This window comes from Bactrocera tryoni, chromosome 1 (assembly GCF_016617805.1).
Source record: "Bactrocera tryoni isolate S06 chromosome 1, CSIRO_BtryS06_freeze2, whole genome shotgun sequence".
NCBI lineage: Eukaryota > Metazoa > Arthropoda > Insecta > Diptera > Tephritidae > Bactrocera > Bactrocera tryoni.
In genome coordinates this window covers 61,146,848-61,215,490 of record NC_052499.1, presented here as the reverse complement: position 1 = coordinate 61,215,490, position 68,643 = coordinate 61,146,848, and the positions used below count along the sequence as shown (strand labels likewise).

The following is a 68,643-nucleotide window of genomic DNA, read 5'->3' as shown; positions in this document are numbered from 1 at the left end:
ATCTTTTATAGACATACTTATATTTCATTTTATTTTAAGCTTTTTATTCCAAGTGCTATGTCAGACATGTCAATTGTCTATCATAAGATGGCTTGAGTTATAATAATATTAGGGGGTAAATTCTCAAAATAACTGGTTTATGATCTAACTAAGCAACATACCATAAAATAATACAGTTCAACCGCAGAGAACTTAAAATTTTTGATATAATTTTTGAAAGAAATAAGCTATAAGAACTTCTTAGAATATTTTTGCTAAACTAAATTAGATTATAGAATTATATTATACACTCTTGTTATTAAGGAGCATATAACACTTTTATAATTATACCCTGAACAGGGTATATTAAGTTTGTCACGAAGTTTGTAACACCCAGAAGGAATCGTCGGAGACCCTATAAAGTATATATATATAAATGTTCAGTATGTCGAGCTGAGTCGATTTAGCCATGTCCGTCTGTCCGTCTGTTTGTCTGTATATATGCGAACTAGTCCCTCAGTTTTTAAGATATCGTTTTGAAATTTTGCAAACGGCATTTTCTCTTCAAGAAGCTGCTCATTTGTCGGAACGGCCGATATCGGACCACTATAACATATAGCTGCCATACAAACTGAACGATCGGAATCAAATGCTTGTATGGAAAACTTTCACATTTGACAAGATATATTAACGAAATTTGGTATATGTTATTTTCTAAAGCAACAATGTAATCTCCGAAGAAATTGATCAGATCCGTTAACTATAGCATATAGCTTCCATACAAACTGAACACATAGTTACTAACAGAAATGCACCTGTGAAGGGTATTTAGCTTCGGTGCAACCGAAGTTAACGTTTTTTTTTTTGTTTTTGAATTATTCTTTCAAAACTTAAGTTTGTTAACTGATATTCTTCGTTGCTTATTTATTCCAATAATTGTTTCTATGGTAACAAAGGCGAAGTGCTACATCGAAAATCATATACAAGCGAAATCATTATCATTCTTATGTCACCAAGTGACTCAGCAAAATGTGGTTTTAAAGTGAATGCGATCAAACAGACGGCTTTGCAAGAAGAAGCCAGTAAGAAGACCTCTAAGATATCTTGTTTTGATTTTGGTTAAGTTAGCATAATATTGGCCAGACAAAACTGCAATTAATTATCATAAATTTAAATATTTTTAAGGCAATAATATATAAAATGTTATTAAGTTGAATAATGCTATGACATATGTTCGTTATCCATTATATACATATACATATGTATAGCAATGATAGTTTTCATAATTTATGATTTCGTCTTTATTTCAGAGAAATTTATCTTTTATTAATAATAACCCCTCAAATATCCGATTAGAATAAATTTTTTCTTCTAAAAATATGAAATATTGAAATATTTTGAATTCAGATTTTTGAAAGCTATATCGTGAGGCAAACTATTATTGAAGAGAACGCTTGTCTAACAGTTTTTTCTCAATTTCTGCTCCTTTTTGGTGCCCTATTCGCTAGGTTTTTGGACAGCTTCAATGTTCCATGTATTGAAAACCTACGTATCGTCCTTAGTAATAATTTACGAGTATTTAACAAATGTAGCGTGCTCTGCACGCTTCATGCCCAGAATGGATGGGCAACTCGCATGAGAAAATTTTCCATGACTGCACGTCTTTCACTAAATGCTTTGTGATACTCAAATACTTGTGTTCGTGATAACGGAAACTCCCCAAGACACTTTATCGGCATTCACAACGATTATCGTAGCTGTGATCCATTGGTAACACAAGACTTCGGGTCAACTCGTTGTTCAGTTGTTTTCTATGATAAATATGGAGATCAATCACCACACGAACTAAAAGGAAGTTGTATCAATCTAGGAAAAAAGTATATATTGGTTTGGTTAGCGCACGCAGTTTAAATGGAATCCGAGTCAAATTTGATCCGATGTTTATATAGCCCAAATTTATAATTAATCATATATTGTTTATTTCTTACAGTCGAACTATATCAAGTATGAAGTATCGAGAAGCTACACACTTTCAAATAAAGCAGTTCATTAAGTGAGATAAACGAGAATAACGGTATCCAAAAAAATTAAGAAATTCTTCGTTTTAGAACATACACAACATATCATTCAATTCTTTCAGTGGAGTCTGCAGAGTTTTTGTTTTAAGTATTAGAAAAATCCCCTTTTGTCGAGTGTGCACATGTTTAAGATTAAAACTCTTCTCGCAATGGTATGCGTTTTTGAACACCAATCGCTTTTGTTTCGTTTTTTGACGCGATCAATATTTTATATATTATATTTATTTAGATTTTATTTCATCTTGTAGCTGGTTGTTGTTGCTGTTGTCGATTGGACCACGCTTAAATGCAGGTTTTGTTATTAGTCTCGCTTCCTCGACTAGTCGTTTTTTTTTGTTGCTGCCTTATTTCACATAACGCATATTTATGTATTTTCATATGTAGTGTGTATGTAGGTATGTATGTATGTTGCTGCTTATATTTCGTCCGTTCGTTTCGATAACTATTATCACTGTTGCTTTTCGGGGTTTGTTTTGCAGACTTTTGCTGTTATTCCACAAAGGTCAAGTTTATTTCCGTATTGAGCGGTTGTACCAATACAGTTGAGTATGCGCATTTGTGCGCTTGTATGTGCGTGTGTGTGCATTTAGCAAGCTGGTATTTTGAGATTCTTGGAGAATAACGTTAAAGTGATTGTGTCTTACTAATGGATGTATATCGCTTGTTAATGTTGCTCGGAGATGAATGTGACGCGGAAGAGAGTGAACTGAGGACGTGAGCAAGCCACAACGTTCGGCTTTGACTAGAAGTAGACTTGAACATTTATTTTAGCAAAATTTATGCATTCATTAGATCCGAAAGTGTGCTAAGGACTTTCGCATACCAATTAGTAGAAGATATTTTTGCAAGCCAATGCTAAATTTTTAAAAATCTGAGACATTCACCCTGATATTCGTTCAAGTATTTTTTCTTAAGTTAGTTTAACAGGTTTTTGTATATCATAGAACTACATATTATATATAATATAACAACTTTATTGAATTCGAATCTGCTTCAGATAATACAATAATGCTCGTAATAGGCCATGTTTTTATACAATGTGGGCATATAAGTACTTAGCTTACTTAAATCGAAAGTTTTTGCGATTTAAGATCAACATAGTCTTCTTTTAGATCGATATGCTTGAGGCAGTCCTGTCCAAACTTCTGTAACCCGTCTGAAAAATATTTTTTAAAGCGGTCTGAAATTCTCTTTGAACATAAAACTAATTCGAAATACAAGAATAACCTCCTGGTCGTCTCAGATTTCTGTCACGTGAATGGATTTTTCAAATTTGGATACAAAAAGTATTTGCATGGATCCAAATATGGTTATTATGGTTTATGAGAAAGCAGTCGATCTATCTGAACGTGACTGCATTGAAGCCGGGCGTCGCTATGGTGACTTTTTTCATTTAATTGCAATTCGATCGATCAATAATTCAATACAGCAGAACTTAATGATCGTTTCGCCCTTCTTAAGTTCGTAGATGCAGCTCATCTTAAGCTTTCCAGTTTCAAGACCCAAAACCTCTCCTGAGATTTGAACAATCTCGATCTTTTTCAAATACTGCTTTGTAGAAGTTTCACAGTTACGATTGTGGTCCATAATGGAATAAACTCGGCACTTTTAATATATGTAGATAGCTTAAGCATGCCTAGTATTTCATATTAGATTGTCTCACCTATCTTGCGAACCTTAAATCGGCAGACTGGCAATACGTTATTATGAAACAATTGGAGAAACTATGACCACATATTGTTTTTTCCCAAGTAAATGAAAGTTGAATCTGCTGAGTAAGTGTTGTAGCATCTCACAGCCCACGGCATTCTCTTAAGAAAACAAAATACTTATGAATAGTCAAATATTTAAAATCTTTCGAAGTATAATCAGAAAAGGCTAGGGTACTGTTGTACAACTTTAGCTTTATGGGAGCATTCTATATTCAAAGTACGGTATATGGCCGATTCTTATTTTTCATTCCTTCACATTAGTTCAGATTAGAGCACAGCTAACTTTACAATGAAATTACCAGAATTTAAGATGCTGAACCAGTTCCCATCTATTCTGGTGAAGTAAAGCACATTTTCTACCTTCTTTGGCTCTGAAGCGCCGAGTAACACTTATACTACGTGCCATTACTTACTAATTGTTCGAGTCATATCGCCGTATCTTCATTTTAACAAGCATAAATAATTTTGTCAGAATTTCAGAATAGTTTTTTTATGTTACTTAAATTAAATGGGCGTGTGCATAGAGGAAACGCTTAACTGTCACTTTCAGTAGCGACGAACATAAAACTAAACAAAGCTACACACTTATAATTATAGCAATAATAACCATAATTTATACCGGGAGCAAAGCAAAAGAGAAATACCGGCAACTTTTGGCAGCAATAATTTTTTGTTGTTTGCTTTTTGGTTGTTTGTCTTCTTTTTGTGCCACGGATTGAGTTTGGTTGCGCTTTCCGCATTTCTATACAAAAAATTATTTTAATTGTCAAATTATTCTTTGCGAGCTACACACCTTAATATATACATACCTACATACACCATATGTGTAGTTATATGTAGAGCTACAAGCTATTCACATTAAGCTTGTAAAGAATATATAAATTGCAATCATAGCTTGCTCATCAAGCAAAGAGATTTGCAGTAAATGCACACACACACCCACACGGGTAGGAAGTTGTATATTTGTATGTAGGCGAGTGTTCAGATAAATTTCATAAACCACTTTTTATACACTTGCAACATATTGCTACAGGGTATAATAGTTTTGTTTACCTAACGGTTAGACGTATCACTTAAAACTTAGCGCGATAGATACAAATTATCAGGATGACGAGACGAGTTGAAATCCGGGTAAATGTCTCTTTGTCCGTCCGTCCGTCCGTGCAAACTGAAACTTGAGTAAAAATTTAACTTTCCTGATGAAACTTGGTATGGGCGTTTCTTGGCAAAAAAGTAAGGACGAGTTCAAGGACAAGTAGATGGGCACAATCGGACTACTGACACGCCCACAAAACGCCATTTACCGAAAACAGTATAAAATAAAGTACCTTATCTAAGCACTAAAATAGGATGTAGAACTGTAATTTGGCAAAGAGGATCGCAGGAGAAAGTGGAACCTGAGGTCGAAAAATTTGGAAAAGTGGGCGGGGCCTAGCTCTCTAACAAGTTTAATGTACAATAACTAAGAACGCCAGAGGCATTAAATTTTACAGCCCACTTTTAGGTAAAATCACATATCCTAGGACCTGCTCGACCGATTTCAACCAAATTTGGTATGTAACATTCTTCTGACATTTATATATTACAGTGTGAGGGGGGAAATCGGACTAGAACCACGCCTAATTTTAAATGCCATTCGATTGTTTTCTCTCTAGTCTAGAAATCAAGAATTAATTAATATAACGGGATAAAACTTTGCGCGAATAATACCGTTCAAATATGCCGTGTTATGACCAAAAATTGTCCAAATCGAACTAAAACTGTTCAAACTCTTAGGTACTGAATATGAAGACCCCAGTATCTATAGTTGTCTTTTTACCAAAAACATCGGTCAATGTTTGAGATATACAATTGAAATACTGATAGAATCCTTTCCTGATAGTAGTATGTCTGTATGCTGCAAATTAGTTGAATTGGGTCAATACTTCCCTTAGGCCCCATATACGTAATATAGATAATTTCCGGGTGACTTTATACCACACAGATCGGCTAATATGAGAGTTATGTTAAATTGGGAGAATGTATTTTAATGGTGTATATTTATGCTTAGAATGAATAAAATCGGGTAAAAACTCGCCTAGGCCCCATATAACCAACAAGCCTTATGTACCTGAAGGCACTTCCCTGACTTTAATCCTAGCAAGCTGCAAGAGTGTGAAAATTTCGTTTATACCCGAACTTAGCTCTTCCTTACTTGTTTCTTATGTACTCAAAAGTTATTATTTCGAAATTATTTTCTGGTGAAGACATATGGTAAATAATATAGTTTCATTGGAGATAATTTTTATATTGCAAGAATTTATAATTTTTATGAGCATAATTATTTTTTGAATAAAGAATGCTTAAAAATAAAACGTAATCAAATATAATAATGTTATGGAATAAACCACGTTGATATTCATTCTTTTTTGGTACTCTAACAAAAAGGTTATCTGGTATCCACTCGCAAGTCGTGGTTTTTATTGAAGACACATTTTATATAATAAATAAATAAAAAATTTGCGTTGACACAATTTAATGTGCTTTAATAATCAGCGATTCGGTGACCTTGAGAAGGAATTGTCTGCTTAAAATTATCTCAAAAGCAAAAATGGAAAGAAACAAAATTTTGATTTATGTCCAAATGGCGACTTTCAAAAAAAGTAGTATTTTATGAAAAAGTATACTTCTCAGCATGACTTAAAAATCGAAATAATTAAAAAAAATCTAAAATTTTCAGTCGTCTGAAAGAAAGCTGTTTCAACGAAAATTTCGTTTCGAATTCGTTTATATGTATTTTGGATTAATTTCAAATTTTTGGAGAATATTTTGAAATATATGTATGTATGCATATGCGATATACATGTGAATATATAAAAAAAATAAATTTTTGAAATTCATTAGTGAATATAACCCCTTAAGTGATTTTGATATTACCTTATTCATCCGCGTTTCTCAAACTTTTAGTGAAGAAACCTGTCAGCAGCGTCAAACATTCTAAGCAACTTTTATGCGATAAGGTTTTATGCGATGAAATGTCATTTGCGTTTATGAGACAAAGAAGGAATATAGATATAAATTGATAAAATTTTTAAAATTTTTAATTCTGAATAACTGTTCTCGTGTCATATTTGCGTCATTTTAATGAAGTCAAATAAGGTGATGTGGTTCAAGCTAACGATATATTAAATATAAAAGTGATTCTCTTGAATGCTGATAACAAGAACAAGCTAGAGAACATCTCGAGAATATCGATTATTCGTTACCAAAAATGTCATCCTATAGCTCGATCCTCGGAACTGAACTTTATAGAACCGACGCCGAAGATACTCAGAGACCACCACATGTATTCCCTTGAAATTTGACTGCAGTAGGATTGTCAAGTAAACTACGTTCGATTTCGTTGTAATTATTTCAGTTTTTTATAAACAATCTAATTATAATTTTGTTTGAAAAAACTGTATGTACAACTGATGCTACTTTACTACAGAGTCTTATCTAGATTAAGATTTTCGGACCAAAGCCGCCATTTTATATTTATACCCTCAAATATTTCTTTTATAAAACCTAATAGCACAATAATCGATTTTTTCATTATTCGGAGAACAAAAATTACCAGTCAACAGTCAATCAACAGTTACCAACGTTTTTCTTTTGGACAGCTTTCGGCTTGCAGGCGAAACATAAACAAATATGTAAGTCCGGAACTATGTCCGTATATTTATCTCATTGTTCTTTTGCTTATTTATAAACAGCTCAATTTCCGCAGCCAAAAGCGATTAAGCAAGACAATAAATTTTCAAATCAGTTAGCGATTATCGGCACTCAAAAGTTACATGTTATTCGATTCTACTGCCATTGCTTATTCTTTAATAATCTGTGCGCTCAAGTATGCTTTTAAAAAATTTTGTCTTTGTTTGAACCCTAAAAAGTGCCAAGTCACTCCAAAGGGTTTTTTCTGTTGGCTCATGCTCTAATTAATATTGTAAATTATGTATAAAAACGGCCGGCTTTGTTTACATTCTTGAGACAAGGGCTTGAAATACAGGTTTAATATGCTATAACGGAAACTTTCAAATACTGCAAATTTGAAGGGGTTGGCTTGTAGATATGTAAAGTTTTCGATATTCTAGTTTTATTACTTATTAAAATTTATAAATAAATAATTGAGGCGCTGTTTTGAAGTATCATTAAATTCTTTACTTTGCTTTTGGGTTAATAGGCTTTTTGAATGTTTTTTTAGATTTTTGTTTTTTAGTTTATTTTTTGCAGTTTTGGTAAGATGAAAATTTCGCTTTCATACAGAGTGGGCCTACAGGTCGTATGATTAATGCATTGCTGCAAATTCGCTGAGGCGTTAAGTATTGCAGCTAATCACAACATTGTTCATCTGTGATGCAATTCTCTCAAGATTATTTTCGTCATAATTAAAATAGGTTTTTATCATACACTCAATGTCGCCGTTAAAATCGCAAGCTCAAAACAAAAACTGGCAAATGAAAATTTCACATGACTACCGTCAAGGGCAACCATGCCGCATTTTCAATAGTAGTTGTATTATTTAAAACACGCTAAAAACGTCACAAATAAAAATCATCTAAGCACACGCTTTTATTTTGTTTCTTCTTCTTCTTTTCAGTACAATTGTACTTCAGCTGGGTTGAAATCGCAGCATCACCAAGCGTGGCTCAATCGGACCGGCAGCGCTACGTGAGTTAAATCATTATGTACCCGAGAGTACGTACACACACACATACATAAACACATAGTAGTGTTTCACCGCACAATTGCAACAATATGCAATGGCAAGTAACAACAACAGCAAATTGCTACTATTTTCGACCGGACAGTAGTCAGCAGCCAGCAGTAAGCTTTTGAGTAACCCTTTTACAATTTCAGCGCCGCTGTGTGAACTTCAAAATTCGGCCGAGGTTCAAACGAATTGAGATCGCCGCCACTTGCCGCCCAGCCGCAGCGCCTCAACGCGGACAATTGTCTCAGCTGGTGAATGTTATGGTGCGCCCAGCATTGTTAGGGGCGCGCAGCTTCAGCAGTTGTGTGCGTGTGTGTTTGCGTGTGTTTGCGTGTGTATGTGCGTGTATTACGGCACTGTTTGTGTGCCCAGAGACCGGCTTAAACCGTTTTGAACGCTGCGCTGCTCGCTGTTCGACTGACGATGACTTGGTTGTTTTGACGGTACGCAACAGTCGCGGCGAAATCAGTGTGTACAAGGAAATTTCTATTACTTCTTTAAAATCTTTATGCGTTCATTGAGATTTTGTTAGTTGACATTCGGCTGGCGAATCAGCAACGTCTCGCGGTGGCGGTTGAAAAGGTGAAATCACTTTATGGCGGTTAAGTTTGAAATCGAAAGTGTTTCATTATCGTGGATTTAATTATTAAAAACAAAGAACTGTTGATTAGTGGCGAAGGTGTTGTGTGAAAAAATATCAAAATTAAAGAGCAACCGTTAGAGATTGTTAACGTTAAAAAATTGTATAAGTGAAATTTATTTTACAAAAGTGTTTTAGTTCTTCTTTATTGCCGAAATGTCCGACAAATTAATGGCTGCGCTACTGGCCGAGAGCGTTTTGCTTACAAAAGTTACAAAAATAGTGGGCGAATATTCGCCAATTACCATAATTTTGGTAGGCGCCGTCACATTGTTCCTTGTGATGTATAATAAGAGACGCGCACGCATGGTGCAACTGATTGAGAAAATTCCCGGTCCAGCCGCATTGCCATTCATCGGGAACTCGATTGAAATGAATGTGGATCACGATGGTAAATATAAATAAATATTTTAAATGTTAGTTAGTGGCAACAAATATAGAAATTTAGATAAATAGATAAAAATTAAATAATATAAAATGAAAAATAATATAACGGATTAAAATAAAATAAAATAAAATAAAATAAAATAAATAAAATAAATAAAATGAAATTATATTAATTTTAATGAAATTAACTGAAATAAAATAAAACAAAATAATGTAATTAAATTTAATTAAATAGAATACAATAAAATAATATGAAGTGAAATGGAATGGAACAAAAAAATAAAAAATAAATTAAACCAAATTAAGTTTAGCTTAAATAAAATAGAATAAAGCGGAATCAATTGAAATAAAATGAAAATAAAGTACAAAAGAAAAAAAATAAGTTTAATGAAAAGTAAGAAAAAATTTTATTGAAATTAAATAAAGTAAACAAATAATAAATTATGAAAAATTAAATTAAAAATAAAATAAATAATAGATCTTAATTAAAATAAAGAAAATACAATAAAAATAAATTAATTTATATAATATATAATAAAAACAATTAAAATAAATAATAAAGTCATGAAACAATTATATTTAATAAAAATATTAGACAAAAATTAGTTAAAGTAAAGTAAAAAAATAAATAAATAAATTTAATATATAATAAAATTAAATAAAAAATAAAATAAAATAATTAAAATAAAAACATTAAAATAATTTAAATAATTTAAATAAAATAAATTAACTTAAAATAAAATGAAATAATGTATTTAAAGAAGTAAAATAAAACGAATTTAATTGAAATAAAATAAATAATAAAGTACACAAAAATATATATTTAATAGAAAAAGAAAACACTTAATTCAAATAAAAAAATAGTAAAATTGAGTAATAAACTATATGTAATATAAATTTATTTGAAAGAAAATATAAAAAATAAAATAACTTAATAAAAATAACCCAAATTTTATTCAAATTAAATAAAAATAAAGTTAAACAATTAATTATAAATTAAGCAAAACTAAACTTAATGAAAATAGACAAAATAGAAATGAAATAAATTAATATAATATAAAATAAAAAAATTAAAGAAATAAAATTAAATTAATTTAAAAAATAAAAAGAAATTAACATAAAATAAAAATTTAAATTTAATAAAATTAAAATAAAAATAATAGAAGATCATTGCATATATATATATGTATATATATTTAGAAAATCTCAGGTTCTAGTTCCTATATATATTTATAGATATTATAGCGACATGCAAATTAATAACTTATTGAAGTAAATACATACGTACAGAATATTTTTGCAATAATAAAAATTAAGTTCATATGAGCATATACGCGCCTAAATGACAATGAATGATAGAATATCTGAATAAAAAACTTATACATAAAACTTGTTTTGGAAATTACGTTCCAACAAAAATCAATTAAAAGCGTTAACTTCGGTTGCACTGATTTTGATCGCTCAGTTTGTAAGGCAGCTATATGCTATAGTGAGCCGATCTGAACAATTTCTTTGGAGATTGCATCGTTGTCTTAAGCAATTCATGCCAAATTTCGTGAAAATATTTTGTCAAATCAAAAGTCTTCCATGCAAGAACTTTATTTCAAATGTTCAGCTTATATGATAGCAATATGTAGTAGCGGTCCGATATCGGCGATTCCGACAAATAAGCAGCATTTTAAGAAAAAACGAGTGTGTGAAACACTTCAGGTTAATATCTCAAAAACTGAGGGACTACTTCGCGTATATACAGATAGATAGATAGAGAGACCTACGTAGTTAAATCGGTTTCTCTTGTGACGGTGATAATTTATTTATATGTATTTTATGGGGTGTCCGACGTTTCCTTCTGGGTGTTACAAGCTGAATATACCTTCTCCAGTTTATAATTATATATTTATTTCACTAAAAGGAATTAACGATTTTAGAAATATTTTTTAAACCAAAACAATTTTAATTTCAATTACTCTTGGTTATTTTCAAATAGAAAATAAATAAATTTCGATCACACCTTCCAAAAATTTAAAAAATTATTAAATTTCCTGAATTAATGTTATTTATTAGGTAAAAAATTATTTCAGTTCACCAAACATTTTTTGTGTAGAGTAAGCGCGTACATATTAAAAAAATATTTGTTTTTATATATAAGTATTTATGTATGTATATATGTATATTTTTATATCAGAACCAACATCGTACACTTATGCCTACTCTTTTTAGCGCACGATTTCTCACTTTTCAAAATCAAAATTTTCGATTTATTCTCACATCAATATTCTCACACGTTCACCAAATTGATGACCATGATTTTTTCTTTACTACAATATGATTTTTTCCGATTGATTAACTATATATATTAAGCAAACATCAACAACATCAACTCATCGTAAATAACTTCGTATACTCTTTTTATATTGCTTTATTCATATTCATTGGAAAATACTTTGATCTGTGATCAGGAATGTAGCTCGGTTCATCTTAACAGGCCGGCTAAAAAATAAGGTGCTAATTAAAAGTTCAACTGATTAAGAGCCCTGTGTTTGACGCTAAGTCAATGCACCGTTGCTGTGGGTGAATCAGGCGTAAATATATGTATGTATTGATAGTCAAAAAAGTCTTTTCGTATATTGTCAATAGATGTTGTTGCATACGTATATCTCCAGTGCTAACAATCACACTGTGTCACATCATGTAGTGTTGGAAAGGTGAGATTTTAAGCTTCATGTAATCAAAACAAATTAAATTCGGGTAAGTTGAAAAAAAGTCACAGCTCTTCAAAAATGAGTGGATATAATGAAGAAATTTGCTATATTTTGAAAATTTTATATAAAAAGGGAGTAATGCCACGCAAGGCACCAATGAAATTTGTGAAGTTTACGGAGACGATGCTGTATCAGTTCGTTGGTTCGCTCGCTTCCGTTCTGGCAATTACGAAATTTCGATTTACACTGATGAAAGTTTTACACTGACGGAATAATGCGGAAAAATGGCAAAAAGTGGTACATATTTGTTTATTAGTATAAACATAAAAAAAATAAGTTGAACTTTGATTAGTAAAACGAAAAGACTTTTTCGACTACACAATATATTAAGAAAATATCAACATACTCGTTTAAAACTCATCGTAAATAATTGTATACTTTATACTCTTCTTATATTGCTTTATTAATTGTTTGGAAAATACTTTGACCTGTGATCAGGAATGTAGCTCGGTTCATTTAAAAGGCCGGTTATACAAAAAGGTGCTAATTAAAAGTTCAACTGATTGAGAGCCCTTGGTTTGACGTCAATGCACCGCTGCTGTGGGTGAATTAGTCGCTATAAATTTTTATATAAACACATATATGTTTATTGTTATTGTACGCATGCATGTGTAACCAATGTTTGGGGAACAACGCAAACGATTTTACGAGACTTTATCGACAATATTTTTTGAGAACGCATATTGCACTGGTTTAAATGAAAATATGCAAAAATCCATGCAATTTGTTAAAAGCAAATTTATTTAATTTATTTTAGAAACCCGTTTCACAGTTAACTGGGTCAATTATTTTTTAATTAAAGTGAATTAAACTAATGGTGAGGCTGAACATAAAATTCTTTTTGAATAAATTTATTTTTTATTTAATTTTTTAAATAATTTTGGTATAAGCATCTTACGGTTGTACAATTTTTTACAAAATTTTCTTATATTAATTATTCGAAAGGGATGAGCTCTATTCGTTTATTCATATCTATAAAGTGAGGAATTGCCGAATGCTCATTGTTTCATTGGCAGTATGTATTACTTTCTTCGCACATACTACTATGAGCAAAAAATAGTAAGACTTTGTTCATAATTTTAAAATTCTTAACTTATTCTCCAAAATCTATATCGTACCCCTCAAAGTATTCCCCCTTGGCACCAATTTGTGCCAACGTTTTTTCCCATCATCGAAAAAGTTCAATTTTCGAAATAGTTTTCAAAACGATTTCCTCGGAGCGGTCGTTTGAGTTTGCTGTCAGAAGTCATACGGAGTTAAATCAGGCAAATACGGAGGTTGCGGTACGATATTGGTTGAAAATTTGGCAAAAGGTTCACGAAAAACCAATGCAGTAAGCGACGGTGCATTATCGAAAACCAAGTGTTGGCACCATAATTCCGGTCTCTTTCTGCTTCTCGCAAACGACGCATAACACTCAAATAGTATTCCTTGTTGACAGTTTGGTCGGTCGGAAGGAATTCGGAGTGCAGCACACGTCGAAGAAAACTGTCAAAAAACTGTTTTTGACCTAATTTGACTCAGCTTTGCTACGATGCTCGGCCGATTGATAATCGGTTTATGGGATCAAAGATCCAAGACTCATCGCCGGTAATGCGTTTCATGACATTCTGGTAGTCGGAAAGCAGTGTTTTACAGACCTTAACGCGGTGCAGTTTTTCAAAAAAATTTAGTGATTTTGGAACCAATCGTGCTTTCACTTTTCTTATGCCCAAATGATCATTCAAATTGTTTTCACTGATCGTTCCGATATTCCAACGATGCCAGCAAGATCTCTGACTGTTAATCGTTGATTCTCAAGTACCAAATACATTTATTTTATTGACGTGTTAAACATCAGTTTATGTTGATAGGATGGTGATTCGCCGTCAATGCGTTCTCGGCCTTCTTTGAACAATTTGTACCAATCAAAAACACTTTCTCGTGACAAACAATTAACACCAAACGCATCCTGAACGTTCCGGCTTCACAAATTTGATTCCGCACATAAAATTTACTGGAACTTCTTTGTTTAATCATTTCATTCATCGTCATTTATTGCCGAATGCAATTTATGTACTTCTGAAAAAATTATTATTTTAATGTGACATTTCGCACAGATATATACATATGTAAGTGATCAGTAGGAAAAGCTGTGGCGTTTTAGCTATGTCTGTCTGCCTGCTTGTCTGTGCGGCCATCTGTCTGTATATACTCGAACGAGCATCTCAGTTTAGCAAATATCGAACTGAAGTTATCTGATCACTATTTGCCATAACTGCCATACAAACGGTTCGATCAAAATAAAGATAAAGATCTTTTTATATCCTTTTATGCAATTAAGAAAAAATGCAACTGTGATGGGTATTATAGTTTCAGTGCAGCCGAGGGTATTGCTTTTTTCATTTTTCACTTGAAATGACCATTACTTCTCTGGCTTTATTAGTTCTACTTTAGCTTTATTAGTTTATGAAAAGTATAATAACTTCATATAACTGTATGTATAATTAGTCAAACCTAAATCGTCGAAAATTTCTATAAATTGTAGACTTTCGTCCCTAGTATTGACATTGATAATACTCTAAAAGTCGATAAATATATTATTTTCATTCAACTAATACCTCAGCTCAAATTTATTAGCCAAATCAGCTAACTACTTTATGAATGCCATGGTCAGTTAGAATATGAAACGCAAAAAATGTTAAAGAAGTCTGTCTGTAAATAAGCGAAATAACGCCAAAAATCACAAAAGATGCGTTGGTAACCTTAATCTTGACATTTAAAATGTATTTTATCGCCTCTTTGCAATACGTCTTCCGCAACAGCACCACAAAGGCTACAAGTTAAATGCACACACACAACTAACACCTGCGAACAATTTGCATTCTTCTTAATCAATGAATTTAACGGTGTTTTCTGGTATCTATGTATATATATATATATTTACATGAATATTTAATCACTTGCACGCTGTCCATTGACCCTAAAAATGCAGTTCCGCCGCATATAAGGTGTGTTTATTTGTAAAGCCGAAATATGTAAGAGATCATAAATAAGTAATTGATGCAAACGGCGAAATAGTTTAGAAATAGTTAACAAAAGGTAAACTGTGATGATTAATACAAGAAATCAAAAGTTTCAGTGGCTGAGCGTTGATTAACACAGCCAACAAATCTTATCAGCGTGTTGGTAAGAGCGAGGGGCGTAGCCAACAGTTTCACAGCTTGAACGCTTGTGTTGCTAACTTGTAGATATAGATATACGTATGTATGTGAATGTATCCGAGCGCTTTGCATAAGTTATAAGCTAATAAAAATGCTTATTGATGATCTTTAAGATATTGTTTGTGGAAAAGTTTGAAATTTTTGATTTTTATACCCTAAACAGGGTATGTTAAGTTTGCCTCGAAGTGTGTAACACCCATAAAGAAACGTCTGAGGCTCTTTTAAATATACATATATACCTCTATATACATATGTAAATGATCAGCGTGATGAGGTGAGTCGTTTAAACCGCGACCGTCTGTCTGCTTGTATATATGCGAACTCGCCCTTAAGTTTTTGAGATATCGATCAGAAATTCGGAACACGTTCTTTTCCTAAATAGTCACAATAAGCTGCACAGTGAACTGAACCGCCGATATCGTAGTAATATAGTATGTATTTGCCTGCCACACCAACTAACCGATCAAAATCATGTTCTTGAACAGAAAACTTTTTAATTTGTTAAAGTTGGCTTGTTTTCTTGTTTAAGGTAACGGTATAACCTCTGAAGAAATGGTTTCTATCGGACCGCCTTAGAAACTGAACTATCTAAATCAAGTTCTTCTATTGAAACATTTTCTTATTTGTGAAGGGTATTATAGCTTCGCTGCAACAGAAGTTGCCGTTTTTTCTTGTTTTCATATTAATAAGCACAAATTTATGCACACATAGTTATTTATTTTGTATTATTTTATTGTTGATTATAAAATTTTGCAAAGAAATAAAAATCAAAGGGAAATGTTTTGAGAAAAAAGTGTACATAAAGTGAACACATTAACCCAAATTCAAGGTCACACATTGAGGAAGACAAGTTTTATTTTCCATTAACCAAGAACGCTGGCTGCCGGCGAGAAGACAATACAAGTTATACGCTTATATAAATTAATCAAATTTCCGGGTTAATCAAATATTGAAAAATGAAAGAAAAAAATTTATATAATATTGAAGTGCGAATATTCAAATGGTATACGGAGCTAAATTTATACAGTTATACATGCATTTTGATATAACATGTTACATACTGATTTATATACAAATATTCATATACACAAACAACTTTGCGCTTGAGTGTCTTATGCCTTTATGTAGCTCTTTCTAAGAACTTCTTAACAACAAACACTTCAGAACCTACTCAAGTGGTTAAATATTACTTAAGAACTAACTTACAGAATTTTAATACCATATATATATGTAAGTACATATTCATGTTTGTTTATTCGTATGCGTGTCTGTATATTAACAGTAATATAAGAGTTCTTCCAACTTCTTCCGCAATTTACTGATTATCAAATTATTTCAAATTATACATAGTGTGTAAAGTAGCCGAAAAAAATTGAACTTGCCATGAAGCCGGAAGCTTTTTGCGTCATTTTCAGCTGAAAAAATCGGATCTCTTTGTTAACGATGGTGTAATGCTTTAAAACCAGCTGAAAACTTCAAATTAAATGATTGGAAACTGGTTATACGATTCCGGATAGATTGCCAAATCTGTATGCTATTCCGTTTGTCTTATTCTTTAATACATATATTCAATAAGAACATTGTATTACCCGCTTTTTTCTGCCGGCTGTCGATCTGTTGGGTAATAAGAATATTAGACTGCAAAAAATTTTTCTCTAACCTTTGTTACTTATGAGGTGTTTTTTAGAATATAAAAAGTAAAAAAAATGGAATTATAAATAACCAGTTTAAGGATCATTTCCGCAATATAATTATAACTGTTTAAATATTTCTAATGATATGCTTACATATGTATTTGAAATGACTGTTTTATATTATATTTAAATAAGTTTCAATTTAATAACCGTAGATTTTTATAGTGTTCGATTAACCGGGTGGTCTAGTTAATTTTTCTGTTCTTTTTTTAGACCGGTTTATTTTTTGATGAATTTATAAAATATCTAAAAACTAGAACACTAATTCCAGTCCAGTCGTCACATGTTTATTTCTAATTGCCGCTATAAATGAACTGACGTCATTTTTTGAAAAGATGATCAAGTTATGTATTTAAGATATGTTATGATTTTTCCAAGCACTAAATCTTCTTACTGTTGCTATATAGAATTATTTTTAGCAAATAAATTTTCAACCAATTTTCAGATTTTACCTGCCGTCTGGAAAGTAGTATATCTGAATATTTTTTAATATTTCGAAATTTCGTATCAAATTAACAGTAATTAAGTTATCAGTTAGACTATTATTCTCAAACAATAACTTGTTTTGGTTTCAAAAATTATGGACCAATAATTCTTGCGGCATGAAAACTAGTACAGAGAATAACTTTTTTTGAGGTTCTGCCTGGACCATATCTTTTGCTATTCACAGTTAATAACGGAGATATTTAGCAAAGTTAAGTGAAAGTATAATATTGTGGGCAAACGACAGTAAGACTTATTAATTTAAATTTCACGCGAAAACCCATTCGTCGAAATATTTTTTTGTTTTGGTTGGTGTCACTGTCAGAGACATCTGTGCCAAGAAAAGCGAAAGCATGATTGGTTCAAAAATCACTAATTTTCTCGAAAATCAGCGTCGCGCTTACGTCTGTGAAACAATGCTTTCCAGCTAACAGGTTCTCATAAAACGTATTATTTCGGGCGATGAGTCTTGGATTTATGCTTACGGGATTACTTAGAGGAGGACAACATCCATATATATTAAAGAAGAAATTAAGAATTTTAAAATTATGATTATTCTCTCACTAATCTACTAAATTTGGTAACATTTCGCTATATACTCTTATAAATGACACTTATTAATCTCGTCACCGAAGAAATGTGAAGCTAATCTACTCGAAATCTCCCTGTGGGACTATATTTGTCAGTAAAGGAAATATTATATTATCGCAGCTGATTTGGGCACTACAAAGAAAAAATCAATTAAACTGACAATCAACTTCCCAAATCAGAAAAAGCGTCCATTATTTCCAATAAATAGTACATATTTAAAACAAGCCGACTTTTGTAACAAAATAAGACATTGCAATGTTTTCTTTTTAGAAATAGTAAACGACGTGGATTTTGTAATATCAAAAGCAGCTGTTTTATAAATCCAACGGCAATGAGGACGGTATAGATTAGTAAAGGGATTAAATGTAATCTAATCACTTAAAGTTTTTGGTCGGAATATGGTATACAAATATTTCCGCTGCTTTGATCTTTCCAAGTTGCGAGAGTATAAAATATTCGGTTACACATTCGGTAATTATTATTTTTTTTCTCAAATAATACTCACAGGCTTACTGATAAATATTACATATAGAAAATATTACCTAATACGAGTTGATGTTTGAAAAGATCTTATCTTATTTGATACTTAAGATGTAATATTTACTATAGATTTGTATTTGTTTTTGTTATTATTGACAAATCAGAAATAAGAAAACATCCGTTCAAAACTTTTACTGAAAATTGTTTGTTTTTTTATTGATTAAATTTTCTTTTTATTTTACAACAAAACCCCCTAGGCAAACATTGAACCAACTCAGCCCCTTTCAGTTATTTTGCAGTGTATGTATGCATGTGTATGCATATGTAGTATATGTACATTGTGACGAGAAAAGTACCCGGAAATTGTAAATAAAACGCTAAATATTTAATTATTTATCAATATTTATTTTGTCACCTTCAAAGTAATCCCCAATATATGTAACCTACTTATTCCAACGATTTTTCCAGTTCTCGAAACACTTTTCATAAGCATTTTTTAGGCTGGCGGTCAGCTCCTCCGAATTTTGTTTCATCTCTTTGAACGATAGAAAACGGATTCCATGGGGCGGAAATTTCAGTTTGGGGAACAAGAAAAAATTACACGCAGCCAAATCTGGTGAATACAGTGGTTGATCGATGGTACGTATTGCGTTTTTGGCTTTAAATTCGGTCACAATCGTACTATTTTTGAAAAAAAAACTTTAGCTCTATCGAGACGAGTCGAGCTGGAACGCGTTTCATACCCAAAACATCCATCAAAATTATTCGAACGAACTCACGAGAGATATCAAGCTCTCTTGTCATCTCTCTAACACTTGCCTGATGATTTTCAAGCAGCATATCCTTCACTTTTTCAATATTTTCATCAGTTAAAGAGGTCGAAGGTCATCCAGAACGAGACATGTCCTCAAAGATCTCTCGACCGTCTTTGAAGGCTTTGTACCACTCGTATGCCTCTATTTTTGATAAAACTGCGTCACCGTAAGCCTTTTCCAACATTCGCAACGATGCCGCACCCGAAATTTGATTAGAAATACAAAATTTTGAGGTAAATTCTTTCTCCGATATTTTTATGCATTGTAAAAATTGCAACTCACTACTGAGGTGCACTGACTTAAGTAGCTATTGCAAACATACTGGTTGATAGATCGCGCTCATATTTGGCATAGTAATTAAGGACAGTCCCATCATTTAGCAAAATAATTCTTTTTTGGACTATCATTTATCCCGGGAATTTAATTACAATTTTCGGTTGCTTATTTGTCCCAATGTGTATGCGAGTTTGTAAAAGTTCACAGCAATTATTTTCTCTTAACTAGCTTTTAGCATAAATATATAAAAATGAACTAACTTAAATGAATTACACATAAATACATACATATATACTCAATGCTATGCTTACCGATTAGTCATCAATGAATTTCTCTACATACACACATGCATATGCATATGTATATTTGAATATATTTGTAATTTCTGTAAGCTCCTCACTTGGTGTGCCGATTTGTGCATTTGTCTATCTGTTTCCGTCGACTCGTTTAAGTGGCGCTTGTGTTTAACCATCTGCGGCATTTAACTACATCATTAACTTGTGCTTATACAGAAAACGTGACGTGTAGCGCACACTTTGCACCAAAAGTGAGCGAAACAATGATCAAAACAAAAAGAAGAAGCCGAAACATGAACTTAATTTATTTTAATTTATTGTGTTTTTATTTCACTTTTAATTTGACAAAGCCATAACGGTAAAAAAATATGAATACGTTAGGCCAGTTTTTGAATGGTTTATAGTGTCGTAAAATTGAGCTATTTTGTCAGCCAAATATGGCTAATTTGAATGGTTTTGGTTGATGGCTTAGAATTCAACTATGCAAATAAATAATTTATGAATAAGATATTTGCATATATGTATGTATCATATTATGTATGTATTATATATATAATACATTTGGAAGGCAAAATTTTAATATTTTGATGTGAAATTTTATTTAAAATTAATAGTTTTATAGAAATATGATATCCGAAATAAATATACATAATACATACAAATTGATAAAATATATATTTCTGCAAGATTTTCAAAAAAAAAATGGAAAAATGGCTTAAGCTACATATTATGGAGCTGGAACCCTTATCAAATTTAATTTCCTGTCCAATTGGCTGTATTGTCGGACCGTTTGGGTCGGTCATTTTTTCGAAACTTGTTCTAGCGGCAATGGTGCTCGAAGACTTTCGCACGTATCCACTTGAGCTTTTAACTGTAGCTTCACAGACACATTATCCGGTAAACTATTAACGATTTGTATACCAATTTTAAATTTGCCACGAAGTTTGCAACAACCACAAAAAAACGTCAAAGATCCAACAAAATATCAGTTTTTGAAATATTAAACAGAAATATGCAAACGTTCTTTGCTCAGCTAAGCCCTGATATCGTATCAGTATAGCATATAGCTGTCATATAAACTGAACGATCGGAATCAAGTACTGGCATGGAAAACTTTTCCATTTGACGAGATACTTATCTTCAAGAAATTTGGTATGTATTATTGTCTAAGGCAATATTGAAGTTTTCGAAGAATTTTTCTAGATCGAACCACTATGGTGCATTGCTATGAATTACTTTGGAGGTTTCCTTGAAAAAACTGAGACATTTGGCGCCATATTTTATACAAATGCCCACATATTAACTTTTTATACACCCAAATATATGTTTAATAAATCTTAAAAAAAGAAATTCAAGTCCTTTTTCTTTACTTTCAAAATAAAATTTCAAAAGTAGTCCTTAGTTTGAGCTCTAGACTAGTCAAACCGATCAAAATTTGTGTTTTAGTTGTTCGAGAATCGATATAGATCGCATTCAAGATGGTCATTTGGCTTCAATTCTTACACAGGTTGAATTTTGTCATCCAAAACAAGATCTTTCCGCAAAATCTTCCCAAAATGTTCCATTAGCGGATGAACTCATTCGGTCCTTCTTTGACTCTCTGCTCCTCAACAGCATTAGCATCTACGTTTTATACGGTATCTCTGGCGATGGGCATAACCCACTAGAAATATTTTTTTGTAATAGAAATAAAAAAGTTGCTTCTTAGGAGCTAATACCGAATAAGAATGTAAAAACCCATTTAAAGATATATGAATGTGAAGCGTCACTTTTCTTTTTTAAGGGTGGCAAGCATTTTGCGAAATACCATCCCAAAACGAAACTTTATTTAAATAAGCATAATTAATAAGCTCATCTCTCAAACACAGTTTGTATTTCTATTTATTTTTGTCTTAAGGCACTTTGCGTGACTTTTTCTTATTCAAATGTCTTCATTTTGAATTCTTTTCTAAACAGCACTTAAGTATTTATTTCTTAGACGCAACTGGTAATCAATCAAAATGCTAGCGCAGGAACCACTCAAGGTTAATGTGCTCTCCGATTGCGAATACTAGACGAAGAACTTGTTCGTGCAGCATTAAAAAATCTTTTGGCTCTGCGTTGATAATAAAAACTAATCAATTTCAAGGTTGAAATTACAATAATTATTTACAGGCGTATCTATTAAGAACATAAAAGTATATTTATATTGATACAATGAGATTCATGTAGTTCTTACTAGTACTTCATTACATTTCATTACAAGCATATACGAATATATGAAACTATTTTGCAATTAAGATTTTCGATTTGGTGGTAAATACTTAGTTGTATTAAAGACATTGGCATTCAAACAGAACACATGCATGCGCAAAAATCTGTGAGTATTGAAAAATCATAAAATATTACTCTGCGTTGGCGCTTGCGCACTTGTGCCATGTATTAAGAACTTTTAATACCCACCGACAAAACTTGTCTTTTACGAAACTCGCCACGTTTTTCGGATTTTCCACCTGCAAATTTGCTGCTCTTGAACGTCAACATTTACGACTGTATCTTGGCGCGATTGTTGGCAATGACACGGCAAGAAGTTTTCGGGAGTAGCTTTGTGCGGCTGCTGCTGTTGACTTCAAGGTCGTCGAGAATTTGTGGCGCACACATAATGCAAAATTCAATTGCTGGTGGCAAAGTGTACTTACTGTAGCTCATAAGCTCATAAGTAAAGTTCTTTACTATATTCTATATATATATATACTATACGAATACACATACATATATTAGGGTGTGTTATTTTTAAGCAATTTTTTACTTTAAAACATGCTTTCAGGAGACTTTATGTTTATAATTTTTTTTTTTAGAACGTTCAATTTCCTGCCTGAATAATTTTTCAGTTCATCCTTTCAAGTCTCGAGCAAGGTACACAAATGAGAAAAATAATTTTTTCCGCCTATTTGCATGAAAATTTTTTTGTTAGAAATAGATATTTATTAATATTAATATGAAGTGTCTCTTCAACTTCTCGAAATTTTTGAGCCTGTTCTTGAGATGATGAAAAAATGTTGCCTCAATTTGACACACCCTTTTTTATATGTATGCATATATATAACATGAGCATATATGTATATGTACACATATAGTATGTCCACACCTAATAACACATATATATATATATGTATATATGAATATGTAATATATTTTCAAACGGAATCTACTAATCACTTTGAAAGCACACTTTTCAAGGATCGACAATCAAAAGATTTTATCACCTTTTAATTATATGCTTATGCAAGTTTTTTTATTTTTTCTAATTTTCTTGACAATTAAATTTATTTTGCAATTGAGTCTCTTTGCTAGAATTGAAGTTTCTGCAGCAGTTATGCATTTGCCGGCAGTTCTTTTTCCATTAAATACAATTTCATTGTTTATTTTGTTGCTGCGGCTTTAATAACAATGCGAAATAATTACAGAAATATACATAGACACATTTACATCTAAGTGTATTGTAGTTTTAATTCAGCACTGACTGCGACATTGAGTTTTGCGTAGATACCAAATAATATGATGAGATGATACTAGCAAGCTCTACAAATGTTGATGGCTCCTCCTGCAGATATAGAAAAATGCATAAAACACCGATTAGTTACTATATACAGGCGTATGATAGACGATTGAGCATCAGATGTAAGAAACAAACACTCCGATAGTCTCATCAACTTATTTTATTTGATACGTCGGTTGATATATATGTTTCTGTTTCTTCTTATGTTTTTTTTTTATTTTTAATTTTTTTTTGTCGATTGCTGTTTTGTTTCGGGCTCATACGCATAGATCCATGATTCGTCACCTGTGACGATCTTATAAACGTCTTTTGAAGCACCGCGATCGTATTTTTTCAGCATTTCTTTACACCAATCCACACGAGCCTTTTCTTGAGCGATTGTCAAATTGTGCGGGATCCAACGAGAACAAACCTTTTTTACGGCCAGGTGTTCATGCAATATCGAATGTATGCTGGTGGGAGAAATGCATAGGCATGTCTCTATCTGAAGGTATGTTACATGACGGTCTTGCGTTATCAGTTCACGTACGGCATCGATGTTTTCTGGCACAACGGCTGTTTTTGGACGACCTTCACGGAATTCGTCTTTGAGCGAGCGTCGGCCACGATTGAATTCGTTGTATCAGTTTTTCACAGTGCTATAGGATGGTGCTTCATAGCCATACAAAGATTTTAGTACATCGATGCGCTCTTGTCGTGATAATCCACGTCGAAAGTTGTGAAAAATGATCGCACGAATTTTTTGGCCGAGATGAATTTTTTAATTCCCTGTAAATAAAACAATTCACAATTAAATGACAAAACGTTCTGAGTGATGTTATGCTAAAAAATGTCAAACTTTCCAATGGAAATGTCAGATTGCACCTGGCAACACTTAGTGTTGCTCTAGGCCAGAATATATAAAGCAGCCCTCGTAGCAAATGCTCGCATCATTAATTAATTCTAAGATTTTTTGACTATAAAGGTAAATTTTTCGCTAGGATAACCCAGTATCCACCTTTTCTATTGTATTGTATTGCAAAATCAACTGAATTGAAAGTATTAGATACCGAGCTCTGATGCTATACTTACAAACGTACAAACATATTTTTATTAATGAATCAAGGTGGTATTAAATAGATATAAAATTTTGTAAAACTCTGTGACAAATATATGTTCACATGAGCAAACAAATGATAAATATTTGTTGTTTGTTTTTGGGACTTTGCTCTGCTGCTATTGAAAAATATGAGTTCGTTGCAAAAGTCTTTTGTTCTCAATAAACAATATTTTCTTTAATATACCATACAATAAAAGATGACAACAAAACAGAGATAACAGTGTGTAATTTGCATACATTATAACATGACACCAAAGCAATTAATCATTCATAACTCAGAAAAGAACTCTGATAGATCCAAGTTATCCAAGTTCGCAGAGATGGAGTCGAAGTAATAGAGAATTTAGAAATGTCCGTAACTGGGAAAAAATAGTAAAAATACTTACTTAAAAATACTTACCCTTTAGCATTTAATTCTTGCCACTGGTCTACATATATCGATATAGACTACATCAGGTATTTGAACAAACGATTTTTAGGTGGGCTTCCGAAGGGTCTTTTTTGGTTATTGACGCCTATCGCTAGAGTCTCGCGAACATTTTATTGTGTAAAATACAATAATGAATAAAGTAAGTGTTTACTTTTAAATTTAAGTTTTAAAATTTTTTTCTATTTTTTTTTTTTTTAATTTTATAAAAAGCGATTGATTGCCTGTGCACTATCTCATTTCATTTTTCTTTGAATTTTTCTACTCAGTATTATATAATAATAACATTAATAGTATATGCATATTCATCATACAATTCAAACGTCCGCACACAATAGAAGCAAAACAATGTCATTCAAACAATGTGAATAATATGAATGTATGTACATACATTTATGCAAGTAAATAAATAAAGAGATTTTGTTTACATGCCCGTATAAAATATGCAAATTACAGACATCATCACACTTTCCAACAATTTTTGGCAAAGACGCCCGCAGTTTGAATGATTTTTGCTTTTGCCTGCATTCGTACGCACTTAACTAAGGTGTGTAGTGTAAGCGGAAATACAGTAAAAATAATGAAAACAAAATATTAAACAATTAAGTTTGAGTTATAAAACAAGTGGAAGTAATCAGCGACGGGAATTTAGCGCATCTAATGACTGACAAGCGACTATGCACCCACGCTAAAATGCTTATATACATATATAAGTTAATAAATTTGTATGTAGATATGTATAAATGTATACCTTTTTGGAATATACATATGTATACTGCTCTTCTTACGTACTGACTGTCTGGACTTCAATTATTCACAAGATTTCTATCATTTTCAATAGAAGAGCAGCGCAAATTTGACGAACGCATTTTTTTACGAAATAAATGGCGGAAGAAATTACGAAAATAATGATGTCGATAATAACTTAATCAGCTTAAAATTTATGATAATAGCAACACTTTTTTATATTGCCATATTTTTGTATAAATTTTCAGATTTTTACGGTTGCTGAGCCACTTAAGTGAAATTTCTGATTTATAACAATCAAATATCGAAAAAAATAAAGGTTGTTCAAAAGATTATTATTTTAAATTTTATATAACAAAATTTTATAAATATTTTGATATTTCTTTTAATGTAATATTTTAATATTTTAATTATAATTATATGTTTTAGTAATTTCATTATTATTATTATTAAAAAACTTAATTACATTTTATTTAATTTAATATTATTTAGAAAAAAACCTTAACATTATTTTTCTAATATTATTCATTAATTTTATACGAAACACAATTGTATGTGTATGTTTATGTAAACTTCAATACATTTACATACATGTGTACTACATTATATTTAAAAATGTTTACAAAGCAAAAAGCACATTTACATAAATAATATTTACAATAATGATAAAATTAAATAAGAAATAATACCCTTCACAAATAAGAAGAAATGATGCTTGGAAATTGGATTCATACCGTGAAGATATCTTCTCAAACAAACAAGTTTTCCAAACAAGAAATTGTTTTGGATCCCTTTTGTTTGGGACACAAAGCTGAAGAAGTGTTTTCTGCCGTTACTTCAGAACTAAAACCACTGAGGATAAATATTGTAGGTTGATGCAGAGAGTCATATGATAATTCAGCGAACATGTCTGGTATGCACAATGAGTTGCAAGCAAAAATTCGCGACCAAACACCAATCACCTTTCGCTTTCCTCGTTCCGCCCAATTCTTTGAATTTAGAACCAATCACATTTGCTGAATAGTCTACATGAATGAAATCGAAAAAAGAACTAGACCTTGAGATCAGACATGTAAAAGTTTGAACGAATCTTGGCATGAAGTTCTCAAAACTTTAGAATCAATCAAGGATGATGCTTGCGAAAAGCCTGTAATGCGACAAAAACCGGCAGAAATATGTACTATCGAATTTTCAAAAGCTGGAAATGGCAGTAATGGTTATTATATGAGATGTTTTTAGAGAGAGTAAACAAAGATCAGGTGGAGAAGGACTTGGTGAAGAAGCGACTGGCGCGCTGTTGTTAACTCGGCTATAACTGCGTAAGCGGTGTCTACGCCAGTGAAAAAGAAGAAAAAACAATATGAATGTTCAAATTCAGGCTTCTAATATAGAATTGATAACCGTTACAGATCTTTACGATTCATACCTTGAGTTTTTTATAACAGAAACAGATAATTTCAAGAATTTCGAAAAAACAGGCATTGAAATATACACATACAAGGGAAACTGACAACCAAAAAGAAAACAATATATAATTAAACTACCGATGAAGACATTGGAATGGCTGCGACTGAGTGATTACTTAAAGATTAACTCATCTATCCTAATGATTTAGCTAGAGACTTAGTTCAAGAATGCGTACACTTTCAAACCTCCCGATATTGACGATTCCAACATATATGCAGCTTCTTCAGGAGAAAAAGACGTGTATATAATTGCAGATGGATATCTCAAAACCTGAAGGACTAACGACTCAGCTCGACACGGTTATCATTTACATATATATATAACATATGTATATTTTTGCGTTGCCTACGTTGACTACTGCGTGTTAAAAACATCGTGGCAAACTTATTATACCCTGTTCACGGTATAAAAAAATTGGTACATTGCTGACTGAGCCCCACACATTTTGTAACGGTAATAATTACAACAATAATGCCTGCGTTAAAAGCAAACAACTTTGCCTCTAATTCAATTGCAAATGCGGCCGGGTGACATTGGTCGAATGGACTGCCCACTTTGTTGCCATTCACAACACTGGCTGACAACTGATTGCGTTGATGACAATGAAAGTTAATAAAAATCACATACACACATATATATATATATACATATATGCGTTATGTGTGGATGCAAGAAGATCGCACAATAAAATTGTTGATAATAAATATAATAATATACGTACGACCTTTTCTTTATATTTGTGTATGTGTGGAGAGTGGGCGCAATTTACGGTTTCACATTTTTCACCTACACATACATATTTAGATATATAGCATGCATATATTTATGTTTATAAATATGTATGTATATTGTGTCTTAAATAACCGCACAGCAAGAAGCTGTTTTTCGTGACAACCAAATAACTGTAAATGTCGTGAAGGTGAGTTTTCTGTAATTGCGATGTTTTTTTTTGGTAGATAGATGTTGTGAAAAGCTGCAAATTACACATGACACTTGTATATGTATGTAAACACAGTTGTAACCGAATTTGGTACCACTGACCGAGTTATTAACCATGACGCGGCAAATGTACTTTGACACAATCATACAAATGATTTGGGGAAATCATGATCACATACATACATACTTATGTAAATATATGCACTTACTTATACTTACATATACAGTTATATAAACTTACATATGCATATAAATAGATTTGCTGTGCGCGCATGCGCAACAATCTGTTGAGGCTCGCAGATTCATACATACATACGTACACATACCGAATGAACTTGTCACCTTAAACAAATAGAAATCACAAAAACCGTTATTATGAGCAACAAGTTATTTAATATAACTCAATGTGAAAACATGTGTAGTAAATACATATGTAGGTGTGTATTTTCATAAACATTAATTAAATTTGCTGTTAATAAGTCACTGATTCATTGTAAATACTCAAGTGAGCATCAAAGTTACACCCTTGGCGATTGTCAACACAGCCTACGCGTGTTAACGGCAGCACATCCGCCTACTTGTTGGTCTACAGTAGCTCTGTAAATATTTATATTTGTGGATCACATATGCAAATTAATGCGAAAACGATTCCGATTGATGCCATAAAAAAGATTGATAGATGCTGTATAAAACAGTTTAGCTGTAGCTAATTATTATGACTAGACTTTTGTTTATTTGGATAGTGTGGTGTAAAGTATAGGCTTATTAAGTAATCAGTAGTTTATATTGAGTAATCAGCAGTCAACAGAATTCTGTCAAGTGTCTGGTAGAGTCCAGAAGACTGAAAAGAGAGAAAATGATACAGTATTTTTTGAAGGACGTACACAAGTAAAGTAAATATCTTAACCTAGAATTTAAATCGCATAAACCTGCTTGAATTCTAATGCAAATTGAGAACTGTAGGTTTTCAATTCAAGCCTCGTGAACCATCCACCCCAACTCAGTTCACTTTTTAGGCATTATTTGTTGGAAAATTTTAAACATTACTGTTAAATAGAATACAGTAGTATTATTACCAGCTGTTCTCACTTTTCCATAATAGTTTAAGACAATATCTTCCTACAATGCTAAAATAGCAAGATTATTAATATTTTTATAATCGTATGCCAACGATGGGAATTTGGTTTTGCCGTTCTGATTCTTTCAACATAACATCATATAAGTATACATGCACATTATATTTTTTTTATAAATCTTTAAGTAAGAGGTTGTAGGTCTAAGTCTGATCTGACTGATTGTGTTGAATGATCAATAGAATATCAAAATGCACCTACGAAATAAATTTCATTAGGATAGCTCAAAAATTTACAAAAAAATTTGTACGATCCCTAAAAGACTTCACCTTAAATATCGCTGGCTCGAAAGTGATAAAAAATCGTTAGTCGAACACTTTATTCTGCCTTATGGAGTTTATAATGCGTTCTGACATCGCTTTGAAAAAAATCTTTAATAATTAATTCTTATTGCATATGTTTTAGTTGACATCGCGGAATTATAACCAAAATCAATATTTGCTCTAGTAGATACATATAATTGAATGGTTGAAAGATGTCTTATGATAGCAAAAAAGTTAATTTTTTCATTTTATTCTTCTGCACAATTTCTCGAAATTCAAATAAATAAAATAATCAAAAAAAAACTAGAAGTTGAACCTAAAGCTACTACTTGTGCTTATGGTTAAAATCAATCCCTTAGCGTTGCAATTATTGCAATTGATTTTATTTATTAGCATTTGTCAATGTTGTGCAGCTTTATTTTCGAACAATTAGGAATCAAATGAATGCGATAATAATTTGGCAGTTGAGTTGAGTTGAGTTGAGTGAAATTGAATTGAATTGAATAGAGTTGAGTTGAGTTGAGTTGACTTCAGCTGAGTTGATAGTATAGGATTTATTGTTTTATGTTTATATGATTTTATTTCATTGACATATTTCAGGCTATATAATTAACAATTCAATACTCAAGAAACTTTATTACCACCTCTTCAGTAGGATTATGCTATCCAATATAATAATAGTACCCAACGATTACCTTCCTGCCGCCCAACCGACGCGAGGGGCGCAATCCGCGAAGGAGCGGAATTAGCCGAGTCATAAAAGGCAAGAGAGTTTTAAGCGTTGCAATCTTAAGCTGCTCAGCTACAGAAACAAAAATTTCAACAGCCAAAATTAAGAATTAGATTAAAGTTTATTATTTTTAAATGTTACTTGTTAAGAGTAGATAAAATAATTTTTTTAATGGTAAAGAGTGAGTCTGTTAGATCAAATGTGCTGCAATGAGAATTGAAATCATGACATATCTAGTTCTAGAAAGTTTTAAAAGTAAGGGTCTAAACTGCCTAGTAGATATGTAGTGGACTTGGCGATTGTAATATTTAAGATTTTTATATATCGACTTTTTACGTTTCTGTCTGCAGATATAATAATACTAAAACAAAAGATGAGCAAATAAGAAGACAAAAAGCTTCTGGAAAGACTTGAAAAAAACTACTAATAATAGTTTTTAAGGTTAAGGGTAATAAAACTACTTTATTTAGGATACAAATTTCAAGGTTTTGAAGAGTGCAATATGTTTTCAAAATGCGACAGATTTAACAATAAATATTAATTAATTATAGTGAATTGTTGACTTTATTTATTTTAGGTTTAAAGAATTAATTGAAATAAGTATCTATTTTTATTTCAAAAACAAATATATGTATTTACAGACCCATTTTTGTTGAAATCTTTGAAATAAAAAATTTAATAATTGCATTTATTTATTTTCAGAATTATTCAATCGCTTGACGGGCACAATAAAGCTATGGGGCAACCGTATCGGTTTAAATAAAGCATGGCAGGGACCAACCCCTTATGTGATGCTGTTCGACCCAGAAACAGTCGAGGTAAGAAAACGAAAGTAAAGAAGAATGAAAATTTCAAGTGCTCACATGATGAAAGAATTTAAAATTAACCTAAAATTGCAGACCGTTGATAGTCAAGGAGCAAATTTATTAATTAGTGTCAAGGATAGGACTGAATTTAAGTTCTATGCTGCTAATGTTGGATGTTTACGCTAACAATTGTTAACTATCTTGAATCTCTATTAACCACCCCAAAGTAATGCTTGCGAAATATAAATTTAAAATATTTGTAGTAAATAAATTTATTGCTATTACTTCAGCAAGGTTAAAGTTTACTCAAGATTTAATGGTTTGTTTTGGTTTGGCTCAGTTTGCTCGTAAAAGTTAAAGACTAATTTGTAATCATTAAGCTAAATTTTTATTATAGTCTATATACAAGTAAATGCGTTTATATAAAATTATATGCGACCTACTTACCCGCCTTGCAGCCAAAGCGCACATAATAACGTGGGAACCCTTCTTCACTTTCAATTTTTAATGTATTTTGTTGCTATTGTTTTTTTAATGGCGTTGCGGTAATTAAAAATTCACTACACTTTCTGATTACAGCCAATCTTGAATAGCCAAAAATTCATAGATAAAAGTCACGATTACGATTATTTGCGACCATGGCTAGGCACCGGACTGCTGACCAGCTTTGGCCGGAAATGGCATTCGAGAAGAAAGGTAAGCGATAAAATAAACAAATGAGCCGTATGTATGGTATATTTGTATTTAAATGAGCTTGAGTGTTTAGGTGCTAAAAATAAATTTTTAGTGTTGTTGTTTTCGACTGCTCACCGAATTACGCAAACAGCTTTGCTGTCTTCACGCATCAAGTTCAAAGTCAACACAATGACAAAATTATTATTTTTTTGTAATAAAATGTACCACTTATTTACATTTGGTTCATTTTCTTTCATATTTTGCAATTAGATCTTGACACCGGCATTCCATTTCAAAATTTTGGACGATTTTATCGATGTCTTCAATGAGGAGAGCGCAGTTTTGGCACGCAAACTGGAGTGCGAAGTGGGCGCCGAGGCCTTCAATATCTTTCCATATGTGACGCTCTGCACGCTGGACATTGTGTGTGGTAGGTGCTTGCTTCATTGCTGTACTTGGTGCACAAAAGCGTTGTCACCGCTCGGCATTTGACTTTTACCTACTGTAAAAAATTAGTAATGTTTAAACTTTTTTTTATCGAAACATAAAATTATAATTTAGAAACGGCTATGGGCCGCAGTATTCATGCGCAAGACAACAGCGATTCGGAATATGTGAAGGCTGTTTATGGGTAAGTTTCTAACTAGTAATCTTTCTTTTGATCTTGATATAAAAGCGTAAAACCAATTTTGTAGTATTTACCAATTAAGCCTTGATAAAGGTAAAATTTTATTAAGTGAGAAGTACGATTAAATACTGCCTCAACACCTGGTTCATTTAGTTCACCTAAAGGTTGTTTTCAACACTTAATCTAATGGAGATAAATCGCTCAAGATAAATGGTTTGGCACTTTCTCTGATTATGGGAAAATTGGTGAAATCAAATGATAACCCCGAATACTTTCCAAGTAACGATTATATTGAAAAATACTAAAAGTGTGATAACTCCATAAATAAGCATTTATGTGCTATATAATACAGAAGGACCTCATAAGAGCGGGGATAAAATTGAAAAAATGGACGTTATCCCGCCCACCTTTAAGTAAATCTTATATTTTTTTCACTACTTGAGCTATCTCAACCAAATTTGGTGTATTCGGAATATCTAGTACTGAAATTCGGAGAGAAACCTATAATAAAAGGGCCAATTCGTCTCCTAGACTATACCCATTATCAGAATTTCAAACTTCTGGTGGGCTTTATGCTGTATATGTGAGTTAACATGTAAGATCTGTTAACAAAATTAAGTGTATGTATAGTACTGGACATACTATAGTTTAAAGCTACAAACGTTACATATAATGATTTCCGTTACTCAGCAGACTTTATGCCGAATATGTCGACCAGAGTGTGAAAATAAGTTCTCAAGTATGTATAGTGTACTTTAAGTATACTACAACATACTAAATATGGGATGCCAACCTCTCTTTATAAATATATATCTCACAATAAAGTTAACGGGAAGGCTAAAGAAATGTATGAACCGATGCGAACATTATTCGAAATGATTTCCAAGGGTTTTACGTCTGCTTTCATAGTTCTTGCTTTGATTATGTGTCTTTAAAACAAGACAGTTGATTTGGTTTGAAAGAAAAGTGGCTTGAATATAATATTTTTTTAAATGTAATAATTTTTACCATAAAAATTGCATATATTTGCTTGAAATCAGTCGAATGTTTTTTAGATATTAAAGATTAAAGTTAAAACTTTCAAGAAATTTGCATGAACCCTAAATTAAGCAACAGTTAAAAAAGTTACGAATATAAGAAAGTAGTAACACCGATTTTTTCAAATAAAATATTTTTTCAAACTTTGTGAAAGCGGATTGTGTTGCCATGCTAATTAATATTTTAATATATTGAACTTTCCTTAGGGGCAAAAGAAAAAAAATCACAATATTTCACATGTTGACGTAATCGCGTCAGTATAAGAAAAGGTATAGACACACAAATATCTCTCTAATTAACGCTAAGTTTTACTTAATTTGCCACTTAAGTTCAAAGTCATGGCCAATATCTAAAAATATATGTATGTACATATGTATTTTAGGTACACGCGTTTGTGCAAATTTCACTCTTGTCACACATATCACGATGGCTGTCATTCCACTTAATTTCTACTTTTTCACAAGTGCTAATTTTCGCAGCTTCAGTGGATTTGCATTTAGAGAAAAATGTAATACCTACCTAAAACCAGATTAATTAATAAGTCCATCCAAAGTTTATTAAAACACTAGAGTCTATAATTTACTGATTTATAATTATTTAATTAACACAATAAAAGTCTCTGTTTTGTTTTTGGTTTTTAACTCGATAATAAGAATGAAATCATTTTAAGGCTTTAGGTTGTACCAAAGCTATATTAGCCTTCACAAAAAAAATGTTTTTCATACAAGAACATGATTTTGATCGTTCAATCTGTACGGCAGCTGTATGCATTAGTGGACCGACATCGACGGTAATGAAAAATGAATAGTTTCTTGCAGGGAAAAGGATGTGTGCAAAATTGCAGAGCGATATACAGACAAAAGCAATGACGGATATGTCTAAATCGACTCAGAAGATTGAAGAACTACAAAACGATTTCTTTCGCTGGTGTTAATTTTTTAATCATTAAGCTATCCATAAGAATATACGAAAATGCTATATTTTTAAATCAATCTATAATAATTCTTCAGCAAAATGTAACTGTTGTTCAGTTAGATTCAAATTTTTAAATTTTTCAGAAGACAATTTTTTTTTCATTTTAGACGACTTGAAGTAAAAGCTCATCGAAACAATTAATAACACAGCTCATAGATATACATTTTTTCTTTCAGGATATCTTAACAAATTTTGATGGTTTTAAGCGTAGAAATAGTGAATTTATTCATGCAAAGAGTGAATGTGGACTTGATTTTTCTGGTTATTGAATATATGTATATCGGCTTTTTAGTAACAAAATTTATTTTTCTAGTCATCACCAGGGTTCTGCAATCCCTTTTTGCGCGCATAAAAACATCACGTGATCACCATGAAAATTCCGCCAAATTCCCAGAAGTCATTGAAATCCATCAGAGGGAGAAGCGTCTACGTCAAAGTTATTTTTTCAAAATGAACTCAGTGACTTAATACGTTATAAATTTAGGAATGATATTGTAGTGTGACAAAGCGGCAGGCAAGGAAGGGTATTTCTTAATTACAGTTGTAATAAATTTCCGAAGGTTGGTTTGGAAAAGTCGAAAGGTGGAATATATGTTATGTTTGTCCTCAAATCACATGATGTATGAAAGATAGAGATTTTATCACGATTGAAACTGCTCCGGAGATTAAAGCTTGAACATGTTTTTTATTGGTAGTGGAAATTTTTATAAAAAAAAAACATATTATGAAAAGACTTTGCAAAATATGCTGATAAACTTTAAGATTCTAAGAGCAGATGTGAGTATCAAGTTAGACTATATCCGTAGTCATCACTATTCATTTTCGGAGTTAGGAAATTAAAGTGTGAAACATAGAGAGAGCGTCCTCTTCCACTTAGATCTAGACCTCCCAAAAGCAGGACAGTTAAGACAAAGAAGGAAGTGTTGAGTTATTTCTACTTCATCATCTTCCAGACAGCTTCCGAAGATGGTGTCTGGTAAGATTCCCAACCTCATAGCATGGACGCTAGCCATACTGGGGGCTTAGATACAAGCTTCCGCGAAGCCAAGATTCTAAAAGTGATGATCTAGGGTCTTTATCTGCTAGCTCATCAGCTTTGCAATTTCCTGCAACTCCGCTGTGGCCTGGCACCTATATTAGTCTTATCACAACGACACTCGATTCTATTGATTGCCTGCCGCTCTACTATCTGAGGTAATGGTTTTTCTCTGAAGGAGGCCGCACTGTGGAGCGGTACATCTACTGCTACCAGTCAGTATAATAGCAAAGAAATTTTTTCAGTGCCTGAATCTAATTTTTCCTTTACTAAAGGTCACTCATTCTAGAGTTGTTTCCAAAAATTATAAATTATCGGAAGATAAATTTTATTATAATTAACCGATCTCCATTGTTAGATGACCTATTATAATGACTTTTTTATTATCAAAGCTTTAACTTTTTCTGCTTTGGATAACCGAAAAGAAAAAAATGTTTTAATAATTTGAAGTCAATGTTAATATGAATACTTTTGCTCCTCGTTTTGCTATTAAACTGTATAGGTATGTGTGTATTTGTTCAAAGTCTGTATATAAAAGATAAGTAAATAATAATTGTGTGTTTAACCATTCCCAGTTAGATATGATCTTTGTACTCAAATCTACACCTCGTTCAGGTCTAACAATTCAATTTAGCCAATATGAAAAAGCAGAATTCTGCGAAATTCAATTTACTCTTACCCCAAATAAAAGCATTTCCGATATAATCAGTGTGTGTGCGAAATGAAAGTGGTAATGGCGCAACATATATACAATCAAAGGTATATATATTGTACGTATGTATGTGTGAATGTGTGCAATGTGAGCCAAATGAGTTGTCACTGAAGTGCACAAAAGTTTAATATCGAGAGCTGTCAACTTTGACAGTGAAACAAGCTCACATGCGTTCGATAAAATTTTTATAGGGTGGTATGTGCTCATGTGGAAAATATGCGAGATTAAGATGTCAGTTTGGCGGCAACACCAAACGAACTCAACTGACAAATGAAGTTTTCCACATTTAGTCGTGATAACGGCAACAAGCGAACATACGAACATACAACAACACAGTATTGTAGGTGCAATAGAACATGTACACGGTAGTTGAATGTCAAAGCTTGAGGGAAAAAAAATCAATAAATATAAAATGTCGTTGAAGATAAGAAACTGAACATTATTTCAAATTTAATTTTGAATTAATTTTATTATACTTTTTTTTATTAACTTCAAAATTCTTCATTCCCAACATTTCTTACAGCATCGGCTCTATTGTGCAAAGTCGCCAATCAAAATTGTGGCTACAATTCGACACGATTTTCCGTTTCTCCGAAGATTACAAACGTCACCAGAGCTACATCAATACTTTGCACGGTTTCTCCAATCGTGTAATACGCGAGCGCAAAGCCGAACTAGCGGAAAATATACTCAACAACAATATAAACAGCGCACCCGATGCTTATGACGATTTGGGCAAAAAGAAACGTCTCGCCTTCTTAGATCTTCTCATCAACGCATCGAAAGATGGCGCAGTGCTCTCCAATGAGGATATACGCGAAGAAGTCGACACATTTATGTTTGAAGGTCACGACACCACCTCCGCCGCGATTTCGTGGACGCTTTTCCTGCTCGGCTCACATCCCGAATACCAAGAACGTGTGTTTGAGGAGTTGCAATCGATCTTCGGTGACGATAAAGAGACACCAGCGACTATGCAGAATCTAATGGATATGCGTTATCTGGAGTGTTGCATCAAGGACGCGTTGCGCTTGTTCCCCAGTGTGCCCATGATGGCGCGCTCCATTGGCGAGGATGTGAAAATTGGTGTGTTTCGAGACAACTAGAGTGTTTTAAAGCATATATTTAGTCCAACACGTTTTTTTCTTCCAGGCAACTACCTGATACCCGCTGGCACCACAGCCATTATTGTCACCTACATGCTGCATCGCAATGCGAAGTCATTCCCCAAACCCGAACAATTCAATCCTGACAACTTTTTGCCCGAGAACTGCACCGGTCGTCATCCCTTCGCCTATATACCCTTCAGCGCCGGTCCACGTAACTGTATCGGACAGAAGTTCGCTATACTCGAGGAGAAGGCGGTGCTGTCGACGGTGCTGCGCAAATACAAAATCGAATCCGTCGACCGTCGCGAAGATCTCACACTTTTGGGTGAATTGATTTTGCGGCCGAAGGATGGTTTGCGCGTGAAAATAACGAAACGCGCTTAAGCAGCGAGTGTGTGGGAGAAAAATGTATAGTTATACTTGCCGTATGCTTAGCGTATGCATACCACTAGTTGTAATTTTAGCTAACTAGGCTTTGCATATAAATAATTTTAGTAATTAGTTTAAGCGTTGATTAATTAACTTTAAATTTTTGTATATACCTACACTTGTAAGAACTCTCCAAAATGCAAATAGCTTTCACTTCAACATAAGTATTGATTGGTAGCCTTTTTTAACGAAATTTCTTTCTTATTTAAGCACCATATATAAGTACATATAACAATTGTAGCTTGTATCTCTTTCAAGCCAAATTTACAATTATTGTTGTAGTACTAAGCTATGGCCGATGTTCTATCTAAACTACAATACAGTAATAAGTGTGATATTCTGATACTTCTTTTAAGATTTGTGAGAAAATATTTGTTGTAAACTCAAAAATACATATGTCTTTAAAAAGAATTATGTGTATTTATATATGTACCTATGTATGTGGTATATAAGTGCAATGAAATAGAGTAATTATTTTTTATATGTATTTGGTAAAACCAGTTTTATTAACGCTGATTGGAATAATGAAAAGAAAAGTGTGAAAACTCGAAAACAGTAAGAAAATACTGAGGGTAGGCGGAAACTAAGATAAAAATTGCTTGGATTTAAGGGACGTCAATTAAGAAAATTTTTGATTTTGCGATTTATTTCTACCAAAAACCAACCGATTCATTACACTGCGAATACTCCAATCCGATTTGAGATATCTGTTCACTTATCATATACTTATGTCGCTTGTACTTTACTTTTACTGAACAGATGTACATATTCATCGAAGCATATCAAATATATAGAAATATACAGTAGATGATGTTGTCTTAAAGCATATTCGGGAAACAAAGAAATTTTCCACATCTACTTTTAATAAAAGACTACTAATTGTTACATCTGTCATATGGGTAGGTGGAACAAGTCAGGTGTTGTTTTCGACAAGACTCAGCTATGTCTATGACATGTTTATCTATTAAATGTCGGGATATACCTATGGTTCCTGTTCATCGTGGTCGTATTGAAAGGTGGCGCTTTTTCTGGCTAGGTCATTTACTTATAGTTAATACGAATATCATTGCATTCTGTAACTCATTGCAGGTTTACAGTGAAACGGATGTTAGATCCACTAATAGATCAATACATTACTTTATTATCTTCAATGAAACACAGAGAGATTACAAAGTTGCTTGCCTATAAATACTCCTATATTTCTCTTTTATAATTTTGCTGAAAAGGCACTCCTACCGCACACTCAATTATCCTGCTTGGATCAGTCTTTCCCCACATCTCCCATAACTCACTCATCTCTGGAGTGGTAGGCAATATTGGGAGTCGAATTTAAGTTACTTTCTAAAAGGTTAAGAAAATTCGTGATTTTGAATAGAAGCGCGAACTTGTCATATAATTTATTTCTATTTATTTCTAACTTTGTCAGCATAAGGAAGTTTATAAGCTTAATTAAAACGGTATTTTGGTACAGAAATTTGAAAAGTCCTCATTTCAACAGATTTGATATTTCAAAATATTTTTTATGCCTTGAAATTTTGCATAATTCTTTAAATACCTCTTAATTGTATGAAGCAGGAAATTTTAATACATAATTAAAAGCCATACATACATTTTTTTTGATTTTTAAGGAAGAGTAGGTTTTTTTACCAACAAAATTTTTTTAATAAAATCATAGTGACGGCAGTGAAATATAATAATATTGTATCAGAATACATATGCCAACGATAACTCTATACAACAAATATTTTTTGCAATCTGTTTAGTGCTTTGTAGTTTATCATTTTTCGATGGCGATTGAATAATTTCTACTTCAGAATCCTTATCGTTTTCCCTGACGCTAGAAGCCTTATTCGTTGGGCCTAAGATATTTGGTTCTACAATATCATCTGTTCTAAATCCGGCTGAGCAAATCTCATTATCAACCTCAATATAATAGTATGTATGTAACAATAACATCTGAAGTGATAAATACGCGCGACGACTTCTACGTGAGCAGCTGTTTACAAAGTCTTATTTCCGCGAAAAATATTGAAGTTCAACTATATTGTGACAAAAAATACACGGAAATTTTAAATAAATACTGTGGTTGATCGATGGAATTCATTGCGTTTTTATTTTTAAATTTGACTCGTTGCGATTGTGCTTTATCATCGTGCAAAATCCATAAATTGTACTCCCAACATTCCGGCCGTTTTCGAGGGATGTTCTCACGCAAATGCCTCAATACGGCCAAATAGAACTCCTTATTGACCATCTGTCCCTCTACTAGCCACGAATACCGAAAAAACAATGAGCCTCACCTTGATTTTTGACGGGTTTTGGCGTGGTTTCTTTGGTTTCGGCTCGTTTTTTCCCCACATTCCGATGTTTATTGACTTGTTTGCATATCTCATGGGTAGTTATGGTAAATTGCTATTATGGAGATGTCTTGCTCTTTTGCGATTTTCAAACACCGAGTCCTTCACATTTTTAAAATCTCTCGAGTGTCTTCGAAAGATTTGTGTCACTAGTAGGCTTGCGTTTTCGATAAAACTGAGTCACCGTAATCCTTTTTCAGCATTCGCAACGATTCTGCATACGAAATGCGGTTAGAAATACAAAATTTGAGAGAAATTACTTTTTAATACGATATTTTTATCGTATTTGGCATAATAATTAAGGACAGTCCTACCAACTTAGCAAAATAAATTTTTTTGAAATATCATTTACCCGGGCAATTTAATTTCAATTTCCGGGTGCTATTTATCCAAATGTATACGTATGTACATATATCACTGTTGCTATTACAACAAAAACGAAAAGTTGTTCAAATTGCCTGACATAAATACATATAAATGTACACACTCAATTTTTATAAATTTTTGTAACCAAACCTGTAATACTCTTACTTGCTTTTATCAATACAGAATGAAGAACTCTAATGCCAATCATTGTTTTGTTGTGTGAATACTGTAATTTGCTATTAGAAATTTGTAAACACATTTTTATTTATATTAAGCCCTAGTTCCTTTTGGAATAACAGGTAGATGGAGTGTATTTCTGACCATAAACATTATTGTTGACCGAATAGATCTAAATTATTTCGCCATCGGTGTAGCAGACATTATCTCCTAAAAGTATGCAATACATTTCGATTGGATCTTGTGATCTCCAAAGATTTGTTCAGCATCAATCTAAATATGCTGTTGGATGCATCAAATTAAATTATAAACAGCAATCTTTACTAAAATATACACACATAATGATTATGAAGTTCAAAATTTTTAATTTAATAAAAACTACTTAGTGAAGTGTTCTTTCTCGAAATCATTTTACAGTATTGTATTTATTGTTTTCTGCGTAAATAAAAATATTTCTTGCTTTGTCTTTCGGCCTCTCCAGTAAGACTGGTGGCTCAGATGATGTGTCGTCTCATCTTTGCGATACATAAACTAGTACCGTTGCACATTCTGGGTTCGCCCAGGTTTCGCAACAGTATGACAGGCACACCAACTTTGAGTATCAACTTGTGGAAGGCAAGTCGAAGCAGGGTATATGTTGTAGTTGCGTCGTCAGTTGTCGTTACCGTGTCTAATAATAATAATTCTTTCACACAGTTACTTCTCGTTAGTCAGAGTTTCTTTTGATATCGGAAATACCTTATTAATAAGGCTGTCTTCCGAGCTAACAACATTGCTAAATAGGCTGTTAAAGATTATTGGGCCGTTAGTAACCGTCGGCATGCGACCTTCGCCGACTTCGAGAAACGAAGAGTTCAGACTCCTGCTCATTGAAGCGCTAGATCCACATGTTAGTATTCAGTCATCTCGTCTTCCGTGGTATTCCAGGTAGTTCGTGAAATTTCAAAAACGTATGTCTTCCGTAATACCTCGTTCTCAGTTTAGCGAAAACACACAATGTTGGTAATTTTTTTTTTAGCTTCATCATATGCTGATTGGACAGTATCCAGTTAGAACAACAGAAATCAATTCAAAGCACTTACTACTGTGGGCAAAATATAGTAAGACTACTCAATTTAAATTTCGCGCGGAAACCCAATCGTCGAAAATTTTTTTCTAGTTTGTCACTGACATTTGTGTCAAATATTACATCAAAATAATCATTACTGTTTAGTATATACTTGTCTATCTGAAGTACATAAAGTGTATTCGGCGATTTTTACGTTGAGCAAAATTATTCAACAGAAAAGTTTCATTACATGATGTGTGCCGAAATGTTTTTGATTGGTACAAATTATTCAAAGAAGGTCGAGAACGCTTTGATAACGAACCACGTCCAAGACGGCCATCAATATCAACTGATGATCAACGCGTCGATAAAATAAATGAATTGGTGCTTGAGAACCGACGATTCAAAGTCAGAGACAACACTAAGAAAAGTGAAAGCACGACTGGTTTCAAAATCACTCATTTTTTTCGAAAAACAGCGTCGCGTTAACGTCTGTGCTTTCCTATTATTACTGGCGATGAGTCTTGGTTCTATGCCAACGACCCGGAAACAGACGATCAATCGGCCGAATACTAGTATAGTGGCAAGGGCAAGTCGAAGCCGAAAATACCACGTCAGGGCAGGTCAAAAATCAAGGTAATGTTGACAGTTTTCTTCGATTGTCGAGGTATGCTGCACTCCGAATTTTCTCCGACCAACCATACTGTCAACAAGGAATACTATTTGAGTGTTGTGCGTCGTTTACGCGAAGCTATTCGTAAAAAGAGGCCAGAATTATGGGCCGACAATTATTGGTTTACTGCATTAATGCTTCGTGAGTTTTTCGCCGAATTTTCAACCAATATCGTACCGCAACCCCCGTATCTACCTAATTTAGCTCAGAGGAACATCTGGCTATTCTGAAAACTCAAACAACCGTTTTATGGAAACCGTTTTGAGTCAATTGAAGAGATTAAACGTGAATCGCTATGCGCATTGAAGGCTATTCAGGAAATTGACTTTAACTACTGTTTCGAAGATCGTAAAAAACGTTGGCACAGATTTATTGTGGCCAAGGGGATTACTTTGAGATGGACGACTTAAATTTTGAAGCATAATTTAAAAATTTTAAAGTCTTACTATTATTTCCTCATAGTAGTATTATGTTCTGATCTGGGTCTAAAGTTCTCGCAGCTGTACTGGCTGTTAACAAGCTCTTGCCGAGGCAGAATAGAAGAGAACAATGGAGTTCCTACTCGTTTCCAGTAAAACAAAATTGGTGCAAAGGTTTTTTTGATTCTAGAAAATTCATAGAAGATGAGCATAACAATGTACTAGCTCTTATTTTGTTCGGACAGGATAAATATGCTTTTTGAAGATCTGTACTAGTGTAAGATTAGTAGAGGACTAGTAACTGAGGTCAGTAAGACAATGAAACTACATAATTTTAAATAGGTCAGGAGTACAGGAGTACAACTATAAGCAAATGGATGTATATATGATACAAATATGTTCGTATTCCAGATAAATGTGTACCTATTACTAAGCAGTTCAATGAAGCTTAACTCACTTAACCACACACCTATTGATTTTGAGTGTGTGTGTGTATGTAAGCAAGTATTTACACAAATGGCATATGAAAATGGAACCACCATAAGGGTGCATTCCCTGCAAACGCCAGCGATTGGCGCCTACGCCTGTCGCAATGAGTGCTCAGGCTCGACATTGTCAATAACAACAACAATGTGTAACGTGATAGCGATTGGTTTTTGTGGCGCCAAAGCAATAATGGCGCCAGCATGATAACTTCGATTAGAGGCTATATATTTTGCGAATCACAAGCGAGAACGCAAAAATGCAACTAGAAATTTATCTAAAAATTCCCAGTATATACCAACATAACTATATATTCGCATTGCAATTCCGTCGATTTTTTATAATAAACAAATATGTCTAGTATAGACGCGGCCATAAAACGAATCACAATCACGGCGATATCTAATCAAATAAAATGGTGGTCTAGCTGTGAGCAAAAATGGCGAAAAAATAAGTTTTTGTAATGCAATGAAATCCCTGCCAAAGCAAACTGGCTTACAATTAAGCCTTGAGCGAAATGTGGCTCTACAAGAGTGTTCTGAAAGCCACAATAAAAGTGTGTGGTAAACACAACCCTAAAACCGTGATGAGAGCATCACAACGATCAGTTCTAACTCTGAAAACTATGTTGAAATATCGATATACATATTTGTACATATGTATATATGTATGTATATAGATTTATATTCGTAAGAATATAAGAAAGAAACTTGAGTTGGTATCTTCACGTAGACAAACTGTTGCTATTAATTGGCCGTGATGTGTAGCTGCATGAGTGTATTGTTCTTACAGTAAATGTCTCATCATTTGAAGAAATCACAGTGTTTAGTTAGGCAATTATATCTTGGAAAAATAATAATTTTTCACCAGTTATACTTAGAAATATACAAAACTGCTCACCTCTATGAAATTTGTCACTTGCCCTTAGCAAATGTCATTGAGCTGAATTATTTCTCTTCTATCTGAGCGACAAAGATTTAAAGTTCATATTTAAGATCATCATCGATGAAGATTTCGCCGAAACTTTTTTCTTCAAATACAATGCGAATGCTTACCTAAGTCTCTAGTCTCATATATGTAGTCTCTATATGATGTAACTAACTTTAGAAATTCTTACTGTTCATTCATAATGTCTGCTAGATCTGCTCAAAATGTACTACACTGGTATACCATAATTAAGGCTTAATTATCCGCTTGGAATTCAGAAAAAAATCGTTTTTCGTGAAGTGTTGTCGAAGAGTAATTTTATTTAATAAATAAATAAAAAAAATGTACATTTACAGAATTTAATAAGCCATGATTCATTTTAAAAAGTTTTGAATTCCTTTTGTCCTGTAGGCGCTAACCCTGGGGAACAATGTTTCGCCTTCTCACTTTAGCTCGCCCTCAAAAGGATGTTTTTTGGTTAGCCAGAGAATACTTGGTCTAAGACCGGAAGTCGTGAGCTTGAGCTTGAGCCATATATAAAATAATCGTTTCTGACCACTCTAAAATGAATGGCGCTCAGAGAGCTTTCTTCACTGGCGTGAACTTCTAAACATTTCTATATCGTCCATTTTTTAGTTCTGTTTTCTTCAGACTGGATAAGGAAATGAAGCAAATGGGTCTGGTAGTGAACGAGGCTAAGACGAAATATCTTCTGTCATCAAACAAATAGTCGTCGTACTAGTGACTTAGCTTCTACGTCACTATTAACAGTCATAACTTCGATATCGTAGACAATTTCGTCTATCTTGGAACCAGCATTAATACTAACAACAACATCATAACCGAAATCCAACGCAGGATATCTCTTGCCAACAGGTGCTACTTCGGATTGAGTAGGCAATTGAGAAGTAAAGTCCGCTCTTGAAGAACAAAGACCAAAGAGAAGCATGGACAATGACAACATCTGATGAGTCGACGAATACCGCAATCGATGTAACGATGAGCTGTACGAGATATATGACGACATTGGAATAATTCAGTGAATAAGAGACAGCGGCTACGCTGGCTAGGTCATGTCGGCCGAATGGACGAAAACACTTCAGTTCTGCGAGTATTCGGCGGGAAGCAGAGAAAGAGGAAGGTCTTCATTTCGTCGTAAAGACCGGGTGGAGAAGAACCTGGTTACACTTGAAATCTCCAATTGGCTCCTATTTCTTTCGAAATTAGACAGGAAATGCCATTATCATCGTTATAACCGACTTTTTTCTTGGAATTTGATTAAGGCGATGCGGACGATCTATTCTCATATTTCACGTCAGAACGTAGATTGCGTACTAAGCGTGGCTACTCGATAACTTCGAGATATCCACCAGTCAAATGACCGCTAAGATCTGACAATTGTGACAATTTTCCGAAGTATTTTCAGTTAGTAAAAGTAATTCTACTTTTTTTTTGTCCCCAGCACTGAGCAACGATGCAAATTCGGTATTTCTGCTTTTTAATGACGATTTCACAAAGAATGGAACCAGATAATGTTAATTTTATATGTTCCCAGATAGTACCCTCTAAATGGCAGTACCACCATACATATCACCTTATTTCCCCAAGTTCGATCCAAGTACTATTCAGAAGATCTACTGGGAGCAGATGTGTATAACTGCTCATTATAGGTTCACTATTGTTTACTGTACCACATTAGAATTCTTGAACCCTAGGTTTTATTGGAATATGCTTTAAAGCGACTGCGATGCTCTAGATGGCACGTTCCAAAGATTAATGCATTTGGAGCGTCTAGTTGTAATTATCTTCTGTAGTGCAAAACTGATAACTCTATAACCAACTAGAAGGTCTAATGCGGTGTTTACAGTCTTGAAGAACAAAAGTGAATGATTTAATTAATATGTTTTACAATTTTTTTAAAACAGGCTACTTAGAAGCATTTTGGTTCGAGTACATTTCACAGCAATGTAAACAAGATAGTGAAGCATTTTTATTATACACAAGAAAAAAGGATTCATAGCTGAAGATTCTAGATTTCTATTAAAATTTTTATAAGTCTCTTAAGTCTAAATCAAAAAATCTAACCGAAGTCTCTGTCATCGTTTATTTGTTCTTATGAACAGGGCTAATTTTTTCAATAGATTAGGGTTTCTGTAGTCACGACTTGCTGAGAAGTTAACAACTCTTGGCAGGGAATCTGCTGATTGTTTATTCTCATAATCCGACGCCTGCACATACTCATGTTCTAAATATGAAAGTATTAGATACCACATGGCTTATTAGCCTCGTGAGAGTACCTAGCCAAGTTTCATATGCAATTTTGTCTACCTTCCCGCGATATTCGCGATGTTTATTTTAGAAATTCGAAACAATACGATTGTTGGTTAAGTAAGTAGCAGCCCCTAATAATTAATAAATGTGTATTAATATTCTTGTGGTATTAAGCTTCTAGTATTAGAATATTAACAATATTTTAAAATTGTATTTAGTTGAAAATTATTTCATATTTAATTTTTCACAAGGCACGAAATACTGTGCGTCAACAACTGACAATGTTACTAAGGGCGCCAGCAACTGGAAAAATTACGCTAAAAGTAATAAAAATAATTATGACAACACAGTCAAATGGCAAATAAGCATCAATAAACACATTTAATAATTTACAGTGGACAATATTATTTTCTATACCTACATACATACATATGTAATGTATGTACACAGCAGTATATGCCTAGGTGCATATGAACATAAATACTTGCATGCAATTTTTATTGCACCACTTTAAGTCAATAAATTGTAATCTAAACTTACAAATATTGTTTTATTTCATTTCGCTACGCATTTTGTTTGACTTCTGTTTAAATGGCGTCTCGTTGTTAATGTCAATGAAAATATTTATTTACGCGATTATTGATTGATTTCATGTAATTGCCTTAAGGCAGCGATATGCCAATAGAAGTTGCATGTAAAAAACAAAAAAAAAATGCGTTCACACTGTTAATATATAGAACTACTGTGCGTAAATAAATCTATTTACATTTTAAAAAATGTGTAACCCTTAATCTAATTCATAAATAAAATAGTATCTACAAAGTTTTTTTATGTATGTATATAAGAGAACAAAGAAATTTGGTTGCTGCTTCTCAGTTTCATTCATCATTCCATTTCAAATGTAATAATTACGCAACTTTCTCAATATGCTTGCTGTTTATCTAATATGACGAGTTTCCCTTGAGAATCCAGCACGACACGTGACCCACCACTTTCCTGTATAAACAATTTCGTAATTATGCGCTTACACAGCTAGATTTGATTTCGTGCACGCTTCTGCATTTGTTATCCTTTTTGTCGTTCGCTGTGGATAATACAATGAAGACAACTGTTTTCTTTATTTATTGGCTTGTTTTCTTTTGTGAAATTTTTTGAATGTAACTGAGAACTGTCTGGTTAGTAAGTGCATTAAATGTACTCTATGGGTAAAAAATAGTAAGACTTTGTTCATAAGTTTGACATTTTTAATTTATTCTTCGAAAGCTACATAGGTCCTCCCCTCAAAGTAATCCTCATTGGACCCAATACACTTGTGGTAACGTTTTGTCCGAACCTCGATAAAATTGTTAAAGTCAATTTCCGGAATAGCCTTCAATGCGCGTAGCGATTCACGTTGAATATCTTCAGTTCACTCAAAACGGTTTCCCCGGAGCGGTCGTGTGAGTTTGCTGAATAGACAGAAGTCACAAGGAGCTAAATCGGGTGAATACGAGGGTTGAGGTAAGAGATTGGTCAAAAATTTTGCGGAAAACTCACGAAGAATCAATACAGTATGCGACGGTGCATTATCGTGGTGCAACAACCAAGAGTTGTGCATATACATAATTCCGGCCTCTTTTTACGAAAAGCTTTGCGAAAACGACGCATAACACTCAAATAGTATTCCTTGGATTTCGGCGTGCACCACACCTCGATAATCGAAGAAAACTGTGAAAATAACCTTGATTTTTGACCTGCTTTGGTGTGGTTTTTTCGGCTTCGGCTCACCTTTGCCACGATATTCGGCCAACTCATCGTTTGTGTCCGCGTCATAAGCATAGATCAAAGTCTCATCGCCAGTAATGCGTTTCATGACATCCTGGTAGTCGGAAAGCATTGCTTGCGACGCTGGGTTTAGAAAAAAATTTAGAGATTTTGGAACCAATCGTACTCTCACTTTTCTTAGACCCAAATGATTTTTCAAAATGGTTTTCACTGATCCTTCCGATATTCCAACGATTTAAAAAAGATCTCTTACTATTTAAAGTCGATCCTCAAAGAACAATTCCTTTATTTTATTGATGTGTTGTTCGTCAGTTGATGTTGATGGCCACATCGTCGACGTGATTCATCGTCAACGCGTTCTCGACCTTCCTAGAGAAATTTGTACCAATCAAATGAATGAAGCGATTTGCTTCAGCACACAAAATTGAATAGACCTTCTTTGTTGAATAATTTCACTCATCGTAAAAATCGCCGAACGTGCTTTATCTACTTCAGGGAGTCAAGCGTATACTAAGCACCAATGCTTATTTTGATGTGACATTTGGCAGAGATGTTACAATGACTGTCAGTGAACCTAGAAAGAAGAAAAAATTATAGATAAAGATGATGAAGTTTATCAAACACATAATTGAGAGTTTAAATAATTTTTATATTTACATTTGGATACAAAATGGCGGCTACCGCACCAATCTTCAATAAACTTGTGCACTGTGAATCAAATGGTGCATTATGAAAGCAAATATAAGACGGGATTTTGATAATCAGGAAAAATTACTGGCTCAATATAGTTTTGTTTTGGCTCTAGGCGCTTTGTAGGTGTTTATGTCGAGTCATTAAAGATGTGTGTGATCTAGCGTTGTCCTAATGGAAGACGAAGCTCTTTCTGTTGATCAGTTCTGGCCGTTTTTTCGATTGCTTGCTTCAATCTCATCAGTTGTTGACAGTAAAATGTAAAATCAATCCTTCGACCAGGCTAGAGCAGCTCATAGTGGGTGATTCCTTTCCAATCCCACCAAACACTCAGCATAACCTTTCGAGCCGTCAATCCTGGCGTTGTTGAGCTTCACCACGCTTGGACCATGATCTTTTTTGCACATTATTGTCATATTTGATCCACTTTTCGTCTTCTCTTACCATTCGCTTCAGAAAAACTTCGATTTCATTTCGTTTCAGCAAAGAATCGCAGATGTTAGTTCGGTCCATTAAATTCTTCACAGACAATTCATGTGGTACCCAAACATCGAACATCTTTTTGTAGCCTAGTTCAAAACGGTTTGATGATGAATGTTAAGTTCCTTAGCGATGTCATGGCTGCTTATGTGACGGTCCTGGACAATCGACCTTTTCAACGATAGGTCGACCAGAGAGAGGTGCATCTTTCAAATCGAAATTTCAAGAACGGTGTGCAACACGAACTGATACAGCATCGTCTTCGTAAACTTCACAAATTACTTTGGTGGCTTGCGTGGCATTCTTCCCTTTTTTATACGGAACTTTCAAAATAAAGCGAATGTGTCCATTATTTTCACTCATTTTTGAGCAATTGTAACTTTTTTTCAACTTATTCGAATCTAATTTTCTTTTGGTTAAATGAAGCTTAAATTCTAACCTTTCCAACAGACTGTGATGAGTAGCACTGGAGATATACGAATGCAACGACATCTATTGACAAAATACGAAAAGACTTTTTCGATTATTATTAGGTATATGGGACCTTAGGGAAGTATTTACCCGATTCAATTCATTTTTGGTACACAGAGTTACTATTATCAGGAAAGGTTTCTCTCTAAATGTCAATTTTATATCACACACATTGACCAATATTTTCGTTTCAAAGTCAACTAAGTATATATACCGGGGTCAACATATTCGGTACCTGGGTATATAGTCGTATTAGTAGACCATCGTCCAGACAGCTAGAAAGGTGTAAGTACCTTATTATCTCATTATTGATATTTATAATCGATATTAATGTCGTTTAGTAAGCGCGACCGTCTTCTATCTGATGATGACACTTAAAAATGTATTAGTATTATTTTCTGGACTATGTATCCGATTAGCCGGATCAACTCAAAATTATCGAATTAAAAATAAATACCATTTTGTGTTATACCAAAGTCGGCTTAAATTCAAGCAAACCACAAGCCGCTTGAACAAATCGAATTAGCTAGCAAGCGTCTTTATACATTTGAATTAAAGAAGTCGCATTTCCTGATCGCAACCCTTGTATCGAAGAGTATTTAACACAGATTGCAACGCCTTCCAATTGTTTTTCTATTTTGATAGATTAGCAGACAAAACGAAAGCGGCACATGAAGAATGCGACACGTGACCCAAAACAAGTTTACAGAACACTCGCTTTCAACGTTGCATGTTGGAAAAGCAAAGGATGCTGGATAAATATGAGGACATACGCACACACATATACATATGTGTATTTATGTATGTATGTGTGCATGTTTGTGTTAGTGCTTGTAGACACTGTATTCGTTTCCATTTAACGTGCGCAAGATGACTGAATTGATTTCAACCAGTAGCCAATGTAGACACGCACTCACACACGCCCATAAACCGCACCAACGTTTGCAGCAACCTGCAGGAGTAACAACAAGAACAACAACGACGACGTCGTTTGACACTTGTGCACATCCTGAGGCGTTCGAAATCGCATCCATCACACGAAACTAACGAAACGAAAATATTTGCAGATGATTTCACAAGCGCACGCCTCCCCCACTTGCGACTAAAAGCCTCCTCCCTTCTCCTCCTCGACGCCTCGACGTGTGTTGCTGTCGCTGTGTATTGGCACTGTTGCACGGTGATAGATAACACGTGGCATGGAAATTGCACCGAAAAAAGAAAAAACGAAGAAGTTGTGGAAGAGCAGGAGCATCAACTGTCAACAGTGCTGTGTCATCATAGCAGCAACCAGTCGGTCACGTGACCTACCCACAGCCGACATAACGCCGCGTTGCCTAGCAGGCATTCCGTGGCACGTCAATTCGACGTTGGTGTTGAAATAAAAATTTTTTAAACGCTGTGTAATAAGGCGGAAAATTGAAAAACAATTGCAAAGGCAAATGCAGAAAAGAGGAAAGGCAAAAGAGCAACGCCGAGGCAACCCACAAAAACGGAAGGAAGCGGAAAAGTGCGAGCGGTGGTGGGTAAGTGGCAGCAAAGCACCAGCAAATGGCGTCATACTACTAACACCGACCAACAATCGCAATAATGTTGTGACGATTTCAAGGCGCGGATTCACATGCGCTTGGCTTGCTTCTTGCCTAGCATTCGCCTCGCTATGTTTGCCCTTAATTAGCTTGGCAAACAAGCACTGGTAGTCAGCACTACTTCATCTTTGGTACAGATACGCAGCCAAAGCGCCATTGATCCGACTATTTACACGCACTTTGTGCGCATTGCTTGTTTCCGGTGGAAACGCCAAGTGTTTACTGTTGATTGAATGGTGTGCTACTGCGAAAATGGTAAAATCAACAAAGGTAGAAACAAATAACATGGTTATTTATGTTGTTGTAAAATCGTGCGCTCCCCATGAAATGAAAAAAAAAACGATATTGAGTCTACTAATACCCTTAAAAGGTTCATAAGCTCTGACTGAGGTCACATTTGTTTAGTATTCCGATGCTTTCACAAAAAGAATAACGAAAGAAAATTTGAGAAACAGCTATAAGTTCTAACATGCTTGAAATTTATGTAACGAAATCGATTCGAAATCGAAAAAACTGAAAGTGAAAAACCACGTCTAAGACAGTAAAAATCAAAAGCTCATGCTTTTCTTTGAGTACCATGTTGTGATTCGATCCACAGGATCAAATGGTCAATAAGAAAGACTGCTTGGTCGTTAATAGGCGTCTACATGGGACAAAACTTCACAAACTACCACATTTGTAAGCAGAAAGTTGAAGAAGTTTTCCCACGATCATGCGCCATCACATTCTAATATGATTGTGATTGACATTTTGGACAAATTCGAAATGAGAAATGCACTATTCCCAATACCATCAACGACGACAATACCGACAAACGACTTAGCGCATTTTATGTCGAGATCTTAAACCGAAAGCGTACAAAATACAGTTTTGTGCAAGAACTGAAGCTGATAGACCTTCCCAAGTGACATCGCTTTGCTCTATGGGCTTTTGAAAATTTCCAAGAAGATCTGACGTTTTCGAGACAAAATTTCTTCAGCAATGAAAAAGGCCACATTTGGGACGAAGAGCAACCTGAATAGATTTTAGAAGTGCCATTTCATTCAGAAACACCAACGGTTTGGTGTGGTTTGAGGGCCGGTGGAATAACCGTTAATGGCGACCGTTATCGCGCCATGAAAACCGACTATTTGATGCCTGATTTTGAAGCTTGGCGATATTTGGTTTCAACAAGACGGCGCCACTTCCCACCCATTGCATCAATCAATGGATTTATCGAAAGAACACTTTGGTGAAAAGATAATTTCACGTTTTAAGCCGGGGGCACCAAGATCGTGTGATATCACAACGTTAGACTTTTTCCTGTGGGGATACGTAAAGTCTATGCGAACGATCCCGCTTCGATTCAGGCCTTTGAGCAAAACATCAAACGTGTCATTTGCCAGTTACCAGAAGAAATGCTCGAACGAGTCATCGAAAATTGGACTCAACTCATTTGAAAGTTTCTGTGTATTTTATTTAAAAAAGTTGGGAACCCCGAAATGGCGCATCTTTTACGTAACAGGTTTACGTTTAGCTACTACATTAATTTTCAGTATGCAGATATAAATTACGTTATACATTAAGAAAAAAATTCTACTCTAAAAAATGAACAAACGACTTACAAAAATCTGAGCACTTTTAAAACAAGTTAAACAATTAAAAGCATAGCTTAACTCTTTTTCTGCGCCTGGGTCCCTCCGGATCTATGCAGACTTATTGTCAAATGTTTGAACACATTTAGCCAAATTGGTCTAGTAGTTGTTTTTTTATCGCTTTTAGAATAGGCTCAGAAAGTTTTAGAAAAACGGAAAAATTAACATCTGTTGGTGATTCGATGTTTTTGGAAGGGATATCTGATACTTGTAGTGTAATTAAAGAGCGCTTGGATTCTGTATTAAGTGATTATGCTCCTTCTATGGCGATCGTCGAAAATTGGTGTAACGAGTTTCAGAGGTATCACACGTCGCTTTTTGATGTGCCACGCCTAAATGCCCCGAAAACCACAACCACGAAAGACAACGTGACAAATATTCAGTGATCATTTCAAAAGTCTGCGTGAGGAATATCAAGCAAAGTGTATTAGGTAAGAGAAAACTTTCAGCGAGATTGGTGACGCCTTTGCTCTTCACAGTAATGTTTGACGCTGTTTAAGCGGGAATCGAAGGAGTAGTTGTTTCGTGATCTATTATCTACTGGTAGACACCGGAAGCGAAGAAGCAGCCGAAAAAGAGAACCTCACCCGGTGATCCGGTTTCGAAGAAGACAATGACTACTCATCAGCCGGAATGGATACCATTCTCTGGTATTCACAAAGGCCACCGTCGATTACCCGAAGAATGGCTCTATTATACCAAATTATTAGATCGATTTCAAACCGAATTGCCAAAAAAAAACGACCACCAATTGTCAAAGATAAAGTTAAGCAAAAATGCTCAAATTTTACTTTATTTTTTGACGTAATATAAAGCAATCATAGTCAAAAATACCTTTCTGCTGTATCTGATAAGATTGTTTGTCTCATTTATTTCATTTGCATTAATGTCTTGCTTCTCCAATGTCTAAAATATTAAAATACCACATCAATTACTTAAAAATAGTTTCGGTTTTATGTTGGATTAAAAATGTTTCAATCAAACGAATATTCTTCTTTTTTTTTTTTTTGCTTTGTCAGTGTCGTGCCGATTAATTTCTCGTACTTGCATAGGTTACTAACTTGACACACATATACAATGTTACATATATATCGCAGTGTCAGAATGTTTCCATATATCTAAATATATTTTGCAGCAGTCGTTTGTCGCTGCGAAAGTCATTGAAAGTCATCGATAAAGAGAGTTTTGATTTCAAACTGATAATGCAAATAAAAAAGAAAGAACCTCCAAGGAACGTGAACATCAAATATATGTATACATATGTATGTTCTTATATTAAACATTCATATCTGCCTTTCTAACAACTAGTTAATTGCAGATATATCGGCCTTTACATACATGTACACATACATATATAATTTAAAAGCGTGTTAACAGAACTTAGTCTATAAGTAAGTATATTTTATATACAACAAGTAAGTTAAGGTCTAATTTCGTGTGCAACTGAACATTTTATACTCTTGCAACTTGCAAGAATCAAAGTCAGGAAAATTCCTGAATGTGCGAAACGTCAACCAGAGGATTAGAATCCAAACTCATACACTGACCGACATAAGGTTTGTTAGAAAATCGAAAATCATTACACATATGTAGTATGCGGGAGTTGGGGGTAGTATAGCTCCGATTTTGCATATTTGTGCCAATAATATACTTGTATGTATATAATAAATGTTCCCTAACATTCATTAAGGTCCTCACATACCATCAACGATCGTATGGTGTAAAGTCACCCGGATTTTATATGTTTGTTTTAGGAGGGCCAGGTCAAGTTTCGCCCGATTTTATCCATTTTAGGCACAATATCACACTGTTACGAGTTAAGCACGCTCTCTCATTTCATTTGATAACTATGGATAACTCACATATTGGGCAATATATGCGTTATAAAGTCACCCAGAAGTTCGAAAGTGTTTGTAATAGGCATACATATGGGAGATAAGTAAGTATTGACCCGATTCAACCCATTTTGACATACAGACATACTGTTGTCAGAAAAGAAATATCCCTGAATTTCAATTATATATGTATATCACATTTTGACCGGTATTTGTAGTAAGAAGTCAACTATAGGGTCCAATTATGCGGCATGTAGGGGTTTGAAAAGTTTCAGTTGGATTTGACTAATTTTTTATTATGAGATAATCAAACGCATTATTTGTGCCTTTGCGTTATATGGGAAGTAGGCGTGGTTGTAGTCCGCTTTCGCCAATTTTTGCATAGTGACTTGGAAATATCAAAGGTATGCCACGTACCGAATTTGGTTGAAATCCCCGAGATATGTGATTTCTTCTAACAGTGTATCGTCCATTTTGACAAGTGCTTCCATAAAGAGGTTTATGTCTGTGGCACATTTAGTTAATGATTCATCGCGCTTTTAGTAGTTTTTAACAACACCGTTATATGAGGAGTGGGCGGAGTTATTATCTGATTTTATCCGTATGCCAACTTTTTCGAAATTTTTAGCTCACAGCGCACACGCCCCGACAGAAGAAAAGATCGACGACACCAAAAAGCAATTCTACGAACGCTTGGAAAAAGCGTATGAAAATTGTTCTCGACACCATGTTAAAATCGTGCTCGTTGACTTTAGCTGGACAAAGAAGGCATCTTTGAATCGACGGTTGGAAAAATTAGGCTTTACAACAACACTTCCGAAAACGGAGAGTTAATAGACACACGCAGTACATTCGAAATGTCGGGGAGGAGAACACTTCTCGAACCTGCTACATGGCGAAAGCAGTGTTGCGACGGATGAAGAAGAACCCACATCAAGAATCTACAGCGGCAGCATTGTCGTTCCGCCACTCGACCATGACGAGGTGAAATCAGCTCTAAGGTGGTATAAGGACAAAAAGCCCCAAGGATCGATGGATTGCCAGCTGAGCTGTTTAAGGCCGGCGGTGAGGTGTTGGAAAGGCGCATGTTGCAGCTGCTAAGCAGTGTTTGGTCGGATGAATACATGCCCAATGATTGGTATTCGAAGTGTACTCTGCCCCATTATACGGTTCTTTCGACGATATTCTGTGAAAGACTTAAGCCCATAGTACCATAAATAAACTAATTGGACATTATCAGTGTGGCTTTAACATGACTTTTAACAAACAGATGGACACTCACCATATTTTTGTCGATTTCAAAGCCGCTTTTTACAACTAAATCTAAATAATCTGGTTTTCCTGCGAAACTCATTTATCTTTGCAGACTGATACTGAGCACAATCAGAAGTTCCGTTAAAAATGGGAAGGACTACTCCGAAACGTTCGATACCAAACGAGCTTTTAGACAGGGTGATTATCCCTCATGCGTCTTTATCAATATAATGCTAGAAAAAGTAATAAGTACAATTCTACTGGGGTACGCAGATGATATTGGTCGGTGAGCAATTAAAAAGCAGATCCCTCTCTCGACGAAGAAAAATTCGGCTCTATAAGTTTCTCATTATTCCCATCCTACTATACGGTGCAAAAACAAGAGATGAGAAAGCGCTTGGAGCATTCGAGAGAACTGTTCCTCGCAAGATCTTTGGAGCGTCCGCGTGAGCTATGTGTATCGAAGAAGAGGAACCACGAACTGTATGAGATATATGGCGACATGGATATAGTTCAGCGCACACAAATACAACGAATGCGCCGGATAGACCATGTTGTTCGTATGAAAGATAAAGCTCCAACGAAAAGCTCCTTCGACTCAAGTCCTATGGGTGAACAACGGAAGTAAGGGCGTGCACACATCCAGTAGAAGGACTAAGTGCATAGCGACCTGTCTGCAGCAGTTTCATGTTCTCGGCCCAGACCGACGCTCCGTTGTAGTGCCAAAGAAGTAGAAAGAAACATATTTAAAGCGCACGTTGAGATAATTATACTTTTAACCACAATCCCACATGATTATTACCTCATCTAACCTCTCATTAAACTGGCGATGAATACAAAGAGCTTTGGTTCGCTGTGTTCTTGCTGGATGTTAATGTATACCTTTCGCCAGCTCCCTATAGTTAAGCAAATAGTAAAAAAAAACTGTATGATATATAGTAAGTATTATTAATATTTACTTCAAGACAAATTAATTTAGAGAAACCTAAAAATGTGGTATTTAACTGAGAAGACGCTTTTTAATTCAAAAATTTCAATATTCGATAAAAAAAAATAAAATTATGCAAGGGTTATATGGTATGAGGAAGATGTGTCTATTAAGAGTTCAATAACAAAAAAAACTCTTCCTCGTTATATATTGGTTTGAAATATTGAACTTATTTTGATAAAGTAGTTTGCTTGAAATCTTAAAACCCCTTAAATCTGCATTTTTTCTACAGAAACCGAATTCATAATGCCAATTCACTTCAAGTTGACACGTTATACATTAAAATGTTTGCATTGTACTAGGTCTAAAATACTTTCATATTAGATATATCGTATTTGTAATCATTTGCCGTTATCTGTTACAACGACCCTCTCCAACACCTTCAATGTAGGTATGTATGTACGACGGCGATTTTGTTTTATTTCTTATTTTTCATTACTCACATCATTATTTGCGCTGCCCTCTGTTGCACATTTAACAACCTTATAAACATTTATACATCATAAATTTAACAAATTGTAAATATTAACTATTTCCAAGCAAGTTTGCGAATTTTATGACTTTTCGTCATTATCAGGCACCATAAGTAAATACAGAAGTGTTTATGCGAATTTCAGCAGTTGCAATAACCGGTGGCATATCGAAGCGGCCAGTCGGTCTGCTTGGCGACAGTTGGTACACAATTAAATGCATCTATAGAAAGACATATGTACATTTATTTACATATACACACTATATAGGCTACATATGCACGTACATACAATTATTTATGTATATATGTATGTGTGCATGAAATGGCATTGAACGCCTGTGGATCTAAAACAATATTAATTGCACTCACCATAGTGACAGAAATAACTGGTGATCAGCGCTGGTGTTGGTTGGTGGTGACGCAACACACAAAAAAATGCGTTTTATTGCAGCTCATTATTGAGGTGGTGCAAAAGTGCGGTTGGAATTACGGCAAATAAATAATAAATTTTCGAAGTGGCAAGAAATTGTTTGTATATGCGAATGGAGCATGTAGCAGCTTAATATAATGGGGATACATACATACTCGTATGTATAAATGTGAAGAAATTTTAGTAGTTTTGGAGATCACATCTCGCGTGTCAATAAAATTTATGTAAATAGTACGATAGGAGTTACTACACCCACCTTTAAAAAATAGGATTTTCTGTAGACTAAAAATAGTAAAGTAGAGAAATACGGCCATTTAACCGTTAACGTGCGTAATTAAGGAGAGGTCGGACTATTATACTTTAAGTTTCAATTCCTGCAATTATACATTAACCCATGTCATGTGATTTAAGGGGTTGGGCCAGTCTACGGATCTAATCTTCTTGATTTAAGGTGCACTCTTGCATTCTAAAATTAGTCAATGGGTGTGATAGTAAAACTAGATTTCCCTATCCAAGTCATTGCATTGGAGTCATTAAGCTTCAGCAACAAAATAAAAACAATAATCGTGTTTTTTCCAAACTGCATTTTTGAAATCGGGCCACCATGATACTTGAAATCTTTCCGGGGTGATTCCGATGGCCTGGCAGCCGTCACTTTGTAGCAAAATTTGAAAATACACATTTTTCAAGCACTAAAAAATATGTATAATTACAACCGAAAGAGAGAAAATGATTCCTCAGAATAAATTGTCAAAGTTAGGCAATACAGGGTTTGTCCGGAAAGTAATAGGACTGATTTTCTTCTGCCGCGTCTGTACTTCGGAGCGTGCGCTCACCGACTGGATTCGGTAGAGGGTCTTCCTAGCAAACGAACGAGCGGCTGCTCAGTTGCCTCCGAGCACCTGTAGAATCAGGACAAACATTTTCGCGCGACGTGTTTCTGTGGATGGTGCAAGCCGAAAATGCAGAGGTACGCGATTAAATTCTTGGTGAAACTCGGTAAATCTGCGACAAAAACATTTGATATGATCAAGAAGGCTTATCCAGATTTTGCTTTAGGAAGAACTGGTGGGTTTCGGTGGCATCAGGCCCTTTTGGAGAGCCGGGAAGGGGTCGCTGATGAAGACCGGAAGAATGAGCAAATCCAAAGTGAAAACTATGCTCATTTTTTGACATCAAAGGCATCGTCCACTATGAATTTTTTCCTTTTAGACAAACCGTAAACGCCAAGTTTTACGTGGAAGTCGTCAAGAGGCTCGAACGAAGGGTCAATCGGGTCCGACAAGACATCGCAGCCGATTGGAAGTTGCACCATGGCAACGCTGCGGCTCACACCGCCTTTCTTGTGAACAGCTGCCTAACCAAAGCCGGTATTCCAACGCTTCCGCAGCCGTCCTACAGCCCAGATGTGGGGCTCTCGGCCTTTTTTGTTTCCTTACTTGAAAAGACCAATGAAAAGGGATCCAAGCAGCATGTACCTTGGCTCTCAAGATTATTCCATAGAATGCCATCCGTGGCGCCTTCAATGCTTGGAAATCGCGCTGGCAGAACTGCAGAAAGAGCCAATTTTTAAAGTTTTTAAAGAATTGTAACGATTGGTTCTATAAATTTATTTAAATCGACTCAGTTAGATAAAGCTGCAGCAGGCCGCTTTTAAAGCAGAGTTGTGGAAGAATAAATTAAGTAATGAAAAATCTTGAGTTTCCAATATTGCGCTTTCAGGCAAGTTTAGTCTGACCTGTTTGATAAAGTTATTATTCGATCATGATTACTTTAATGATTCTCTGAAATAAAATGATGAATGAATTAAGTTAGATACCAGTAGGCATCAAAATAGCATATGTCAGAAAATAGTCTACGTCCGATAAAACGCAATTATCCTAAAGCTTTGCCAATTTAGTATTATTTAAGATCTTCTTCGATTCGGTTCCTTATACCCTCCAGAATTAGTCGCATAAAGGCAAATCATAATATCATAATATAAGCCGAGTTGTTTCGCAAAACATCGTCGCGAAGAACCAAAGCAGTATGACACGGTGCATTATAGTGATGAAGGAACCAATCGATCCTTGACACGTTTGAGACTCAAAACAATCTTCAAATTGATTTGGACAGGGCCAAACGATAATCCAACACTATTAGCGAGTTCTCTAATTGTCAATTCAAGCTCCAAATTTTTGTAATTCCGGGCATGGTGCTGTTGTTGTTGTTGTTATTGTAGTAGCGGCAGATTCCTGCAAAGTTTAAAATCCGGGTTCGTTTCGGTTACGTACTCCCGACTGTCGAGGGAACGGCGGAACGGGCTTGGCTCTCATCGGTAGAGGTTGATGTTCGTCCAGAGCTAAGTTTGTTTTTAACGCATTCTCAGCTCGCTTTGAACTTGTTGTTCCACTTATATGTAAACTATAGTTGTGACATAGTTTTCAAAGTGACCGCACAGAATATTTCTTCCGCAAAGCTAGTTATTTGTTTAACAAGAGCAAACATTCCAAACCCGAAAAATACCTTATTGGTTGTTTACAACAATACGTATAAACCGGAGATAGATAACCCTTTTGACAAACATACAGTTCTGCCAACCTAAAAAAAAATTGCCTGCCTTCCCTTGCTTTGCTTTTGATCACAGTTGTAAATACCAGATATGAGGAAGTTTTCTCTTAGCCTTAGAAGTACGAGTGTTTCAACTACCGTTTATTTGTCTAATTTTACCATTATAATTTCAAGGAAGCTCGAAGGTATGTATCGGAAATCTAACCCTAAAGGTATATTTGTGATTACTTAAGGAAGGCTTTTAGACAGACCTTAATAAAGTATGTGTCAGACTACTTTCTGTTTGAAAGATACTAAATATATAAATCATTAATTAAACACTAAGAGTTTACCAAATGATTAAAACTCTTTAATACTCTATTTACTAAATAATACCTTAGTCATTCCTTACGTACACATAGGTTCACTGAGTCACACCAAAAACAATTTGGTAACCATACTTATAATGTTCTTTGTTTATGCGGCTGACTCTTCTTTATTTAGTAAATCAATAAACTAAATACCTAAGCTCAGTCTAACGAACTGACACAATTATGTTAGACACTAAATGACTAAGCTGTTTGGAATTGGTTAAGGTTCAAATTAAGGATATGATTTCAAATAGGATTAAGGTCATTATATTCATTTCGGAACTCTTCGATATGTGTATGGACGTATTTGGACCACAGTTGATGCTTTTGTTGCGAAATAGACGTTGTTGAGTACCGTTAAATTTGGATTGTATTTATTAAAAAGCCATGATAGTACTGCTATATAGGTAAGCTCTCCACCATTTTCTGGCATTTACTTTTTTGGATGGTATACCACGCTTCCTTAATTCTAGCCCAAAAGTCATCCGATTTTTTGTTTTTTTTTTTATCAGGTTAAGATCGGAACTTTGCGCTGGCCATTCTAACACATCAATATTTTCGGTAGATAGCTGCATGTTTCACATCATTATCATGCATGAATATCCAATTTGGAGGCATTGATTCCAATGAAAATGGCTTCACTGCAGGTTTTAGGGCATTTAAATCGGAATACTAATCCATTCTATCATAAATTCTGAACAACAGTTCCACTCCACCACCAGCACCCCATATCATGACACCATACTTGACACCTCCATTAGGTTTTACCGTTTTTTGTTTTGTGTATCGTGGGTTTAATGATTGTCCTTTCAGACGATGAACAAACGTTTTACTATCAGTTTCAATTCAATTTACTTTTATTTCATAGCTCTATAAGACTCTTTTCCAAAAATTTTCATCACTCCCTCCATGAGTCTTAGCGAAAATATCGGCGCTTCAACTCTTTCAACTCATCTGACAAAATACTTCTTCAACAAGTGTTCAAAACATATCTTCATGATGGCGATAACTCCAAATTCGACTAAATATTTTTGCACCACTTGCAATTTTTTTAAATTCTGGATAATACGGCGGTTAGCATCCCACCGATGTGGATTACGTCTTGGGAATCCAATAATACGATATCTGTCACCTTTCGGTCGATTCTGAATTCGATAACACAGTTTAAGCTTTCCTCAGAATATATTCGCGAATAAAGTTCATTGTTTTAACTGTTTTTGGGTCTCTGTTATGCATCAGTGATCCCATTTTTCGGAGCCGGTTACTAAAACTACGCAGACAATGCCAAATACTGCTATGTCGCGCTGACAGCTTTTAATCGGCGTTTCGCCAATGTGAAATCGTACACTTTTTCATGAAACTCTTTTAAACTCGTTCAAATTGTGACGACCTCATCGAAGTGAAGCGTCAGCGTATACAGTATCTTAGCTATTTCTCCTCCAAAACATTTGACACGAATCGAATAATGATCTCCCTGATTTGGCTGAATTTTGACAGCAGCGATCACGATACAAAATTTCTTCTGTGGTACTTATTGGACGGCCCTCGGTATTTATGGTGTATGTATATGTATGTTTATTGTCGTTTGTACTCGCTCGCATTGTAACTTTACGTCAATTGCACCGAAGTGTACGCACAGATACGAGTATATTGCTGGAAACTACATATATGGCCCTGTCATAAAATAATAAAAAATGGCACTGTGAGTACGCCAACAACTGCTCAGCCAACAACAAAGGTTGCTGCTGGTGTTACTACAATATTTGCAATTTATAAGAGTTGGTATTGAGTTAAGCTTAAATGGGTTTAGAAAAGTTAAGCATTTAATTGCACAATTAAAAATCTGCAACTAAGCTCAAGCGTGGAATGTAAATCGTGGGAAAAATTACTTGCCAGCACACTTAAACGGTTAACCAACCCAAAAGCCATGCAAAACAAAGGGCTCAGAACAATCTGCGGGAGTAGGTGGGTGTGTGTGTGTATATATGTGAGCGTATTTACTCGTATGTGACACTCATGTTGACACGCTCTTTGTGCAAACACTCTGCGCTGTCACAGAGTTATTGTACTTCTATTTGCTCAGCAGCGAAATGTAAATTTTAGAAAGTGAAATATTTATTTAAAAATATTTTTATAACGCGCAATGGAAGAAAAGCTTATGTCACACGTTCAGAAGATAAATAGAAGTGTGCATCAAATAAAAGGGGATGGAAAAATTGCGAGTGCTGATTGTTTCAGTGTGAGTGGTTGAGTGTGAGCCATGAAGGCCGTAGGAAAAATATGTAATGAAACAATATGAGATGAACGCTTTTTCGGGAGGTGGGGGATGTTTTATAGTAAATTTATTATCTTTATATAAAGTATTACATACATATATACCTATGTATAATATATATGTAACTGTCCAAAAAAAGTAGTAATAATTTAATTAACTCAAGCTCTGATTAGCATCAGACTAACAAAGCTTGATATTTTATTTTTTCATTAGTTATAATTATATTAGATATTAGTTTATGTTATTTCATTTCCATTCACGCAAGCTAAGTGCCCGATTTAAACCAAATTTACTATTCCAAATATAATCAACTTATAACCACGCTGACTTCCCATATAACATTAGCTGAGAGCCATAGACTTATTTATCTTTAAAATATATGTACATATGTATATCTCAAGCATCAATTATATCAATAAAAAAAAGATATTTGTTATTCAAACATTATTAAATCGCCGGAGGGATTAAATCCAGGTCAATCGATTCGGCTAACGTGGTAAGGGGTCAAGTTGCCTCGCGAAATCGGAATTACCTTCGCCAAAATCGTTCTACCTACTGCAGTGGAGAATCCCGATATAAGAATTACCACATCTTTGCATGGCTTGCAGCAAAAACAATCCTGTGAGAGGACGATTCTAGTAGCGTTGAACTTGTCAAAAGCTTTTGACGCGGTCAACCACACAACGCTACTAGAAGACATCGAACAACAAATCTACATCCAGAATGAAAGAGGTGGGGTCGGCAAACGTCCGCACTATTTCGAGGAAGTTAAGAAGAATGAAACAGGAGGGTTCGCAGGGTGCATTCTCCTCGCTAGAATCATCAGAGCAAATTTCCATCATCTTATCCGCAGATTGTACGGTATTGACTTAAGGCAATGAAATTGAATGTATGTATGTAGAAATAAACGGCTTATTGCCAAAGTATAGAGCTGCTAACCGACAGCGCGACACTTAAGCCAATCGACGGTCAAAAACTATGCAGTACCAATATGACCGCTTGGGTGTGATGAAGCGTAGAGGAAGAACTTCAGACGTTCCAGCACATTGCACTCCGTACGATAACACGATACCTTCTGAAGTCTCACGTTGTACACCTAGTGTGGCCCGCATGCTTCTAATTTTTTGTAGAAATCATCTGCTTGAAGGGGAGCCGCCTCTCAGGAAAATCAAGAGGACATTTCTTGATTACCTCGAGAACAATACGCCGACCTGATTATGGATACAACTAACTTCAGACACCCACTGAACGCCATTCACAGTAGAACCATTAACAGATTCATAGACTCCTTTCCTGTGAATAACGTACTTTGAACCAAACCTGATTCTCATCGCAGACGAAGAGCCCGAGTTGCCTCATGAATCTAGAGTGACCTTCGTTTTGGATATTGTAGCATATTCAAATCCCAGCTATCCAGAATCTATTCCGACATACCAAATATATGTTTTGTGAGCTAAGAGTCACAACAAGACTTTAACTACCTCTTTTCATGCCTCAAGAATCTTACTCATATACATCTTCCTCTTCCTATGGTCCGACCTCCTGGGCTTCCTATTATATGGCTTTAGCATCCAAACGGGGATGATAAAGCCGTTAAAAGTCCAACAACATGCTTTGCGAAACCCGATATGTGTAAACTTATACATAGTTTTCCCTCAAAAATAAGAAAAAACGTTAACGTCAGCTGAACCGAAGCTAAAGTTGAATTTCTTATGGCAGAAAATATATGAAGAGATTTGTATGTTTTCTGAGGAGCTAATTCGCATAAATACATTAAAGCCAACTCAGATTATCCACATAATTTATTCCACATGTGCCATGTACTAGAAAGATGTCATTACTTTTGTTCCTCTGGTTGACTTTTATAATATATGTACTATATGTGTAGTATATGTTTGTGTAGTTTGTATATGATATGTCGTGTGACAATCTAGATGAAGTCGATTTATACCCTTCCTATACTAAATAGGCGGTCACCCTCCGGTTAATTACATCTTACATATAACGCTGTAAGATCTCTTCATATATGTACATATATAAGTGAGACTTTCGCGTTTAGCGGAGATATTTTTTCTACCAAAAGTGAGCTTAATCATTTCATAATTTTCTGCTAAAAATTGACATTTTAAAGAATTTGTTGTTTTCTTGATTGGCTAAGCCAATTTTCCACTATTTTCAATAAATCCTCCGTAAAACGTCAGCTTGACAATTTCGGAAAATGAAATAGCTGATAATATTGCCTAAAGTACCATCCGTCTTACTGAATGCACTTACTAATGAAATTTCCGAAAGGGCTGACAGACGGATTAGGGCGCGCAGGAACCCATAATAACAAAAAATTCGCAGCTCACTCAAATGATCCCGAAAGGACTGCAGGACGGTTATTGGCCTAATGACTGGTCACATCTTACTGACATCATGCCAGATGGGCATAAGCAATAACGTTACATGCAGAAACTACATGGAAATAGGCACGAGAGAGACGCTGGAATACGTCTTATGCTTCCATCCAGCATTATCTAGAACTCGTTTTAGATATCAAGATGCTTCTAATTGAAAGAACAGACGAAGTATCAAGTCTAGATAGCAAATCGCTATTAAATTTCGCATGAAGACGATTGACGAATACTTTTCCTCAAACTAAACCGAAACTCTTTCCAGCATTACTAAGAACCAATAAGTCTATCGTTATATCCGACCAGTATAACCTAACCTTACCTGAACTTGGTTGTTCTAATATATTCATACATATTTTTGACCTAATACTTTTGATTTCCCGTAGAAAATGTAGCATGTTAAGCCGAAGCTTAGTAAAAACATGAAAAAATTGGATATATCTAAGATAGCTTTCGGTCAAATATTTTAGAGAATCTATATGGAAGAAAGTAGTTAACTCTATAATTAATATCTTAACAAATAAAACAAACTATGTACACATAAGTACCAAAGTTCATTAACACTTTATCCTTGAACCCTTTGAATTTACTACCACGAGATAATATTTCCCTTTGGCTCTTCTATCGAATGTTTGATGTACCAAAAACAAAATTAGCTACCGCCTTTACACATACACATAAATATTATCTATAGCTTTATTTCTATGCTCTTTTTTCGAGAATTTTATAGATACTACAGACATCTTGTACAATTATAACTGTATACCTATTTCATCACAAGTAACCAAGATTTCATCATAAGCATAACATACGCGCAATTACCATGACTCGACGTGTCTCAGTTCAACGTTTTTGGATGTTCGCAATCTGCACAGTGTCAACTACCGAAATCAACGCCCATCCAAGCGACCTTCCAAAAACACTGAACACTGAAGGTGTTGACTTTTTAATTGTAAATCTTCTTGTCGCATCTTATCACTGACCAAACAACTGTTCTTCCACCCACCTACTACTCTTGCACATGCACACGTACTAACATGCTCATTTATATGTGCTGGCAGTCATATGTTCTATGGCACATAAAGATATTCACAAATTATGATATCTTCATACAGCCGGGCCAAGATAGTCCGCGTGTTGTCGCTAATTTTACAAGTAGCAGCAAAACAGTTCAACACCCGCACAAACTTATTTGCATTTACATATGCATGTATATATGTATAATATTTGTTCACATTAGGGTGGTTCGAAATGTTGACATTACCTTTTTATTTATATATATTATTATATATTAAATAAAAAAATTATAATATTTTATTATTTATTTTTAATATAACATAAGTAAGTTAAAATTCTAAATGGGCTTAAAAGTTTTGGGTCTAAAAATTCGGTCTAACTTTCGATTTCCAATCAATCCATAATGCACATTTTATAATAGAAGGAAGCATCGAAAGCCGGAGCGCGGGACTTCAATCCGCTAAATCTAATCTACTCCCATATCATGTCTCTCTCATGGAATCACTGGACGAAATATTACTTCATGGGAGGGGAAAAGACATTTAAGTCTCCTCAATCTTATCATAATTGGAGCTGCCGCTTCGCTGACAGCTTTTTATTTTACAGAGGACTCGCCTTATTTGCGAGTCAACTTTTCCACCGTGAGACTACTTTCAAGTGTGGTTTTCGGCGTTTTCCCTTATACTTGAAAACCGAGGGCAGTGATAGAGTAAGGGTTCAGAGTCTTCTATACACTCTGTACATGTCGGACAATATGCACTAAAGTCGTGAGGATATTTATGTAGGCAGCTTCTGAAACACCCATGGCCACTGAGTATTTGGGTCAGGTGGAAAGCCAAGTCCCCATATTATACGAGTATATCTATCCACGAATGTGTGTCCGCGATATACCGCTATTTGCATGAAATTTACCACCGTTGCAGCCCATTGTAATGCTTTTGATGAACGTCTCTAATAAGTTGTATATTTGAGCGAATTCGTCTCCCTGGATGTCAATCGGGGTTATAATGGCTAATACATCAGCAGCGTCGTTTGATATGGTTCAGAAAGCCCTCATCACGCTTATTGCAGAAAGCCAATGCTCTGCGTTTATTGGTCTAGCATATGATTTTATGTCTAGGTGCTATAGATTTTATTTGAGTTGCATTTCGTATTTTCCAAGTACTTCTTGAATTTTAGTCTTGAGGCCTTGAGACTATTACAACAAGGTACTTCAACTGTGGCTGCGAAATAATCTTACATTCTTCTACGGTGAGCGATATTTTTTATTCAATTTTCCTGAAGCTTATGAACAAGACTTCTGTTTTCCGCTCAGCAAGCTCTAGACTCATGGTAGCAAATCATCGCCGCAAACCATTTATGCAGTAATTGCATTTGAACCGGAGGTCATCCAGATGTTTAACCACTGTTATCACTATGAGGTCATCCGCATATGCGATTGTTTTCAAATTTTTTGGTTGATGTATTCTTAGCACATCGTCGTACATCAGGTTCCATAGTAGTAGACCTAAAACCGTGCCCACCGGTGGTCCACTGGAAATAATGTTACTCTGAGTGCCCTCGTCCATGTCGTGTCGAATTTCCTATTTTGAAAATAAGATAATGAGGAGTGCGTTTGTAGTAAAGAGTGTTTATTTAAATTGTCCACTTTGTGAAGTTGAACGCATTCCTCATATCCAGGGTTATTAGCGCGCTTCTCTTAGTGCATCATAGCCATATTGTCTCTCTGATAATACGTCGGCTTTTTTGATTGCTAACTCCAAGCGTTTTCTTACAATGCTTTCGTACACTTTATCAATCGTGTCGAGCATGCATAGAGTTCGATATGATGAAGATTCATCGGGTGGCTTT

The 68,643-nt window shown here is 34.4% G+C and overlaps 1 protein-coding gene across 1 annotated transcript; it reads left to right on the top strand.

Annotated features, from left to right (window-relative positions):
- The first annotated feature begins 9,016 nt into the window (after positions 1 to 9,016).
- On the top strand, positions 9,017 to 38,685 carry LOC120766294 (cytochrome P450 4c3). The gene is made up of 7 exons (XM_040091697.1): positions 9,017 to 9,532; positions 31,174 to 31,289; positions 31,857 to 31,973; positions 32,223 to 32,382; positions 32,514 to 32,583; positions 36,865 to 37,427; positions 37,494 to 38,685. Exons 1-7 carry the CDS (start codon positions 9,298 to 9,300, stop codon positions 37,832 to 37,834), a joined length of 1,602 nt encoding a protein of 533 aa, XP_039947631.1. The 5' UTR covers positions 9,017 to 9,297; the 3' UTR covers positions 37,835 to 38,685.
- The last annotated feature ends 29,958 nt before the right edge of the window (positions 38,686 to 68,643 follow it).

Coding starts and splice junctions, on each gene's coding strand:
- LOC120766294 (XM_040091697.1), top strand. CDS start 9,298: ATGTCCGACAAATTAATGGCTGCGCTACTGGCCGAGAGCGTTTTGCTT. Junction 32,584..36,864: donor TATGTGAAGGCTGTTTATGG/GTAAGTTTCTAA, acceptor CATTTCTTACAG/CATCGGCTCTATTGTGCAAA. Junction 37,428..37,493: donor TGGCGAGGATGTGAAAATTG/GTGTGTTTCGAG, acceptor TTTTTCTTCCAG/GCAACTACCTGATACCCGCT.